The sequence below is a fragment of the Capricornis sumatraensis genome, chromosome 20 (assembly GCF_032405125.1).
Source record: "Capricornis sumatraensis isolate serow.1 chromosome 20, serow.2, whole genome shotgun sequence".
NCBI classification, from domain to species: Eukaryota; Metazoa; Chordata; class Mammalia; order Artiodactyla; family Bovidae; genus Capricornis; species Capricornis sumatraensis.
Window position 1 is genome coordinate 70855472 of NC_091088.1, and position 68365 is coordinate 70923836.

Consider the following 68365-nt stretch of genomic DNA (forward strand, 5'->3'; position numbering starts at 1 on the left):
CTCTGCGGCTCGAGGCGGAAGGGGGAGGCGGGGGCTGCGATGGCCGTGCACTAGACAGGAGGGCCGGCTTCCGTGGCAGCAGCGGCTTCGGCGCGGAGGTCCGCAACGGCCTCGGGCGCCCCACCGCTTCGGCTATTTCCGTCGTCTGCCCGCTTCGGCTCTTCCCGCCCGGCCTGCGCTGTGCGCTTGCGCAGCCGCTGCCACCGCCCCACGTTGCTCCGCGCTGGGACTTGGGGATCGGGCTCCTTCGGCTTGGTTCGGGTATTTCCGTTCGTGCAGGCCGGGCCGGTCACTTCCGGGGACGCCCGCGAGTCCAGGGAGGAGGGGGATGGCGGTGTCACCGCCATATTTAAGTGGGGCAGATGCAGGCCGCCTCACTTGCGGGCCGCCCTGCCCACTCGCAGTCGTGCGGCCGGCGGCATAGGCGGGCCAAACAAGGGGCTTGACCCCAGGGGCCACAGACGGAGGCAGGGTTAGGGTCAGAGCCTGAGCAAGGGCAGGAGCGTGGCCTAGAGTGCATAACTCAGAACCTTCGGGGTCCCATCTCAGGCCCAGAGAACCCGCTCGCAGAGTTTGGTTGAGGTAAACTAGCAAATAAAACGTGTCAGAGGGTAGTATAACACTGTGGAGGTTTACACGGGCTCACAGCCTTGGGGGCAGCCCTCCGCACGGGTCTAGAGTTTCCCCGCAGGCGACCCCCGGCCTTCCGCCGTCTGCGTCCGCGAGGTGGGCGGAGCCAGCCTCCCCTCCAATCACGGCTCAGCGTGCGTTGGAAGGCGCGAGCAGGCGGCGCGGAGCGGCTCTGCGACTTCAGGCTGTCACCAAGGACACCGTCAGGCGGTGAGCGGCGCCACGAGGGCTGGTCGGGGCGGGGGGCCGGGCCCGGGGGGCGGCCGGGGCTCTGCCCCTGAGCCTTCCCGCGTCCGAATGCGGCTCCTGCCGCACGACCCATCCCGTCGCTGAGGCGGGAGTAGTCCGGCGGCCCAGTTGGGCCCGCGCTAGTGGTGGGCCATGGCCTCCTCTTGGCTACCCCGGCCCGATCCTCACCCCAGAAAGTAACCTCCACCTTTTCGGGCCGTGATTTGGCGTCCCTGCCGACCCCAGCCTCCTCTCGGGTACCCTCGGCGTCCTTGGGCTCCGTGGTCTCATATCCTAGTCGTGGCTGTGCAGCCGTTCCCTTTTTCTCCCGCTTGCATTCTCTTTCCGCCATTCCAGAAGCCCCCCTTCAACCCTCTGGTCGTCCTCGCCCCACACTGCCGGCTTCGTTGATTTCCTTGAGAGCTGTGTGCTGGAGAGGTGCTGGGGTGAGGCTGAGCGATCGGAAGCTGCAGAAAACCTCAGGTTTGGCGCGGATGAGATCGCAACCATCCTAGTGTTCTCAGGCTTCAGGCATGACTGTTCCTGGCACGCGGAGGCCTCTTCCAAACTCAGTTTTCCTTTTTGTTCTTCTCATCCGCTCTACTCTTGGTGATTTTTTTGTACGGCACGTGAGGGTTGATGACCATCCTGCAGTTTCCAACCAAAGTCTCAGGGATGGTTTTTATTGGCCAGCCTGGTTCATGTGTCCATCCTCAGGCCAGTTGCTGAGACCCTTCAGCTAAGGTCCCATCTCGGGATAGAGTATTGATTCCCTGGAGAGGTAACAGTCCACAGCTAGACTTGTGTGATCTTTGATCTTGTGGCTTCCCCACCGTGCAGTGGGTAAGACTTGATCATGAAACAAAGTGCTAAGCAAAGGGGGCCATAGTGTCTGAACCGAGGAGGAGGGGATGGCCTAAGTGAGGCAGGCGGCTGGGTTGGAGGTGGTGCAGCTAAGCTTGTCACCTTCGTGCTCACTCAAGTGGCAGAGAGGCACAGGTGGTTTGGGTGGTACAGGTGCTTGCGGCCCTTGGTCCTGCCGCCTGTTAGTAGGCAGCACAGGGCTTAATACATGCAAAGGCCCTGAGGGAAGCTGGGGCCAGTGCTGTGGAGGGACCGGGCAGAGGAGTGGGCAGAACCTGGTGTGTGGGCTGTGAGGGTGAAAGTGCACTTACGATTGTTACCCTAGCCTCTGGGTCCTGACACTGGAAAGAAAGGGTCTGTCCAGGGAATGAGGGAGCAGGAGTGGGCAGGGCAGGGAGGCTGAGTGCTTGGGCCTCCAGACTGGAGGTGGATGGCTGGAATCAGAGCAGTGCTGATTGGTGGAGACAAGTGGATAGATTTGGGAGGCTGGGGTGCTGATGAGAATAACTGGATGGATGTGGCATGGGGCAGCTGGCTGGGCTTGGGAGTGGACAGTATGAACTCGGATACAGACAGTCCGGGGACAGGCTGACTGGGCAGTGTTGCAGCTTTCCTAGATGACCAGTGCTTAGGTAGTCCTCTCCTGGGTTCTTCTATGGCTCTGGCCAAATGGTCATTCTGTCCAAGCCCTCTGTCTTGATTGCATGGTAACACTTGGGTCTTGACCTGTAGCCAATGTGACTGGATTGCAAAGGTGTCCCTGGTCAGCTGCCCTCACGTAGCTGTTCACGTTGACTTCTTCTCAGAGGGCTGTTTTGGGAGGTGGGTCCCTGGACTTCTCAAGGATTTGGGTGTGGGGTCCCATCCAGATGTCTCCATGCTTTTCATGTTTGTTGTAATTTTTCCTGTGTGGAATTTCATGTTTTTATGTAGTTGTATCTGCACAGATTTCATGATGAACACAAAGATGACCAAAGATGAGTTTTCTTTGTTTCAGATTATAAGTCACACAAGTCATAAAAAAAAAAATCCACATTACAGGATTTTATAAAGTTCCGGCAACATTCCTCCAACCTGAGACCACTAGCTACTGGCTACCTGTGTTCATTCGTGTGCCTTCTCTGATCTGATTCCTCAGCCCCTCTCTGTCTTCCTCTTCCCTCTGATTCTACATATCTCACACCAGGTTTCTCAGAACCGTTTGTGACCAGAGAACTGAGTGCTGTCAAAGGGCCCAGGGGACCCCCACCCCCACCCTGCCCCGCCTCAGTCCTGATCGTGCCACACAGGAGTGCCCCTGCCTTGGGGAGTGGCAGACCTTGCTGGATGTAGTTAAGTTCAGTTCAGTCCATTCGCTCAGTCGTGTCCGACTCTTTGCGACCCCATGAATCGCAGCACGCCAGGCCTCCCTGTCCAGTAGATGCCACGAATGGCTCTGGTTGTGGCTGGGGCTAGCCTAGCGGGGAGGGAGAAGGAGAAGGGTCGAGTGGGGGAGGAGGGGGCCTGAGGCTTGGAGCGGGCCTTCTCTCGCGTGTTGGTAGGGAGCCCCTGGCCCAGGCTGCTTGTCTTTTCCTGATACCAGGGCCCAAGTCTTGTAGGGACTGGGGCGACTCAAAGTGGCAGGTGAGGTAGCAGCTGTGCTTCTGGAAGGGCTGTTCCTAGAACCCTCTAGACCTCTAGACCAAGATCAGGCTGACTCCAGTCTAGGGTGAGGTTCAAGTCCCAAGCCAGACCCTGCTGCATGAATATTCCCTTTTTGGAACTGCTTTTTCACCCATGGTCTCTGGTCCTTCCGCCATCCATTGGGGGAAAGGGGGGGCGTGTCAAGGCGCCAGCGGTAGGATGGAAGGGGAGGACAGGGCAAAAGCAGCAGTGGCACAGGAAAAGGCAGGAGGGGTCCAGAGGTCCCGCCCTCAAGTCTGCAGAACTCTGACCTGGAGCTGCCAGTGTCTGTCCACCTGTATGTCAGCAGCTGGTGTGTCCTGTGACTAGTTACTGAACACACGTGATAGAGACCTTCCAGTTGGGGGGTACTTAGGGGTTGTGCCTGGGGCCAGGGAGGGAAGAGAACAGCCCACGACAGCACCTGGAGGGCTGGGGAACTGGCCTAGCCTTGCCACCAGCTTTGGCTCTCAGACCGGCTGGAGTCTGTGGGAACAGAGGAAAGTGTCCTAAGACTAGATTCCCACTTAAAACCTTACAGCTTTTACAGCTAAGATATGGCCTCCTCGGTTTCATAAACACATAAACTCAGGCTGGCAGTGGACTAATGGCACCCATTTGATGCTTCAGCACCCAATGGTCTTGGCTGGCTGGCAGGGCTGTGCCCTCCTGGTCCTCTCCTGGCCGTTGACTTGGCCGGCAGAGAGGTGGGTTGAAGGCAAATAGTACAGAAGCCCTGCTGTAAGGGGACGTCCTGCAGACGGGGGCAGGCCCTGCTAGAGGCCACATCTGCCGGGAGCCCTGGGTCTTGCAGGAGCCACGTGGTTACAGAGAAGGTGGTAGACCTGTAGGGAGGGCTGAGAGGGGTCCAGGCAGGTGGGCAGACAGTGGGTGCAGACCCAGACAGAGGTTCTGTGCGTTGTTTATTGAGCACCTACTGGGAGCCGGGCCCTAAGAGAGCTGGGTTGTACCCACGCGATCACGGGCCTCAGCAACCCCATGAGGTAGGTGTTCCACACACAGCCCGCCCCCAACGGTGGACGATGGTGGGGCCGCCTGCCCCGGCTACTCTGCACTGTGCACGCGCTGGTGCTGAATGAGCTTGGTGCTCTGGTGGAAGCGGCGGCCGCAGTCCTGGCAGGCGAAGGGCTTCTCGCGCCGGTGGGTGCGCAGGTGCTGTGTGAGCGTGGGCCGCTGGCGGAAGGCCTTGCCGCATTCGGGGCAGGCGTACGGCCGCTCGCCCGTGTGGATGCGCCGGTGCTGCGTGAGGTTGGCGTGCTGCCGGAAGCGCTGGCCGCACTCGGGGCAGGCGAAGGGCCGCTCGCCCGTGTGGATGCGCTGGTGCTCGCTGAGCCGGGAGACCTGCGTGAAGCCCAGGCCGCACTCGCGGCAGCGGTAGGGCTTCTCGCCCGTGTGCGTCCGCTGGTGGCGCGTGAGCTTCAGGCGCTGGCTGAAGCGCTGGCCGCACTCGGGGCAGGCAAAGGGCTTCTCGCCCGTGTGCACGCGCAGGTGCTGCGTGAGCGTGGGCCGCTGGCGGAAGGCCTTGCCGCACTCGGCGCAGGTGAAGGGCCGCTCGCCCGTGTGGATGCGCCGGTGCTGCGTGAGGTTGGAGCGCTGGCGGAAGCTCTGGCCGCACTCGGCGCACCGGAAGGGCCGCTCGCCGCTGTGCACGCGCCGGTGCTGCAGCAGCACCGCGCGGCGGCCGAAGCGCTCGCCGCACTCAGCGCAGCCGAAGCACTTGTCGCCCGTGTGCACCGCCTGGTGCTCCAGCAGCACGGCGCGCCGCGCGAAGCTCTGGCGGCACTCGCTGCACGGGAAGGGGCCGGGGGGCTCGGGCGCGCCGGGAGGGGCGGGGGGCGCGGCGCTGGGGCCCGGTGGGTCGCCGTGGATGCGCTGGTGCTGCAGCAGGTTGGAGCGCTGGCGGAAGCTCTGGCCGCACTCGGCGCAGCGGAAGGGCTGCTCGCCTGTGTGCACGCGCCGGTGCTCCTCCAGGCGCCCGCTGCGGACGAAGCCCTGGCCGCAGTCGGCGCACACGAAGGGCCGCTCCTCTGTGTGCGTGAGCTGGTGGCGCAGCAGGTGCGAGCTGCGGCTGAAGCTGCGGCCGCACTCGCCGCACACGAAGGGCCGCTCCCCGGTGTGGATCTTCTGGTGCCGCAGCAAGTTGCTGCGCTGGCTGAACACCTTCCCGCACGTGTCGCAGCGGCCCCCTCGCTCAGCTCCGGCCCCTGTGCAGGGGCGCCCCCGAGCCCGGCTGCGACCCCTGGGGGCACGCCAGCTCGCCACGGCCAGCCCGTGGCCCAGGCCCTGGCCGGCATCCTCCGTGGGGTCCAGCTCACCTCCCAGGTTGCTGGAGAGCGCTAGCGCGTGTGAATAGCCACCTTCGTGGGAGGCTGACCCTTGTCGGCCTGTGAGGCTGGCCACACCGAGGTCCCAGGGCAGGTGGACGTGGGGGCTCACGATGTCCGGGTCCACAGAGACGTTGTCCATCTGGGGTGTAAACCCTGCATGGCACAGGGGGATCCACTCATGCATGACAGAGAACCCGCTGGTGCCCAGAGACACGCCAGCCCTGGGGAAAGGGTGTGAAATGGAGCGACCTAAAACTGCCCAAGGAGGCAGACAGAAGTCACCTGGGCAGGGGCAGGGGTTCTGTCTGAGCAGGCTTCCGAAGGCGGTAAGGATGGGACAGACAGGTGGAATACTAAAAACTGGCGACGGGCTTTTCACCTGTGGCCTAAGTTTGCAAAACCGCCTTTCTGGAAGGGCTGTAGTGCAAAAGTGGCCCTTGCACTGGGCAGGTGGGTGATGTTGGTTCCCACAGATGCAGAGAAGTGGGTGGGTTTGAGGGAGGCTGGAAGTGGAGCGAACAGGTGGGAAATGCCGGCACCAGGACTTCTGTCTGCTGTGCCCTGCCTGTGATGACAGCGCGGCTCCCGAGGCGCTGCTGAGACCTTGTGCAGCCACTGGGGAGTCTGGCCCTGTCTGTAGGGAAGTGTGGACGTGGTGCCGTGGCATTTACAGGGCACAGGAGGCCCTGGGCCTGCCTGCGATTGGACAGGGCTAGGCGTCTGGCTCAAAGGAGCAGGTTCCAGCCAGGCTGTGAGCACTCCATCCTTAGATGCTGGAGGAGGGAGGAGATGCGAGCCTGGCACGGAGGAGGAGGGAATTACATCAGGGACACAGAGAGAGGGGCAGGGGCTTCAGGGATGACAAAACCTGTAAGCTGCCATGGAAAACGTAGATAAATTATACTGCGTCAAAGGAAATCAGTTGTGTTCAGCAAAAACCCTCAAGAGTCACATGATGAATGACAAACTGAGAAACCCTCCAGAGTCAAGGGTCTAATTAATCAAAGTAACAGCAGCAATCAGTCGACAGGAAAGGATGTGGACAGAAGACTAGAAAAGGAAGGGAAATGCCACTGATGCTTAAATTCCCTAAAGCGTGCTTAGTTCCCCCCATAAGAAAACTGCACATTAGGGCCATACTTGTCTGCTGCTCCACATCCTTACTCCAGAACCCAAGTGTCTGTGTGCACTGCTGGTGAGCACAGACAAGCTGGTGTCACCAAGTACATCAAACGATAAATTTCCCATAGGCTAATCCAACAATTCCACTTATAGGTACTTCACCAGTGTGTTCCTCCCTGTGTGAAATGACTGGTATAGGAGGGTTCTCAGTTTTCAATAAAAAGTAACTCAAAAGAGTGTCAGTGGGAGCCTGGATGGGTAAACAGGTGTGTCCTGGGGAGCTGTCCAAAGAGGAGGGCGCTCGCTGCCGTGTGTTCAAGTGGCAAGATGCACGAACAGTGTCAGGCGGGGAACAGGCTGAAGATTAAGCCTCCATGTGTGTTTTAAAGACGGCAGATGAGCATGCATCGACATTCGTGTTTGCTTTCCTGCACACAGAATCTTTCTGTAAGTCCACACAAAAGACCAGTGCTGCTGGCTGTTGGGCTGCAGGACCGTGTGACTCAGGCAGGGGAGGGGTGCTCCGCTGTATATGCCCTCGGGCCTTCTGAATTTTCTAACGTGAATGCTACCTATTCAGAATGTTCTCCTGATGAAAACACTGGCTGCACAGACGTTCTGTGGAGGGCAAGGGGAGCAGCCAGGACACCCAGTGGTGCGGAGCCCACGGTGGCTGAGGGAACCGGTATTTGAAGAGGGGGCTGTGGTTGTCTGTGGGCAAGTGCAGCCCAAGGAAAGACCGGGGCAGCAGAGAAAGGACCCGCTGAGGAGCCATAGGCGGGGCCGCCAGTGTGGCTGGAGAGAGCAGAGACTGTGCTGTGCTGGGAGAGGCAGGGCACTAGCTGCCCAGCAGGGCCCGCAGCTGAAAGTTGAGGCAGTGGAAGGGGTGGCTGCCAGACCCCCGCTCAGCTTCAGTATGCAGCACTGACAGAGCAAAAGAGAAGACCTTTCAAAATGCCTGGGGCAGCTCCAAAGCAAGAAAGGGCTGTCCAGCGCTTGGGCACTGTGCTCGCAAGTGCTAAGGCTGCAGAGACCAGGGGGCTGAGGCCAGGTTCCGCTGTGAAGCAGGGGGTTGAGGACTCGGCCTGGGTGAGTCCAGTCCACCCACAGGCCTTTGGTGTGTGAGCCTGCACGGGGATCTCTACTGAACGGCTGGGGGCCCAGGTGAGCCTTCCAGTTCAGAGTCACGATGGACTCCGTGGCAGCCTGTCACCCAGGATGGTGCTTAGTGCAGGGACAGACGAGGAGCTCCCTGAGCCGTGAAGGGCGGGCTGTTCGCAGTGCAACCAGCGGGAGCACTCACACCTCAGGAAACCAAGCTAGCTAACAAGTCCAGAAATAACGTCAGGTATGTCCAGGTTCTCAAAGGATGGGTCAGCATCCATGAAGAAAGAATGAGTTTGGGCCCTTTATTGATAAAAACAGCAAATGGGGACTTCTAGGTAATAATAGTATCTATTTAAATTGGTTTCATTGTGAAACAGCATTAAAAACCACCATAAAGGTTTTGTTTTCTTCAAGGTATAAAATCCACAAAGATGAAGAGGAAAGGAAACAAAGCAACCCCTGATATTTCTACTCTGGATGGCAGACCGAGCAAACAGGAACTGTGCAGCAGTGGGGAAAATGGAAAGAAATGAACCTATTTGATCTCAAAGGCTCAAAAAGTTCAGGGTTTGGAAGGACCAGGTCCCTCTGGCCAGGCAGGTAAAGGGGCAGGGACGCCAGGCGGGTGGGGGAAGCTGACTCAAGCTGAAGCTGGGCTACCTCAGGGGACAGCACTGGGCCCTCTCTGCACACAATTCTGAGGAAATGGAGGATGTGGGCACTGCAGTAGCTCTGATTTCTGGATCTCTTCTCCCATCCTGGCAAAAGGCTGGGTGGAGGGTGTGCACCAACACTGAGGAAGTCGAGGGGGTAAGCAAAGCCACCCAGGGGACTGAGATGCCAACCTGTCATTTAGCCAGGATGCAGGCAAGAGGCTAGACGTGCCTTCTTAGGACACTCAGAGGCAAGAACTGAAGATCCTCACAGCAAGGGCGCCCGCCTCCATACAGCCCAGCCAGGGTCCCCTGTGACCCCTTCAGTGGCATCCACGGTTGTTCCACCCACCCACTCATGTCACACAAGTGGGTCTCTATGGGGAGCAAACTCTTCATCTCTCCCAGCCGCCCTCTCTCACCTGCCAGAGAGATCAGAGAGCACCCTGGGAGAAAGGTTGAAGACAAGTCAGCATTTGTTGGGCTCCAAAATCACCATGGATGGACGCAGCTATGAAATTAACAGACACTTGCTCCTTGGAAGGAAAGTTATGACCAACCTAGACAGCGTATTAAAAAGCAGAGATACTACTTCGCTGACAAAGGTCCATATAGTCAAAGCTATGGTTTTTCCAGTAGTCATTTATGGATTTGAGAGTTGGAACATAAAGAAGGCTGAGCACTGAACAATTGATGCTTTTGAACTGTAGTGTTGGAGAAGACTCTTGGCGAGTCCCTGGGACTGTAAGGAGATCAAACCAGTTCATCCTAAAGGAAATCGGTCCTGAATATTCACTGGAAGGACTGATGCTGAAACTGAAGTTCCAATACTTCGGCCACCTGATGTGAAGAACTGACTCACTGGAAAAGACCCTGATACTGGGAAAGACTGAAGGTGGGAGGAGAAGGGGAGGACAGAGGATGAGATGGTTGGATGGCATCACTGACTGAATGGACATGAATTTGTGCAAACTCCAGGAGATAGTGAAGGACGGGAAAGCCTCGCGTGCTGCAGTCCATGGGGTTGAGAAGAGTCAGACACAACTTAGCGACTGAACAACAACAAATTATTATCCTCAGAGAAATAAGGAAAGATGTTACCACTGTAAGAACAGAAAGTGGCTTAAATAAGTATTCAGGGAAAGGAGACACTGGTGGGAACTGAAACTCTACTAGCAGATGTGAAAATCTCAAAATAAGAATCTGGAGGATACATGAAGAAATTTTCTGGAAGACAGAGTAGGAAAAAAGGGATGGGAAATTGCAGAGAACAGAACACTGGAGCATTTGTCCTCGAGCCCAGTAACCGAGTAACGGGCATTCTCGAAACGAGAGAACAGAACAGTGCAGGGGAGGGAACTCAAAGAACCAATTCAGGGCAGCTTCCCACAGTTGAGAAACTGAATTAAAGCTAGGCTCACCAACAGTGGCGATAAAAAACGTTTTGACCCAGTTTTACAGCAGTTAAGAAAAAAATGTTTGGAGACTGAGTCAATAAAAAGAGCTCTTCACCCAGCCAAAATTCAGTGTGATGTGGAGTGCTGGACGAATGTGATTTAGATACGTAACACCTCTCAGAACTTCACCTCCTGCTCCAGAGTTCACAGGGAGGTCCACCCGAACATGGGAGTGAACCCAGAAGTGCAGGGGCCCAGGGAGGGGGGGTGAAGAGGAGATGGGGCCTGGACGATGGTGGGCCACGGCAGGCATGTGACCGAGGTGGACTGAGCAAGGCGTCTGGCCTGAGAGCCTGGGTGGCTGGGTGGGACACTGCGCTGTCCCGCCCAGTCCCCACCTGTGTGAAGGTCCCTCCTGTCTGTCCACCCTGCTGACCTGCTGTCCAGTTGGTGGGACGCAGGCCTGGAACCTGGGGGCCATCCAGGATGCCAGGGCTGGGAGGGGGTGGGGAACATGAGTCCTGCTCTCAGGAGGGTTTACGGGGCTGGGAGGTTAGTGGAGGGCTTGGCTTCGGAGGGCAGGTGCTGAAGCAGGCTGAATACTGCAGGGGCCGCCCAGGCAATGCGGGTGCGTAGGTGATGCTGGAGGAAGGGGGCCCTGTGTTACTCACCTGGGGAGAAGATGCCCCCAGCTTCCTCCTGCCACAGGGCCCGGCAGTGCTGCCTCCAGGAGGAACCCTCAGGCCCAGACTCACTATGGGGGGAGGCCTGGTCCAGCACCACGCCATAGTCCTGAAACCACAGCGGTCACTGCTGGTCTGTGTGGCCAGGCCCACCCAGGAGGGACCCACCCGGCCCACACCCAGCCCCACCCGCTGAGGCTCCCAGAGCAGGGACTCACCTGGGCCTGGTCAGGGAGCAGAGTGAAAGGGGTCCCCTGCGGGCTGCTTAGAGGCCGAGGACACAGTGGCTCTGGAGAAGGAGGGTGTGGTCAGGAAGCTCCAGGGCGCCCCACCCTGCCGCCCTCCTCAGTGCTGTGCCAGGTGCTGGGATCCGGTGGGGTGGGACCTGGGGCTGGCGTGGCAGGGGGCTCTCGGGGTCACATAGGAACGTGGTGTGGGGGCGTGTCTGGCACCTGCCTGGGAGGTGGAGGAGAGAAGGACCCCCCCCCAACCCCCCCTCCAACGCTCCAGTCTGCTGTCTGGTCTGCAGCAGTTCGCTAATGCCCCCCCACCCCCACCTGCCGCAGATCTTCTCAGGGAGAGGACTCCTGTCTCCCGTACACGGAAACCCCAGGAGCTAGCGCCATGCTGACTGAGGACATGGAAGGAACCACAGCTGTGGCAGGCTTGGCCCACAGGGGAGAATGGCCACCACTGACTAGGGCGGGATGCGGGGGCCGCCGAAGCAGAGGGCACACCGCCTGCCCTTACCTGGCTCCTCGGTAACCTCGGACTCCTCTTTCACCGGCAGGCCCAGTGTTGATTGCTCCGTGGCCCCAGGGGGCATCTCCAGCCCCGGTTCTGGAGTCTCAGGTGTGGGCTGAGGGAGGGCCTGGAAGTCGGGGGGCTCCGTCCTCTCCGAGAGCACCTCCTGACCTTGCACCTGGACCGTGACCTAGGTAGGTGCCCCCCATCAGGAGCTCAGGTAGGGAGCTCCCTGGCCTCCACCCTCTTGGGATCCCAGGGGTCCTGACTCGGCCTCTGAGGACCCACGATCCCCAGGGACTGACATAGAGGGCAGGGACGCCCTGCAGTTGCTCTCCTCTGCCGACACCGACCCCCGCCCCATGCAGCCTGAGTCCTGACTCCAGCTGATGGAGGGCTGGAATTGGAACCGCGGCTGCCCTGGCACAGGCTCTGCTGCAGGTGACCCCTTCCAGACCGCGGGGGACTAGCGTCCTGCTGAGCAGGGCGCCCCCAGGATGAGGCAGAGACCCCAGGCCGCTGGCTGACTCACCCATCTGCGGGGCCCTCCTGGCTCCCGGCGGAAGCCCTCCACCAGGGCCGCGGCCTCCTCAGGGCTGCCTGGCTGTTGTCCCCGCACGCGGGCTTGGATCTCGAGGGGCAGCACGCCCAGGAACTGCTCCAGCACCAGCAGCTCCAGCATCTGCTCCTTGGAGTGCGCCTCGGGCCGCAGCCACTGGCGGCAGAGCTCCCGGAGCCGGGCCAGCGCCTCGCCAGGCCCCGCGGCCTCCTCATAGCGGAAGCGCCGGAAGCGCTGCCGTGCCGTCTCTGGGCTCAGATCCCAGGCGGCGAGTTCGCCCTCCTCAGAGTCCTCCAGCTTCACCGTGACAGGCCCCTCATCTTCTAGGGATGCGCGGCCCGGGGAGCCCAAAGCCGCTGGCCTCATCGGAAAGACCAGGCTGGGGCTCTTGAGGCCAGTGTCCACCCCCAGGGAGGAGCGCGCGGAGGCTGCTGCGATGGGGACAGCCGGCGTGCCGCTCAGGCCAGAGGCTGCCGCGTGGGGCCGGCCAGCCCTCGCTGAACCCCTCTAGCTGGGTGTGTGCAGTCTCTGGCCTGTTTCTCAGGCCCAGAAGGCACCTCCTCTGCCTGCTAAATCCCACCCGTCTACACGCACCGCCTGAGCCCTGCCCTCAGCCCTCTCCTGGCAAGAGAGACACCTACGACCCCCGCCGCTGGGCATCCGCACCACCGCCACCTCGCCCCCGCCAGAGCCGGCCCATCACTGCCATCCACTCTCCTGCGTGTTTCTCCGACTGTTGCCCCCCAGCGTGGTTTCACAGGGCAGCCCCCCTCCAGCGGCCCCAGCCCACACCTGTGCGAGGCCCACTGTAGGGCACATCACTCTGTCGCCATCCTCCTCCCATCCAGCCCCCTTTTCTGAGCCCCATTATCTCCTCGACCTCCTGACTCAGGTGGGGCTAGCGGGTGATGGCGTTTGAGAGAGGGGTGCCAGGGGCCCGAGACCGCTGGCCTTGGAGCCTGCGAGGAGAGCCGGAGATCCCGACCCAGCCTATTTGCCACGTAATCCTGCCTTGTCGCTGTGCCACTGTGAATCTCCGCCCCCCCCCGCCCCCGTCTGCAAACGGGGGCGACCCCCGCTACACTCGCGCTGCTCCTGCAGCTGGAGGTACGGCGCGAGCTTTGGGAAGAAACCGGCGTTTATTTCGATTTCGAGGCCGCCTGATCCCGTGAGTCTGACCTTGGCTCCTCAAGGCTCCAAGTCGGCCTGAAATCCCAGGGGAAGGCTGGGCCTCCGCGACCCTGCCGGCCCTGCGGAGCTTCCCGAACTATGTCGAATAGCAGCCGGGGCGGGCGGCGCTCGCCTCAGGGAGCCGGGGCAGATCCGGGTGCCGCCATGGCAATGGGGCGGGGACTCCAGGCTCTGTCGCCGTGGCAACCCGCAGTGATTGCCGCGCCGCGCGCGACAACCCAGGGCCAGCTCGCAGGGAGCGCCAGGCCCCTGCCCCGCGCCCCGCAGGGCTGCCGTCCGGGTCCCTGTCCAAACCTTCCGGGCCGAGGGGCCCCCGCCTTCGCCTCGGCGCTCAGCGGGCCGCACCGCGCTGCCGAGCATGCGCACTCGGCGGCCTCCCCTCCCGGCCAGACTATAGCCCCCAGAGTGCTCCGCGCAGCAGCGCGAGCGCCGCCCCGCGCGCCCGCCCCCCGCCTCAGTTTCCGCGCTCGCCTGTTTCCATCCTCGCCTCAGTTTCCACCCTCCTCCCGCCTGTCGAGCCACTCTCGGGGCCGTGTCTCCCCGCCCTCCGAGCCTCACTTCCAGGCGTCCCGGCACCCGCCGGCGCGAGCAAGCTTCTCAGGGGCAAATGCGCCCAGCACCGCCTTCCAGCAAGCTTCCCGAACTCTCTACCGGGCTTCTGGGAGTTAGGGCTCTGCACCAATCACGGCCCTCGCTAGGACGCCCTCAGCCCCCGTCTCCATGGCGACTCCCCGCAGAGACTGGGTCACCCCTTCCTCCGCGCTGGGGACCGCAAGCGAGCCTGCCATTTTCGCCTCCGCCCCCCGAGAGCCGGGCCCGAGCGGTGTGGTCGGTTGGCCTTCCGCGCGCTTGCGCGGCCCGTTGACGCTCTTTTGTTGTCACTGGCGGTAGGCGGGCCCCGGGCGTCTCCACGGTAACCGATGGGCTGAGCGGGCGGTTTCCAGGGCAACCCCGTGTACCGGCTGGTGTCTGAGAGGATGGGAGAGGTGGGGTGAGGGTAGAGATGCTGAGCGAGCGAGATAGCGAGGAGAGAGTGAAAGTAAGTGAACACATAGTGACAGAGACACAGGCAGGACAGACAGCGGAGAGGGCTTTCTACTCTCAGAGACCTAGATCAGAGAGTCAGGGCTGGTCAGACGTGTGTCAGAACAGTTAACAAGAGGGAGAGAAATCAGGGCCGGGATGGAGAGGAAACAAAAGGAGATTCGATTTACAGCGAGACGTGCAGATCGCGAGATTCAAGGGACAAACGAGGATCAGGAGTACAGAAGCAAGAGGAGAGACGTGGACAGAAATTGGAGATAGAGTGAAATGAGTCGAGAGTTTTCAAGGGCTCAGAGAACGGTGACAGCAAGAAGAGAGACAGACGGAGCAGGAGGGCCACTTGTTAAGGGAACTTACCCAAAACTTGCCAATAAGAGAAAACAGATGGCTGGGTTAGGGTTACCTAGCACCGTCTCTAGTAAGACTGCTTCAGATTGATTCCCTAAGCGAAGCAACTCTTGATCAGAGTTCAGATACTGTGACGTTAGATGCTAACTTGTAAAAGGTTGATAGGTTGATGCTAACTTGTAAAAGGTTGATAGGTTGTAAATGCTTTCTGTCCAGTAGAGAAGGGTACCCCAAGTTTTTTTTTTTTTAAACCACCCTGTAGGACACTAAGATGCCTGTGTGGGACACCGACAATCTGACTTTGAGCTATTATTTCAGTGTTCGTTTGTTGTTTCACCCTCTCTGTTGTTTCTTCTCTCTCACCTTCCCAGAACCACCTGTGTCATCCTGCTAGTTCCCACCGGAGGTAAATACCTCTTTGACACATGCTCACTGCGTTTGTTTTTAGCGGTTTCAAAAATTAAAATTTTGACAGTCTGAAAGCAACCATTTCTCCCCGAATGTGGAACAGATAGGAAGAAAGAGAAAACAGTGAAAGAGACCCAGGGAAGGAAGGTGGTACAAAGGATGATGGAAAGAAAGAGACCGGGTCCCAGCTCAGAGGCTCCAGTGGGCCTCTTGGTGAGCTGGGCCCCAACTCATCCTGCATAGGGAATGTGAGCCTCACCCAGGCCTGGGGATGACCCGCAGAGTGGCTGGTCCAGTCCGTGGAAGACTACTGGGAGTTACAACCAAAGCAATTCTGTGAGTACTGCAGGTGTTGGATAGTGGACAATAGGCCTAGTGTTTACTTTCTTGAAAGAGGAAAGAATCATAAAGAAAATGTGTCAAAGAGGATATGTGAGATTAAACAGGAAAGCCTGGAGAAGGGAAAGGAAGAAGAAAAAGCATCTAAGGAGTTTGGTGCAGTGGAGGTAGCTGCCCTGAAAGGATACTAACAGGATTTGAAAAGGTTTGGCTTAGAGTCAGAAATTTCAGAGCCAAGCATATTGTTAGTGACCAGTGCTGTTCCATTCATCTCCACATCAAAATCGGCAGGAAGACAAAAAAAGACCCTTAAAAGGGCAGATGGACAGAATGAGTTATCTCTGAGGGTTACCATTTCTATTATGATCTTATCACAAGAGGACCTCAGTGGGAAAAACCTGAAGGATTTCAAGGAGACTTAAAAAAGAAGCAGTGAAGACTGGGTAGAAGGATTAAGTGAAGATGGTTATACATATTATAACCATCAGGGGAATCCAGATGGGAAAATCCTGATGATTTCATTCCACACTCTGGTGATCTGTTATCTAGTAAAGTCAATTAAAAGTTACTTGCTACCCTGGAAGGGTCCAAATTATCAGATTCACATAGTTACTGATGGTGGAACAGGAAGCAAAAAAGGGAGGGGGGAAGGAAAGCTCTCTACAGCAATGTAAAAGCTAAAAATAAAGTGTAAGGAAGAAACTAAAAATAGTGATAAAAGTACTGAAACAGAAACAGAAAGGAAAAAAATACCTAAAGGAAGAGTTCATCAGGTCCAAATGAAGAAAAATCCAAAACTCATTAGGGGAAAAAAAAAAAAAAAAAATATATATATATATATATATATATATCAGTGGATCAGTGGTAAATAATCTACCTGCCAGTGCAGAAGACTGGGTTCTATTCCTGGTCTGGGAAGATCCTGTATGCTACAGAGCAGCTAAGCCAATGCACCGCAACTATAGAGCCTGTGCTCCAGAGCCCGGGAACTCTACTGAAGCCCACAGCCCTGGAGTCCACGCTCCACAACAGAAGTCACTTCAGTGAGAAGCCCACGAACTGCAACTATAAAGTAGGCTCCGCTCTCTGCAACTAGAGAAAAGCCTGCGCAGCACTGAAGGCCCAGCACAACCCAAATAAATACAATAAAAAAAAAATCAAACCCATATAGAGAATGGGAAGAAATTAAACAAGATGTTGAGTCCCATGAGGAGGTAGATTTGGAACTTCAAAGCGCTGAAAATGATATGTATCAACTTCGGAAGTTGATGTTGGTGGGGAACCCAAAGTGGTGTCCTGAAGTTTGTGGAAACTCATGTCCACTGAGTCAGTGATGCCATCTAACCATCTCATCCTCTGTCGCCCCTTTCTCCTGCTCTCATTCTTACCCAGCCTCAGGGTCATTTCCAGTGAGTCGGCTTTTTGCATCCGGTGGTCAAAGTATTGGAGCTTCGGCTTCTGGATGAATCCTTTAGGGTTGATTTCCTTTAGAATTGACTGGTTTGATCTCCTTGCAGTCCTAGGGACTCTCAAAAATCTGTTACTGAAAGAATGTTTGGTGGGTCCTTCTCCTTGCCACTCAAAAGCCAATAAACAGGCCAGCTTGGTAGAAGGGAACATTTGCTTCGTATCAGATGCTGGCAACTGGGGGTGGAAGGTGTCAGACATCTGTCCAAAGGTGGACTCCCACCCCTACCCTCACCCCCAACAAGCAGGGGGCAAGAGCTTTTATAGACAGAAGAGGGGGTGGCTACATGCAGAAATCAAACAGTCATCTCTAACAGTCATCTTCAAGTTGGTCATCAGTGGTCTGACCAACATGATCTTGGTTGTTTTAGGTATAGTTAATCTTCAGTTCTAGGGTCCATTTGTTCCCATTTCTTTACAGCCAGTTCTTGGAACTGTGGCAGCTCATGTCATGGGTGTCGTCTGGTCATCATGTAGTTCTCCCACCTGGTGTTTCGGTATCTATAAGACAGCTCACAGGATATGGCTCCGAATATTATGTATAGCCCTTGAGAAGGAACGAAAAGTCCTTGACTATGCTTAATGACAACATTATTATTATTTAATCTCCTTTGTTTTGTTTTAGCATTTCTCTCTTCTCTGATTAAACTTATTCTTGGACTAAAGTTTTCCACAGGAAAAAAAAAGCAAGCACAGGACTTGGTGGTGGTGGTGGTGGTGGTGGCGGCGGCGGCGGTGGCGGTGGTGGGGCAAGGACCATATAATCCTGCTCCGTTTCAAGTCTTCTCCCACACCAGAATTCGAAAGTATCAATTCTTCGGCACTCAGCCTTCTTTATAGTCCTACTTTCACATCCATACATGAATACTGGAAAAAGCATAGCTTTGACTATATGGATCTTTGTCGAATTTTAAACAGGCTTTTCACTCTCCTCTTTCACTTTCATCAAGAGGCTCTTTAGTTCTTCTTTGCTTTCTGCCATTACAGTAGTATCATTGGCATATCTGAGGTTATTGATATTTCTCCAGGCAATCTTGATTCCAACTTGTGATTTATCCAGCCTGGCATTTCACAGGTCACTAGCATACATATAAGAAAATTACAGCTTATTAAAAATTTCGTGAAAGAGGAATAAAAAGAAAAGAAAGTGACGGAAAGCAGGCGGCAGAAAAGACAGGAGAAGGAAATTAATAGGCAAGAAAGCCACCCTTGGACAGACATGGCTTTGAGCTTCCCAGCTCGGACTCAGCGCTGGGCGGGCTCCTCATAGAACTACATTTCCCGGCAGGCCCTGGGCGACCGGGTACAGCAGCCGGCGCGCCCTGCGGGAGGGAACCACGCGGCCCGCTCCAATCCTGGTCGTCGCCCGGCAACCTCCGCCTCCGCCGCTAAAGATGAAGGCTGGGCTCGGCCGCCTCTGGAAAGCGGCGAATGAGGCCGGAGATGAGGAGTCTCTGCAGCCCCGCCGGCCCAGCTGAGGCAGCCGGCCCATGTCGCCGTCCGGAGGTGAGGGCGGTCGGCCGCGCGGAAGCCGGGGCTCCGTGAGAAGGGGCCGAGGCGCCCATACACTCGGTTCTCGTGGGGAAAGGAACGGACGCGCGGGTAAGGGGCCAATGGGAGTCTTCGCCGGCCCCGCCGCTTTCTGGGAAATGTAGTCTCGCGCCTCCCTCCACGGCGGGCTTGGGGACTTTGCAGAGGGCGAGGGAGAGAATGTGTGCAGGCGAAGGCATCGATATGGAGAGAGAGGGACGGGCGCGTGACTTGTTCGGAATTCGGGGCCTTTTTCTGGAAGCCTTCCCCATGCCTACGCTTCTGTACCGCAGGGGCAGCCCATGGGTCCCTGGAGGTACTCTTCGTGGGTGCCACAGACACTCCCCAAAACACACAGACCTGTCAGGCGCCTGTCCTTGTTTTTCACACGTTTTCCTTCAAAAAACTTTTACTGTTTTGACCAGGTGCTACTTTCACATGGTTTGAAATGCAAAAGGGACAAAGTGAGAAGTCGGCTTCCCTTCAGGGTGCTTCATTTGACAAGTTAGCACAAGACCATAGAATGCCTCCGGAGTGCCAGGCTCTTCCGCTGGGGACTCGGCGAGTACTCTGTAGGTACAGCTCCTGCCCCGAGGCAGTGTGTGATGGATGCACGGTAAAGGTGGGGAGGGCTTCTCTGATCAGGTTACATTTGAGCAAAGACCTGCAGAAGAGGGAATAAGCCATGCCTATTAGAGGGAAGGGCGCCCTGCTGTGTGCCAAAGAGACACAGTAGCAAAGGCCCTGGGCTGGGGGTGCCCTTAGCCTGCCCTAAGGATGTGGTCAGGAGTAAGCAAAGGAGAGAAGGAGGCTCAGAGGCCCTTGACAAAGCTGGTGATGACTGTGGCTTTGACTCCGGGTGGGAGGCCTGGGAGGACCCTGAGCACACGGGCCATTGGTTTTTTGGTGGGGAGGGCAGCACTTCGCAACTTGTGGGGATCCTAGTTCTCAAGCCAAGGATCAAACCTGTGCCCCCTGAAGTGGAAGCGTGGAGTTTTAGCCACTGGACCGCCAGGGAATTCCCCCCGACTTGCGTGGAGAAGTTGGCTGCTGTGTGGAGAACCAGCTTCTCTGTCCCCAGGTGCTCCACAGTGGTGGCCTGATTTAAGGAAGTCCCCTCCTGTGTTAGCTTCCCGTCATGGCTGTACCGTATCACTACAGAATTAGTGGTTTCAAACGACACAAGTTTATCATGTTAAGACTTTGGAGCTCTGAAATCTGCAGCGGGCCTCCTGGGCTAACATCAGGGTATTGGCAGGGCTGGTTCCTTCTGAAGCTTTAAGTTTCAGTGGTCACATTGCCTTTTCTTTTTTTCCTCACATTGTCTTCTGAGTGAGTGAAATTTTTTGTGTCCTCTTACACGGATCCCTGATTACGTGTAGGGCCCATTTGGATGACCCACGATAATCTCTGCCTCTCAAGATTCTTATCTTAATCATACCTGTCCCTTTTGCCGTGAAAGGTCATTTACTCGTTGTTTCCTGAGATTAGAATGTGGATGTGTTTAGGAGGCATTATTCAGTCTCTCACACCAAGTGAGAAGCATGGAAATGCTCCTGCTCATCAGTGTCTGGGTGGTGGATCAGGATTTCTAGACTCCCTTTGCATTCCCTTATGGTTTCAAGAGTTTTGCTGGGGGAAGAGCAAAGTCTCCTGACAGATTTGTTTTTTTTTTTTTTTTTGATGTGTTCAGCCTCTTCATTTATTTTTTAATTGCAGGATAAATACAATATTGTGATGGCTTTTGCTAAACAGCAACATGAATTGGCCATAGGTGTACGTATGTTCCCTCCTTCTTGAGCGCCCTCCCCATCACATCCCTCCACCGGCTCTGGGTCCCGTGTGTCTGCATCAAACTCCCACTGGCTGTCCATTTTAGATATGGTCATGTGCATACGTTAGCGCTATTCTCTTAAATCATCGCGCTCTCTCCGTCCTCCACTGTGTCCAAAAGTCTGTTCTTTATGTCTGTGTCACCTTTGCTGCCCTCCAGCAGACCTTTTTGATCTCATAAACGAAAACTAAGTGAAATGCTCCTCTGGTTGCAAAGAATGCTCAGAAGTGTGTTTGCAGTTTGCTTAGCATTAGGGAGAGAAGGGACTGGACCTGCCTCCGAGGCAGTAGTCCGCAGGGCTGCGGGCTCTAGGTCATAGCACGGGAGGGCCAGGCGGTGGTCTAGGCTCTCTCAGACTCACAGTTAATTCCCCTGTGTTCCCCTCTTCAGGCAGAGATGGCGTGGCAGGAGAGGCCCAGGGGCCACTGTGGCACGGCGCTGGGTACCGCCGACGGGCAGAGGGAAGAGAGCGTGTTGAGATGCATGGCTCGGGGCAGCAGCCTGAAGCCCCCCCAGCCGCAGGGCTTGGGGAAGGCGCCCCTCGGGATTGGCCTCCGCCATAGTGCCAAGCGGGACCGGAAGTCCATCACCCTGCACGTGAAGCTGGAGGTACTTCGGCGCTTTGAGGAGGGGGAGAAGCTGACGCAGATTGCCCGGGCCCTGGGGCTGGCCACCTCCACGGTCGCCTCCATCCGTGTCAACAAGGACAGGATCCGGGCCAGCTCTCAGGCAGCCACGCCCGTCTGTGCCACGCAGCTCACGCGTTGCCGGGGTGCACTGATGGGCCGCATGGAGCGCCTGCTGAGTCTGTGGATCGAGGAGCAGAAGCGGCAGAACCTGCCGGTCAGCACGCTGCTCATCCAGGACCAGGCACGCCGGCTCTTCACCCAGCTGCAGCACGAGCAGGGTGGCGGCGGGCGGGCCGAGACCTTTGGGGCCAGCAACGGCTGGTTTGCCCGGTTCAAGGTGCGCCACAACGTGCTGCTGACGCACGAGCCCGCTGTGGCCGATGCCCAGGCTGCCGCGCGCTACCCGGCAGTGCTGCGCGCCATCCTGGAGGAGGGCTGCTACTCACCGCGGCAGGTCTTCAACGTGGACGAGACGGGCCTATTCTGGAAGCGGCTGCCTGAGCGCGTGCTTCTGGCGTTGGAGGGGACGGCTGGGCCCGGGCCCAAGGCCTCTAAGGACCACCTGACCCTGCTGCTCGGTGGCAATGCGGCTGGTGACTTCAAGCTGAAGCCCCTGCTGGTGTACCCCTCGGAGAACCCGCGTGCCCTCAGGGGCTGCTCCAAGGCCAGCTTGCCTGTGGTCTGGCGCTCCAACCGCAACGACTGGTTGACGCCTGTCATCTTCCAGGAGTGGTTTACTAGCTGCTTCTGCCCTGCTGTGGAAAACTACTGTGCCAGCCATGGCCTCCCGCACCGTGCCCTGCTGCTGCTGGACAGCGCGCCCTGCCACCCTGCCCACTTGGGTGGCCTGTCGGCCCACGTGCGGGTCGAGTTCCTGCCCAAGAACACGTCCACCCTGATCCAGCCCATGAATCAGGGTGTCATCACTGCCTTCAAGGCCCAGTATCTGCACCGCACACTCAGCCAGCTGGCCCAGGAGACGGGTGGTGCAGACCGGCCCTCTGTGTGGGAGTTCTGGCGCAGCTACACTGTCATGACTGCTGTGGACAACATCGCTGAGGCCTGGGCGGAGCTGCAGCCTGCCGCCATGAACAGTGCCTGGAGGAAGCTCTGGCCCGAGTGTGTGCTGGCTGGTGCTCCCGAGCCCAGTGCCATGCCCCAGCTCCCCCGCAGCATCGAGGCACTAGCCAGCCACGCCGGTATGGGCGACGTGGCTAAGGCCGATGTTAGCCATCTGCTGCAGGCCCGCGGGGAGCCCACGCCCACCTCCCCGGGCATGGGCGGTGGGTACGTCTGTGGCCCTGGGCTGCCCTGCCAGGGTGGGAAGGGCCTGGCCTCTAGAAGACCGGAATCGGAGGCCACAGAGGGTGCGGAGGCTGAGGACGCAGTTGTGGTTGCCCTGCGCCCTGAGCACCTGGCCCGGGCCCTTTCCCACTTTGCTGCTGGCCTGCAAGTCCTCTCAGAGAACGATCCCAACCGGGAGCGCAGCCTGCGGGTGGCCCGGGCTGTCCATTGTGCCCTTGCCCGCCTCCGGGAGCTGCTCCGGGAAAGGAGGCGACAGGCTCGGGCTCCTGCGGGGCCTCCAGAGGCCCCATGACGGTGGCAACAAAAACGATGTCAGGAAGCCTGCACTCAGCCCAGGTGGGGCCCACAGAGGGTGGGCGAGTGGCCACGGCACAGACTCTGAAGGACAGACCTCTTTAAATGACCTGTGTGATTTGAGGCTTGGGCCTGAGTGCAGATGCGCTTTGTCTGATGAGTTTTGTTTCTGGAGGGTAGACCCTGCCACGTCTCACTCATGGTTTTCATACCTCATGCACAGCCAACTTTGTACAGTGGCCACAGAGCGCCAGGCTTGAGGGCAGTGTTTTCTGATTGGCAGATGAGCTGCGGGACCCAGGAGTGCCCATCCATGTAAGAGACACACCCTATAGAACAGCAGTTGCCAAGCACAGCCCACCAGAGCAAGCTTCCTTGTGGTGAGGGGCCATGGTTGAGACGAGCCTCTCCTGTTTGCCAGCCCTGACTGTCCATGCCCCATTGTGGCTTCCCACCGGTTCGGGATGGGGGTTTCCTACTCTCCTGGCCCTCCTTCCATGCCATCGTCACCCCTTTGGGCTTCCATGACGTGTGTTGTCTGAGCCTCCACTGTGCCAGAGCCTGTGAGCATGTGTGGCTTTTGACACCAGGCACCATTCGTTGCCTTGGAGATGTTTTCTTCCCTGGGTTTCTGTGCCGTGGTCATCTTGGCTTCCCTCTAGCCTCTGAGGCTGAAACTTTTGTCACTCTGATGGCCTCCCAGATCTAGAGCTCTTTGAAAAATCTCAGTCATTCCTGTGGGTTCAGTGGCCTCAACATTCAGCTTGTTCTTCTGTCCCCTTGTTGTTTTCTGTCTCTGTTGCGTCTGACTCTTTGCAACCCCATGGGCTGCAGCATGCCAGGCTTCTGTGTCCGTCATCTCCTGGTGCTGTGCGTGCTAAGTCACTTCAGTCATGTCTGACTCTTTGCCACCCTATGGATTATAGCCCACCGGCCTCCTCTGTCCATGGGATTCTCCAGGCAAGAATACTGGAGTGGGTTGCCATGCCTTTATCTCCCAGAGTCTGCTCAAAGTCATGTCCGTTGAGTCGGTGATGCCATCCAACCATCTCATCCTCTGTCACCCCTCTTTCTCCTTTTGCCTCAGTCTTTCCCAGTATCAGTCTTTTTCAAGTGAGTTGGCTCTTTGCATCAGATGGCCAAAGTATTGGAGCTTCGGCTTCAGCATCGGTCCTTCCAATGAATGTTCAGGGTTGATTTCCTTTAGGATTGACTGGTTTGATCTCTTTGCAGTCCCAGGGACTCTCAAGAGTCTGCTGCAGCACCACAATTTGAAAGCATCAATTCTTGGGCACTCAGCCTTCTTTATGGCCCAACTCTCACATCTACATGACTACCACTGAAAAGATGATAGCTTTGACTAGATGGACATACGGACCTTTATCAGCAAAGTGATGTCTGATGCACACTGGGGTATCCGCCTGAATATGCAGACATACCGTGTGGCTTGTCAACAAAGTCTTCAAGGAAGGCATTCTTGTACCCCAGATAGATGAGCCCCAGGTGGTGAGACAGGGCTGTCTGGCGTCCTTTGAACACAGGTATCTGCATGTGCCTGTGTGGGTGCACATGCATGCTCACACACACCTACACGTACACACATGCCCACATGCACACGCTGATACACCAGGAGTGAAGTTGAGAGAGAGCATTCGTGTCACTCAGCTAGCACTTGCAGTGGTGGGCATGCTGTCAACACAAAAGCAGTCTGAGCCACGGCAGGGGTCCAGCCTTCCAGGGAGAAAGGTCAGATGTGGCCCCTGGCCTGCTTTCCTGGCAAGAGCAGCAAAAGGGATGGCTAGAAGAGAAGGCGCTTTGCTGAGGAGCCTGGTGACTGACTATATTAATAAATTACACAAATTATGGGCATTTGTAACATGCTGGGTGTGGGGAGACCAGGATGGGAGAGATTGGTTTCAGAGCTGCCACTCCAAAGGCGGTTACGTTCTGTGTGACAATGGCTATGACGGGCGACCTGTGAGGGACCCAAATCCAGCGGGGGCCAGAGGAGAGGACTGATAGGGAAGGCTTTCTGGGAGGTGGTGCCCAGCTTTTGGAAGCCGGTCATTTCAAAATGCCAGGCATCAGACAGGGACCTGTTGAGGCGGCCCAGCATGGTGTGGCTGGTAAACGCCTGTGGACGGGCAGGCAGGAACAGCCCCGGTGGAGCCAGAGTGTGGCCCAGCAGCCGGAAGAGACAGGTGACCCAGTGGGAGGAGATGCCACATCCTAACGGAGAGAGGGGTAGAGACGCAGGTGAGGTGGTGAGGCAGGCCATGGTGGAGAGGCCGCGCGCGCCTGGACCCATCGGCTCCTTTCCTTAGAACTAGAGACAGGACCGGACCTCAGCCAAAGCGCAGTGGAGCACCGGTCTCAGGGCCCTGAAGAACTCCATTCCTCAGCTGCCGCCTGGGAAACGCAGTATCCGCAGCAGGGCTGGGCGGGTCTTGTGACAAGCCAAGGACTACATTTCCCAGCGGGCCTCAGAGGCGGAGCGGGGCTCGCGCCAATTCCACTTCCCGGCGCGGGAGGTTGGCACAGAGCGGCAGAAGCGTCGGGTTACCCCCACTCACCTCCGCTGGCTCGCGTGCAGGGTCGTGGGGAGGTGGCTGGGGGCGAGGGGCGGGGTGGGAACAAGGCTCCGGAGATAGTCCGTGGGGCAGCCAGGAAACTCCTGGTCCTGGGACCCCAGGGTGTTTGGTCGTCGTTTCTGCACGGCGGCGTTGTTCCACGCCAGGCGGCGTGGCTCCCGAGGGCAGTGAGTCCGCGGGAGCCAGCAGGCGCGTGGGGAAAAGCCCGGGGCAGGGTGTGCAGCTGGCCAGAGGGCGCGGGACAAGAGGGCGGAGGAGCATCACCTGCTCTGAGTGCCTCAGCGATTTCCTCGGATCGGCGGCGCGGGCGCTGCTGGGAAATGGAGTCCGGTGGGACTGGGCCTGTCCCGGAAGCGAGTCGCGGCCCGGATGTGATCCGCGAGGAGCTGGACTCTCGCCGCGCCTCACGGTCAGTTCTTGTGCATCTGCGGTGGTCGCTTCCTTGGCGGAGTTTCTTTGCCTCCGGCAGGCGCCTCCCAGTTCTATGGACACACTCGGTCAGCTTTTCCGCCCAGCTCGCCCTAAACGCGCCTCTCCTGAGAAGTCTTCCTGGATTTCTGCAGCTCAGGTCACCTCCCTGCTCCCGCTGCACCTGCGCGCGTGCCCCCCTGAGGTGATAGTGCAGGCGGGTCGGGGCAGGGTACTCGGGGGTCAGAACCCGGGTGTTTGGGCGCTGCTGGGCTGAGCGGCCTGGTTCGGGGGAGCCCTGACAAACCTTGCTGGAGCCATGCATTGGCACGGAAAGTGATCTGTGTTCTTAAGTTACAGTGGTAGCAAATGACCGGTGGAAAGAAAGAAATTCAGATGCTTTGCAGACGCTGCAAAAGGAAAAGCAGATGTCTTCTTCCAATTCCTTTTCCCAGAGTTGCCAGCTGAGGAGTTGCTGGTTTTCAGGATCTTTTGGTGAACACAAAGCAGTAGCTCCTGTTTGCTGTTTGGAAATTTTACGCTTAAACAGGACCGGGCCCCAGAGGAGCCTGAGGTGCAGGAAGGAAGGCCCTCAGGGTGGGCGCCTGCCCTTGCTCTGCCTGTGTGGCTGCTCTCCCTGGCCCCGGCTGCCGTCGTGGGCTTCTCCCTTAGGTCACTGCAGGCTGCGTCCTGCACTTGCGCACTGGGTCCCTGGGCTGGGACCCTCCCTGGTCACTGGGCCTCCACTAGTTCCCACTGACACCTCTGCCTGGCTGCTGACTGGGTTTCTGTCACTGAGACACTGGACATGTCCACGCTCCCCACCCCCCCGCCCCCGCCCCAGGAGCAGCCCTCCTCCTTGGCTCAGTCTGGCCCGAACTCCTGAAGGCTTTCCTCCAGGACCCTCTCCCTCACTGTCCTAACCAGGTTCCCAGTGCAAGGTGTCCTCCACCAGCTTCCCAGGTGGCCGGGTTTGGGGACGCTCTCCCTCACGGCAAGTGGCCTTGCAGGGTGCAAGTGGGTGGAGGGGTGTGGGTGGTCCACAGCCCTGATTGGGGGTGTGTGTGTCCCAGGAAGACAGAGCGTGTGGCTGCGTGAAGACGGGGAGGCCAGCTTCCCCACACCTCACCATGGCAGCTGACCCGGCACCCTTCGGTCAGGAGGAGCTGGTGATCATCAAGGTGGAGGAGGATGAGGACATCCCGTGGGATCCGGAACCGTTCTCCAAGCCTCAGCCCCACAGCCCGCTGCCTGCTCTCGGTTGGGACCCCCGGCTGTGCTTCCGCAGCTTCCGCTATGAGGAGGCCCCAGGGCCCCGCGAGGCGCTGGCCCAGCTCCGGGAGCTCTGCCGCCAGTGGCTGCGGCCCGAGGTGCACTCCAAGGAGCAGATGCTGGAGCTGCTGGTGCTGGAGCAGTTCCTGGGAGTGTTGCCCCCCGACACCCGGGTCTGGGTGGAGTCCCACTGCCCCGAGAGCGGTGAGGAGGCTGTGGCGCTCGTGGAGGACCTTGCTCAGATGTTTCAGGAGACTGGTGAGCCCCAGGGACCGGGCTTAGGGCAGGGGAATGTGCAGGGGGACCCAGCCCATGACCGTTGGTCCTGAGTGCCTGCTCACTGTGCCCCGGCCCTCTGTGTCCTCACTGCTGGGAAGAAGACTCAAGCCATGACCTATTTGAAGACTTTCCTAGCCTGTGAGCCTCCCAGAGGTGCGAGCCTGCAGTTGGCATGGCATTTCCCCCTCTGAGGGTACTCTGGGCCTTCTTTCTCTTTTTCTTCCTGGCAGATTCATTGAGTGCATGGCATGTGCCAGCCCTGTGGGTCCAGTGGGGAAGGGAGAGAGCAGGGTCCTTGGCCTGGTGGAGCCCAGTCTGGTTTGAGAGTTGGATGATGAGACCCTCCAGTCACAAGTAGGGTGTCGTCCTTTCTCTGAGGGGAGTGGAGAAAGCCTGGCCGAGGGTAGCTTTGCGGTTCGTGCTGTATGATGTCTTCACCTTGGTCTGGGTGTGCACTTAAACACCTGAGGAGGTGGCAGCCACGCAGCAGGCAGGAGAGATGGCTGGTGACAGGCGTCGGTTCCCCGTGGCCTCTGTGTACTCGTTCACTCACAGAGTCTGTGCAGCTCCTTTGCCTGCTTGGCCGCTTGTATCAAGGGGTGGAAACCGTAGCACTTTAACAAACAAACAAAAACCCATCTTTAGTAAGCTGTAACACATGTCAAAAAATCGTCCAGGTCATGGGTTTTAGTATATTCACGAGGTTGCACAGTCACCACCCGTGTCTAACACCATGGTGTAATCGCCTTCAGATGAACTCTGTGCCCAGCAGCAGTCACTCCCCGTCCCGCCCTCTCCCAGTGCCTCGGCAGCCGCTAGCCTGCTCGGTGTCTCTGTGTACTTTCTTACTCTGGCTGTCTTAGTAAATGGAGCCATACAGTGTGTGGCTTAGAGGATGAGCTTCTTTCATGAGTGTGATGTTTTCAGTGTTCATGGTTTTTCATGTCTGTATCCCACTCGTTTTTATGCCTTGTCATATCCAATTGTATGGTTATAGCACATTCTGTTTATTTAACTGTTAATGGATGTTTGGGTTGTTGGTACCTTTTGGCTGTTATGATTAATGCTCATATGAACTTATGTATACTTTGTTTGTGCAGACAGATGTTTTCATTCAGGGTCCCCAGGACCACCCTTTAGGCTTAGTGATTTGCTAGGAGCTGCAGGAATCGACAAGACTGTTATAGTCTTGGTTGTTATTTATTACAGTGAAAGGATGCAGATTAAAGTCAGCAATGGGAACAGGTGCCCAGTCTGTGAGACACCAGGCATGACATTCCAGAGTCCTGTCCTGTGGGAGCTGTGTGAGTCGTGCTCAGCTCCCCTGGCAGAGATGTGCAGCAGCATGCCTGGGGTGCTGTCCCCCGGGGGGCTTGCCTGATGTTACCAGGCAGAATCTTCCAAGGGCTTTGAGGTCCCCTACTGGGAGCAGATCAAGGGCCAAACTTTTGCTGGGAGTGTGCATGTCTTGGACAGCTCAGGCCTGCTGACACAGCTTTCTACCGACTACCCAGCTGCAGCTGAAGGAAGCATCTGATGACTGTTTCCTTGGCGTTTCAGTGACTTGGCTTTTAAAGGCCTTGGGTGAGCTCCTGAGGTCGCACGTGTGTGGGTCAGAAAGGGCTGCCACCCTCTGTGAGTCCGAGGGCAGCGAGGTCTCATCCAACTCTGAGTCCCCGGCCAGTGTCCAGCCGCACGTTGACCTCTGGGTGTCCGACCCCTGTGCCCACGGGGTGGGGCTGCAGACACTAACGCTCCGCTTCCCCCTCAGCCCTGGTCCAGGCCCCTCCTGAGGACCAACAGCCTGGAGACCTCGCAGAGCCAGCCAAGCCCTTCTCGGATGGAGCTCAGGTGAGCTGTGAGTCCTCCACAGTCAGAGATGCCATATCCTGCTGAACTCTTCCCCCCCCGCCACCCTTCTTCACCCCAGCCCTGGAAAGGTCACCGTAAGCAGCTGTGCCCAGCACCCCCTCACCCCTCTGCCCCCAGTCCCTCACCCTTGGGCTGGGCCCTGCCTGGCACCCTGGTCCAGGCTCACACCATCATATACAGAGTTCAGTAAGTCCCTTATATATGAATTTGCTGGTTGCAAACTTTTAAAGATGTGAACGTGTGTTTGCATGTCCAGTCACATAAGTTAGTTCATGTGTCTGAGGTACATTGTCACATGTGTGCAGTCTCTACATGGGGTTGTGTGTTTGTGTACTTCACAGTACAGTAGTACAGTATCTTTATTTCAAGCCCAGGATGTCTGGAAGCAAGCGTAAGAGCAGCGGTGATGTAGCTGGTACTGCTAAGAAGCGCCACGCGATAACGATGGAAACAAAAGTGAAGATAATCGAGAGAGTGGAGCGAGGTGAAAAGATGACAGACGTTGCTCGTTCGTTTAACTTGAACCGTTCAACCATCGGCACGATCATCAAGAACAAGGACAAGATCCTGGAACACGTGAAGTCTGCTGTGTCGATGATGTCGACGATCATATCCAAGCGGCGTGGGAAAGCGATGGAGGAGATGGAGAGACTTCTCAGCATGTGGTTGCAGGACCAGCATCAGCGTCGAGCCCCGCTCAACATAATGCTGATTCAAGAGAAAGCTAAGAGCCTGTATGAAGACCTGAAGAAGAAATACGGCGAAGAATCAGATGGTCCGTCTTTTAATGCCAGCTGTGGCTGGTTTTATCGGTTCAAGGCCAGAGCCAATCTTCACAACGTAAAAGTAAGTGATGAGACAACGAGTGCAGATATGGCTGCTGCCCGGGAATTTCCTGACATCCTTCGAGAAATTATTGTTGAAGGGGCATATTTACCGGAGCAGGTTTTTAACGTGGATGAGACAGGACTGTACTGGAAGAGGATGCCAGACCGAAGTTACATCAGTAAGGAGGAAAAGTTGATGCCAGGTTATAAAGCAGCAAAGGACAGGCTCACTCTACTGTTTGGTGGCAATGCTTCTGGCGATATGAAGCTGAAGCCTCTCTTGGTTTACCATTCAGAGAGCCCAAAAGCCCTTAGAAATATAGCCAAGGGCTCTCTTCCTGTTGTGTGGAAGAGTAACCCCAAAGCCTGGGTTACACAGGCCGTTTTCCAGGACTGGTTTTTCCACCACTTTATCCCGGAGGCAGAGATATACTGCTTGGAGAAGGGCGTCCCGTTCAACATCCTGCTGCTGCTTGACAGTGCTCCAGGCCACCCCCCGCTCATGGACGGTTTTCATCCCAACGTCAAAGTAGTGCGCCTCCCACCGGATACTGCGCCCTTTATCCAGCCCATGGACCAGGGGGTTATATCAACTTTCAAGAAATATTATTTACGCCACACTTTTCGTCAGGCGGTAAAGGCGAGTGACGAGTCAGGAACAACCTTGCGACAATTTTGGAAGGACTATAACATCTACAAGGCCATAAAAAACATTGATTTTGCTTGGCGTGAGGTTACAGCCGGCACCATGAATGGTGTATGGAAGAACCTTTGCCCGCAGTTTGTTCATGATTTTCGAGAATTCGAGAAGGTGGATGAGGAGTCCAGAGAGGTCGTCAGCAACTTAGTGACCCTCAGTGAGAAGCTGGAGCTGGATCTGCAGGAGGGTGACTTCATTGAACTCCTTGCTGTGCAACACGAGGAGCTCACAAATGAAGACCTGATGGAGCTTGAGGCCCAGAGAAAGGACGAAGAGAGACAGGAGGAGGAAGAACGGAGTGAAGAGCTGAAGAGATTCACGATGCAGGACATGGCCAGGGGGTTCTCTCTGTTTGAGGAGGCACTGTTTGTTTTCGAGGCCCAGGACCCGAATGTAGAACGGTACACGAAGGTTGAGACAGCCGTTCAGAACGCAATCCAGTGCTACCGTGTCGTCTACGATGAGAAGAAAAGAGCCGCTGCCCAGACATCCCTGGATCAGCTTTTAAAGAGGGAGATGGAATTGAATCCAGCAAGGAGCCAGAACCTGTGCCTCGCCGTCAGGCCTGGTGACATCACAGTCCACCTGCCGTCTCCTGTTGCTGACGGTCCTTCTCTCTGCCAGCTCCCCCTCTTCGCCCAGCTCCACCAGTAACTTCTTGCCTGTCCACTCCATGCCAGTCCCTCTAATCAGGTGGTGTGCTATACTCCTACACTTTCTAAGGTATTATACTATACGATTAAAGATGCTTTCTTTATTTTGTGTGTTTATTTCTTATGTGTTATTTATGTGAAAAGTATTATAAACCTATTATAGTACTCTGTAGCCAATACTGCATACAGTACTATTATAGTATTATGTAACCAGTACTGTATACAGTGCTATGCAGTACTGTGTAGCCAGTATTATATACAGTACTATCATAGTACTATGTAGGCAGTACTATATACAGTACTATCACAGTACTGTGTAGCCAGTACTGTAGCAGTACTATCACAGTACTGTGTAGCCAGTACTATATATAGTACTATGTATCCAGTACTATATACAGTACTGTGGCAGTACTATGTATCCACTACTATATACAGTACTATTGCAGTACTGGGTAGCCAGTACTATATACAGTACTATGTATCCAGTACTATATACAGGACTATGGCAGTACTATGTAGCCAGTACTATATACAGTACTATTGCAGTACTATATACAGTACTGTCATAGTACTGTGTTCAGTTCAGTTCAGTCGCTCAGTTGTGTCCGACTCTTTGCGACCCCATGAATCAAAGCACGCCAGGCCTCCCTGTCCATCACCATCTCCTGGAGTTCACTCAGACTCATGTCCATCAGGTCCGTGGTGCCATCCAGCCATCTCATCCTCGGTCGTCCCCTTCTCCTCCTGCCCCCAATCCCTCCCAGCATCAGAGTCTTTTCCAATGAGTCACCTCTTCGCATGAGGTGGCCCAAGTACTGGAGCTTCAGCTTTAGCATCATTCCTTCCAAAGAAATCCCAGGGCTGATCTTCAGAATGGACTGGTTCGATCTCCTTGCAGTCCAAGAGACTCTCAAGAGTCTTCTCCAACACCACAGTTCAAAAGCATCAATTCTTTGGTGCTCAGCCTTCTTCACAGTCCAACTCTCACATCCATACATGACCACAGGAAAAGCCATAGCCTTGACTAGACGGACCTTAGTCGGCAAAGTAATGTCTCTGCTTTTGAATATACTGTCTAGGTTGGTCATAACTTTTCTTCCAAGGAGTAAGCGTCTTTTAATTTCATGGCTGCAGTCACCATCTGCAGTGATTTTGAAGCCCAAAAAAATAAAGTCTGACACTGTTTCTACTGTTTCCCCATCTATTTCCTATTAAGTGATGGGACCGGATGCCATGATCTTCGTTTTCTGAATGTTGAACGTTAAGCCAACTTTTTCACTCTCCTCTTTCACTTTCATCAAGAGGCTTTTTAGCTCCTCTTCACTTTCTGCCATAAGGGTGGATTCATCTGCATATCTGAGGTTATTGATATTCTCCCGGCAATCTTGATTCCAGCTTGTGTTTCTTCCAGTCCAGCGTTTCTCATGATGTACTCTGCATATAAGTTAAATAATCAGGGTGACAATATACAGCCTTGACGTACTCCTTTTCCTATTTGGAACCAGTCTGTTGTTGCATGTCCAGTTCTAACTGTTGCTTCCTGACCTGCATACAGATTTCTCAAGAGGCAGGTTAGGTGGTCTGGTATTCCCGTCTCTTGAAGAATTTTCCACAGTTTATTGTGATCCACACAGTCAAAGGCTTTGGCATAGTCAATAAAGCAGAAATAGATGTTTTTCTGGAACTCTTGCTTTTTCCATGATCCAGTGGATGTTGGCAATTTGATCTCTGGTTCCTCTGCCTTTTTGAAAACCAGCTTGAACATCAGGGAGTTCACGGTTCACATATTGCTGAAGTCTGGCTTGCAGAATTTTGAGCATTACTTTACTAGCGTGTGAGATGAGTGCAATTGTGCAGTAGTTTGAGCATTCTTTGGCATTGCTTTTCTTTGAGATTGGAATCAAAACTGACCTTTTCCAGTCCTGTGGCCACTGCTGACTGTATAGCCAGTACTATATACAATACTATTATAGTACTATGTAGCCAATACTATATACAGTACTATTGAGGTACTGTGTAGCTACTACTATATACAGTATGATGGCAGTACTGTGTATCCAGTACTATATACAGTACTATTATAGTACTATGTGGCCAGTACTATATACAGTGCTATTATAGTACTATGTAGCTGTACTAAGTACAGTATTGTTTCAGTACTGTGTAGCCAGTTGTGTTAGGTCCCTAGGCTAATTTTTTGGACCTACAGATGTGCTCTTGGAATAGAACTTGTTCTTATGTAGGGGACTTACTGCAGTTTAGCAGTTTCTATTGGACAAAGAAATAGAGTGGTCATTATTTATGTCTTCCGATTTTAAAGAAAAATGTAAAATGTAGGTGCATTCTATAGTAATTCAGACCTCAGCAGAAGTGTATAAAGTTTATGCCTCACACCCAGTCTGCCTCCGTGGAGATGGTCACTGTCGCCCACTGTGTGTCTGTCCTTCGTCCCTCATGTACACACGGGCAGTGCACACATGGATGTGTGCGTGAATGTGGGCCACGTCGATGTTTCCAAAGAAAGCCCCATCCACACTCTGCAGCCCACTGCTGTCCCTTCATTCGTGCCGGGCTCCCCTCCAGTGGTGCAGGCAGCCCCAGCCTTTAGTGGCTCTGTTGGAGTTGTCTGCCCAGGCCGATGGGGCATGTGGGCCACTGTTCGCCTCTCATTCTGGGACGCACACCATTATCTTGGCTCTGTCCTCTTGGGCTCTTCTGCCCTCCGGGCCTGCCTGGCCACCAGAACATCTCTCTGTGTCGGGGGCTCCTGCGTGTTTGTGATCCTGGTGGGTAACCCAGGGGCTGCCCCATGACGAGAGGTACCTGCTCACACGCAGGAAGGAGAGCAGACCAGCCCAGGAGCGTGGCCTGGTGATGGGGGAGAGGGGACCCCATCCCAGCCCTCCCCACTGCCGACTGCCGTTCCTGGGTGTTCCTGAGACACCGCTGGGCCTGGGAGCATCTGCAGCGGCCTTGCCAGACCTGCCCGAGCTGGGTTCAGTTGGCGTCCTGCCGGCAACTCTGAGACACACCGGGGTGCTGCTGGGTCAGGCTCCCATCACCCATCCTGACTGTGGCGCTGCCTCAGCGCTGGGCCGCCCGCTGCGTTGTGGAAGGACGTGGGGCCGGGGCCTGCAGTATGCTGTCTGGGCGGTTTTCCCCTGCACAAGCATTTCCTGCATAGAAACAGTCAAACACGGGATGTCCCTGGTGGTACAGGGGCTAGGACTCCGCTCTTCCACAGGGGGGAGCTCAGGTGCCACCTCGGTTGGGGAAACTAAGATCCCACATGCCCCGTGGCATGGCCCCGAAATAAGTCAATTAAAAAAAACCCACAACACACTCAGAAACTAAAGCCCCGAGTCCTGACACCCTTAGCGACATGGCTCCCGTCTGGTAAGTCAGGGCCCTGACGTGGCAGCCACCGCCGGCCAGCTGGCTCCTCTCCTTTGCCTGGCCGCTGCCAAGCGGGGAGCTGGGACCAGGCTCTAACGTCTGGTAATTTCTGTGCTTGGTCTGACATCAGTTTTCAGTGTGTCCTGCCACTCTGGAGGCTTTGCTGAGGCCTGCGAGTAGGTGAGGTGGGCTGGTGTACTGGGAGCCTGGGTAGGTGGCAGTGGGTTTTCGGTGAAGTTTCTGTGGTCCGTGGGGCAATAATCCATCCAGTGAGCAGCGAGCCCGGAATCCCCCACCTAGAGCGAGACATGAGCCGGTGACCTCTGACGGTTATCCTCGGGCCCGTGGGCACTTAGCACCCGTAAATGCCGCCGCCTGTTTTGCAGCAGGTCGGGGCAGGGGCGGCAGCGGTCCTGAAATCGGCGGCCACATGGCGGGAGCAGAAATGTGCTGGAGAGAGCGGTGTGGGCCCGAAGCCCGCCCCTGGAGAGGCCGCCGTGTTGCGCGCCAGCGCCAGAGCGCCAAGCGGGACCGCAAGGCCATTGACCTGCAGGTGAAGCTCGAGGTGTTGCGGCTCTTGGAGCCGGAGAGAAGCTCAGCGGGATTGGGAGGACCCTAGGGCTGTCCGCCACCCTCGTGGCTGCTATCCGCGACAAGGACAAGATCCGAGCGAGTTCGCAAGCATCCACGCCGCGCGCTACCGCCAGGCTGACGCACGGCCGCAGCCTGGTGGTGGAGAACATGGAGCGGCTGCTGGGCGTGCAGATCAAGGACCCGAGGAGGCGCGGCGCCCGGCAGCGCGGTGCTGGGCCAGGAGAAGGCCCGCAGCCGTAGCCTGCTCGCGGAGCTCAAGCGGGTGCAAGGCGCGGGGCTGGGCCTGAGACCGTCGAGACCAGCTGCGGCTGGTTCGCGCGCTTAAAGGCGCTGCAAGGGCTGCGGGCAGGTGCCCGGCGCCGCTGCAGAGAGAGATCCCGGACGGCGGCGACGCGGCCCGGCAGGTGTTCCGTGGGGAGGAGACCTGGTTGTTCTGGAGGCGGCTGCCCAGCAGGACCGGCCCTTTCGCGGCGGAGACGCCGGACCCTGGGCTTACAGGCGCCCGCGATCTCCTGACCCTGCTGCTCAGCAGCAACGCCGCCGACGGCTTCAAGCTGAAGCCGCTGCTGGTGTTCCTCGCGGAGAACCCGCGTGCTCTCAGGGGGCTTTTCCAAACCCACCCTGCCCGCGCTGTGGCGCTCGCACAGGGGGCATGGGTCACCAGGAGCTTCTTCCAGGAGCGGCTCGGGGACTTCTGCCCCACGGTGGATAGGTACTGTGCCCCGCACGCACCCCCATTCAAAGCGCTGCTTGTCCTGGACCACGCTCCCCGACGCCCTGGGAACCTGGACGACCTCTCCGACGACGTGCGCGTGGAGGACCTGCCCGCGGATGTCCCAGCCCTCAGCCAGCCACCCAGCCACCCACGGCGGGCTCGCCACGTTCAAGGCCTGCTCTCTGCGGAGGGTCTTCCTCGCCCCGCCAGCAAGGGCGGGGGCGCAGAGCCGTCCAGCGAGGAGCTGGTGGGGCTGGAGCTGGAGCTGCAGCCGGGGGAGGGCGAGGACAGCTCGCTGGGCACCTGGCCAAGGCCCGAGCACACGTGGACTCTGGCTTGCGGGGCATCAGGGACAATGACCCCCAGCCAGAGCGCAGCCCCAGCGTCTGCCTCGCCCTGAACGAGGTCAGCCGCTATGGCCAGCTTCTGAGAGAGGAGCTAGGCCCTAGATGGCGTGTGGTGGAGGGGGCGCTTTGGAAGTTCTGAGACTTCCAGACTGTGACCCTGGCCTGCATGCTTCCATTTTATATCAATCCCTGGATTTTTTGTTTGTTTGTTTGTTTTTTGGTCATCAAATGATTTGTCTCAAGTGAACCTCGCAAATACATGGTTTTAGAAGCCTTGATGAACTCTCCAGTTTATTGCGTCCTGGGCGCTTTGGAGCCAGTGCGCCCTAGGTTTCCTAGTGAAATTGCCAGAGGCTCTAGGCTCACTGGGCGGTATTCCTCTGCCTTGCTCACTGCACTGAGCCCCTCCTGTCCCCAGAGTTGGGCTCCTGGGGTGGGGTTCAGAGAGGGTTCTGCTTGTTTTCTGGCCTCTCACCCTCCTGCCAGGCTTCAGGACCTGCAGAGGCAAAGGCTGACCCCAGACAAGCCCTGCCAAGAGACTCAGGGGTCCGGAGGGTGGGCCTGGGTGGAAGGAGTGTCCGGCCACACGCCTCTGATCTCTGTTCCCCTCAAATCCTAGCTGCCTCTTCACCCCCTCAGTGAAGCCCCGCCCCCACTGACCGGCCCTGGGAGGGAGGAGGGACGTGGCCGTGGGTGAGCTGGGGAGCACGGCAAGTGGGGTGGGTGGCCCCGGGCACCCTGGCTTGTCCTCTGCCGTGAGCTCCTGCTCCAGCCCGGGGCTCCGGTCCCCTTGCCTTTGGACGCCTGGCCTGAAAACAGACCTGTCTGTGGGGCTTGCGAGCCTACAGGTAGTGTGGACGTGGGAGATGGGGCCTGAGCAGAGAGGGAGCCCCGCAGGCCCATCCCGTCTTCAGCCAGGCCTGGAGGCAAGATCGGGGCCCCCAGCCCTGCTCAGCTGCCCACAGTCAGCAAGCTTGCCCCTGGACCCTTGTCCTAGGCCCTCTTCTGGGTTCAGCTCCTCTCCCATCCCACCCCATGGTCCACCTCTTCCTGCCCAAGTCCCAGGGCACTGCAGTTTGTGATCACAAACTTCCCTGAGCTCCCCTTCTGTCCTGTTTCTTTCGCCGTTGGCTCCAAGTGGAGCTGAGGTGGGTCTGGCTGTGCTGGGACGCTGCTCCCCCATCAGCCCTCTGGGGCCAGTGGTTTTCTCCTCCGTGGATGGCTGAAAGGTGCCCACCAAGTGTCAGGTTCAGAAGGGGGCTGTGTGGGGGCAGGGGACACTGGTGGTGACTGCAGCTGTTAAAAGACACTTGCTCCTTGGAAGAAAAGCTATGACAAACTTAGACAATGTATTAAAAAGCAGAAACATCACTTGCTGACAAAGGTTCATATAGTAAAAGCTATGGTTTTTCCAGTAGTAATGTACGGATGTGAGAGTCGGACCATAAAGAAGGCTGAATGCTGAAGAATTGATTCTTTCAAACTGTGGTGTTAGAGAAGACTCTTGAGAGTCCCTTGAACTTCAAGGAGATCAAAGCAGTTAACCCTAAAGGAAATCAATCCTGACTAGTCATTGGAAAGACTATTGCTGAAGCTCCAATACTTTGGCCACCTGACTCTAACTTGACTCATTGGAAAAGACCCTGCTGGGAAAGATTGAGGGCAGGAGGAGAAGGGGGCAACAGAGGATGAAATAGTTGGATGGCATCACTGACTCAATGGACATGAGTTTGAGCAAGCTCCGGGAGATGGTGAAGGACAGGAAAGCATGGCATGCTGTAGTCCATGGGGTCGCAGAGTCAGACATGACTTAATGACTGAACAACAATATCATTGATGAAAACAGATTCAGCTGGTGTTCAAGGAGGATGCTCTGAACATTCCTAAATCAAGGACTTTGTGGTCAAATCTGTCTGCAGTGAATCTCTAGGTTTGATAAGGTGACTTTGTACATTTACAGGATCTATCAGGTGTCCAATAAACAGTCAGCAATGGAGGTCCTGGAAGCCAACCTATCCCGACTTCTAACGTCCTGTGTGCACACTTGCCTGCCTGAGTTTTTGTGTTGATTTCCTTATTATTTCTCTCCTCCCTGTGGTTGGATGTGTCTCTCACATCTTCAATCTGAGTTACCCTGCAGAATTTTCAGGAAATCATGTCCTTCCCTGCATCATTTCCAAAAATATTTCTTAAAGGTACAATTTTCAGAAAATGAGGCAACAGGGACGGTCTTCCGTCCCTGTCTTGTCACTGCCTCTGGGTCACAGAGGAGCTTGGTGGGGTGCGTGGACCTTGGAGGGCACGCAGACCTGGTGCTTCCCTTGCGACAGCACCATGAGAGCCTCCGCTGGGCACTCAGGCAGCGGAGATGCTGCCTCCTCTGTCCAGGGAGCGCCTGGAGCCTGGGCTTCCAGTGGGGGGATTCAGACTCAGGTCACCCCGCCCTTCTCTGCTGAGGTTAGACATCCTGAAGTCCCATGGCTTCCAATGCCCTGGAAGAAATAGTCCCAAACGAGGAGCGATTCCCCCTTCCTCCACAATTCCCACAAACCACTCTCTCGTCCCGAAACAGGGACTGGGGTCTGTCCTCACCTACCTCTTGGTTTTGGAAATCATGTGGGACAAAAGAATATTGTCAGATTCCATCGCTTTTCTGCTTATCTGGAAGCAAAGTATGTTTTAATGGCCACCCTCATACAGTGAGTAGGAGGTGAATAAAAGTACCTTACATAAAATTTGAGGCTTTGCAAAAATTGTATTTATTCATTTATTTTTCTGGCTGTGCTGTGTCTTTGTTGCTGCACATGGGCTTTTTTTAGTTGCAGGGAGCAGGGGCCACTCTTCAATTGCGCGTGCAGGTTTCTCAGTGAGGCAGCTTCTGTTCCTGCAGAGCGCAGGCCCCAGGCTCCCAGGTTTCCGTGGCTGCAGCATGCGGGCCCTAGAGGACAGTAGTTGTGGCTCATGGCAAATCCTAGAATTCGAGCCAGGAAACTTACCAGCATTTGCCAGCTCAATCTTTCAAGAAAGACCTAGGACAGGAGAGGGTTAGGGGTTCTGGTTCTGGTTCTGGTTTAGGGCTCGGGTTCGGGTTGGGTTTAGGGTTCGGGTTCGGGGTTGGGGTTAGGGTTAGGGGAATTGGAGGGTAGAGGAGGGGGTCTGGGATGTGGAGAAGGGGGTTTGCAGTGTGGAGGAGGGGTGGGAGGGTGGAAGGGCTGGTGTCTGCACATAAGTCCCCACCCCCGACCATCTTCAGAATTGCTCATTGGTGTAGCAAGCATTCTAATTGGGTTTTCACCTGTGTAACTGGTGGGTTCTTAATGAGCAATGTGAACAGTGACATTAAATGTCCTCAGTCAGGACTAGATACTTACTTTGCCACACACAGGTGTAAGAACCTGGGGAGGCATGTGCAGCCAGTACCCCTAGGGACAGGGTTCAGACTTGACCTCTCAACATTTTGGGGTCCAGCCACTGCTTTAGCATTTCTGAGGGCCCAGTTCTGACTCCAGGGGTTCTGTAATCCAGCCTCCAGCCTCCAGCCTCCTTTAGTGAGACCCACACTTCTAGGACCCTACAGAGCAGGGCCTGTGTGAGTTCTCTGTGGCTTCTCTAATAAACGACCACATGTTGGGAGATTTAAAGCAACAGGAGTTCATCCTCCCCCGGTCCTGGAGACCAGACCCCTGAGACCAAGGTGGCGCAGGGCTGAGGTCCCTCCAGAGGCTCCAGGATGGGGTCCTTCCTGCCTTCTCCAGCCTTGGGGCTCCAGGATGGGGTCTTTCCTGCCTTCTCCAGCCTTGGGGCTCCAGGGTCCCAGGGCTTGGGGCGCCCCCTCCCACCTCTGCTTCCATCTCTACGGGGCTTCTTGTCTGCGTCCTCTTCCATCTCCTATAAGGACTCTGTCAGCTGGACTGAAGGTCACCCCCACCCCAGATGCCCTGACCTTGAGATCCTAACTCCATCTGCAAAGACGCTTTTCCCAGATACGGCCCTGTTCCTGTGTTCTGGGGGGGCACATCTTCTGGGGGCTGCCATTCACCCCATTATCTGCATATAAAATAACCCTCATTTTAGGAGTTCACCACAGGTCTGTATAGACGGGCGCAGACAGCGGCCACACACGTGGAGTCTGGAGAATGAGGATCCTGGAGTCACCTGGAATGGATCAGGCCTGGCTTCATCAGGTGAGGGGAATCACAGGGAGGAGTAGGGCATGGTCTTGTTCAGGCTTCAAAAAGACCGTATTGTGTGGGATGTGAGACGCACCGTGAGGGCAGGGAGCTTTGCAGGGCCTGATGGAGGGAGTAGGCTTGGGCCAGGGCCGTGGGTGTAGAGGGGAATGAGTGTGGGGGTTGGCCATATGCCCCGGAGAAGAAGCTGACAGTCCCTGGGGCACAAGGAACTGGGAACTGGGAGGTGTCTGTGTTACTGAACCAAACTTGAGTCCACACACCTGAGTGCAGTAAAGCCAGTCGCCTGACACCGGGTGCCGTAAAGGAAAGGGCAGCATTAATTGTAAAGGCACCAGTACGCGGAGACAGGGAGCTCGTGCTCTACACCCTGAGATCCCTGAAGGGCTTCAGGAAAGCAGTTTTACGGCCACATGAGGGAGGGAGGGTCACAGAGTATGTGATTCGCTGGTGCACGGTTCTCTGGCTGGTGAGGTAACAGGTGGCTAACCTCACAAATCCTCAGGCACTGGGCACTCTGGGGGTGACCTGTTCATGCTCATCAAGTAGTTTACTTCTTCCACTGAGTGGGGCTTTTAGCAGCGGTAAACACCTCCCTGAGTGTGCCTCACCTACTGTCATCTCCATACTTCAGAGAGGGGCTACGGCAGGGGATACGGGATGGGGTCTGTCCTGGGAGGGCCCCTAGGCTCCTGCTCGGTTTCACCAGGTGTCTGGGCTCAGCAGCTGGAGAAGTCGGGGCTGCCTCCTGGGCGTGGGGAGCAGCAGGACCGCAGTCCTCGAGGGGCCTGTTAGTCCTCAGGATGAGATGGGGAGGCCGTGGATGGACAGATGCACCTGCCGTGGGAGAGGGCTGCAGGCTGGAAATGTCACTGGAATCATCGCAGGGAGGAAGGGGAAAGACCAGGAGGGGGCAGGTGGGTTATAGCACCCACGTGCAGGTGATGGTGGTCCTGTTGGACACAACTCAGAGCCGTAAGGAGTGGTGGTCAGGGGCCCAGCTCTGTCCTCTTGTTCTCTGCTTATCTGTGACTCCCCGCTCCTGCATTGTGGAGCCGGGCTCCCACCATCTGCGTCTGTCAGCTCTTTTCACCTGCGTGCAGGTGATGGTGGTCCTGTTGGAGACAACTCAGAGCCATAAGGAGTGGTGGTCAGGGGCCCAGCTCCGTCCTCTTGTTCTCTGCTTATCTGTGACTCCCCACTCCTGCAGCGAGGAGCCGGGCTCCCACCATCTGTGTCTGTCAGCTCTTTTCACCTGCGTGCAGGTGATGGTGGTCCTGTTGGAGACAACTCAGAGCCGTAAGGAGTGGTGGTCAGGGGCTCAGCTCCGTCCTCTTGTTCTCTGCTTATCTGTGACTTCCCACTCCTGCAGTGAGGAGCCTGGCCCCCACCGTCTGCATCTGTCAGCTCTTTTCTCCTCTTCAGATTACGTGTACAGCGGTCTCAGAATTGCTAGCTACTGCACTCTGGAAAGATCTTTGTAAAATGAAGCCCAGTGTTTATGTGCAGGCCATTTGCCTTTTGTGTATCTATTCATTCATTTCCAAAGTCACCACATTTTGCCCCATCTCCTTCAGTGAGATATCTTTTCAGTGCATTTCTAACGTGGTTAGGTCTTGTTGCATTGTGTATTCTGTCCTGCGGCTCTCCTACACTCTAGATAACTATACTTGAATAGATTGTTTGATCCCTTGGGTTGTACAAATCAAGCATAGACAAATGCATGGTGACAGGTGTCCGTCCTAAAGCATCACAGGGAACGCTTCAGCCCCCTTCAGCAGATGACCTGCTTATCATCTGTGTAGCTTTGCTTTTCCTAGAATGTCATAGATGAGGTCATACTCCAGACTGTATTCTTTCACTGAGTGATATGCACGTGAGAGTTAACCACGCTTTTCAAGGTTTGGTGGTTCATTCCTTAATATGGATGAGTAATACTCCATTGCATGTGTGTGGGAGGAAAAACAATTTTCACTCTGCCCTTCCACAATAAGAGACAAATCACCAGAAGTAAAAACAGAAGCATACCTCCCCTATGCTTCCCTGGTGGCTTTGTGGTAAAGAATCTGCCTGTAATACAGGAGACTTGGGTTTGACCCCTGGGTTGTGAAGATCCCCTGGAGAAGGAAATGGCAACCCACTCCAGTATTCATGCTTGGGGAATCCCATGGACAGAGGAGCCTGGCGGGCTACAGTCCGTGGGGTTGCACAGAGGCGAACGCGACTTAGTGACTAAAACAACAAACAGCTTCTGTATACAGGGGAGCTACCAAAGAAACCTGAGTCACTCCCTGAAATGCCCAAAGTCATCACCTTAAATGCCATCTTCAGCTAAAAACAAGACCCTGAAGAATGGGAGAAGCCATATGGAAGGTAATTACACAAAACACAGTAAAGAAGGGTATGATTGTTTATAGATTTAAGCCGGGACCTCTCCATTGATAAGTTACTTGAGTTTTAATTATCCTTTTATTTCTGGTGCAAACAGGGACAACCCTTAAATGCAGAGATTTCTCTGTGGTAAATGTCCATCACAAAACGGCAATTGCTACTTAGTTTGCTGAGAGTCCTCTTTTTTTTTTTTTTCCATGGAAGTGGACTTCAGCAACCCTCACAGCAGAGAGGCATATTTTGGGGTGGCATGTTCTACTTGGTTTGACATGGATATACACCAATTTGATTGTGCATTCATCTATTGAAGGATACCATGATTACTTCAAGCTTTTAACTATTATGGATAGTGCTGCTGTGCCTACGTTCATCTTTGTTTACGTTTGGGCATGGGTTTTTCAAAGCAGTTTTCTAAATACTGGAAGTACGATTGTTGGATCCCAAGGTGAGGTGCGTTTAGCTTTGGAGAAAACTGCCCAGCTGTGTTACAAGGTGGCTGTGCGTGCTTCCCACCAGCAGTGAGGGAGCGTTCCTACTATTCCTCAGCCTCCAGCAGTTGGTATTGTCATATATTTAGAGTTTAGCAGCCTAATATGTGTAGTGTGATAGCTTGTGACTTTAATGTGTAATTCCCTAATGGTGTATGATGTTGAGCGTGTTTCTGTTTTGTACTATCTGTGTAACTTTTTTTGGCTGGGTATCTGTTCAGATCTTTACTTATTGTTTATAGGGTTGTTCAAGAGGTCTTTGTCTATTTTGTGTCCAAATCCTGTATCAAATATGAATTTTGAAAATATTTTCTCCCAGTTTGTGGCTTGTATTTTTATTTTCTGAATGAGGTCTTTCAGAATACACATCTTTATTTCTATAAAGTCCACAATGTTTTTCTTTTGTGGACTGACAGCTTGTGTGTTGACACTCAAAGCTCATGATCTACAGGCCAAACCCAGGGTCATGTAGATTTCCTATGCTTATGTCCAGAGTTTTGATAGTTTCAAAATTTAAATGTCTGTTAATAAATTTGAGCGAATTTGGTGACTACATTTCATTCTATACAGTTTCAAGTTAATTATTCCTTAACTATTTCGGAGAAGTTTTGGATATTGGCACTATTTCAGTTTGAATTTCCAGTTAATGGACCTAGCGGAACTTCCCTGAGGGGCGGAGTCTCCACCGAGCTGTGCCTGCGCCGGTGAGGGCGGCTTGAGCTGCAGTTCCCATTGGCTGGCAGGGGGCGAGAGCCCGCCTCCCCGGCCCACCCCCACCCCAGGCGGGATTCCCGCTCCGCCGGAGCGCCTGGCTGCCTGCGGCTGCTGCCGGGAGTCTGGTCTCCTCAGGACCCGTTGGGGCTTCAGCTCTGGGACGCTGTGGGGTTCAGTTCAGGCTGAAGGGAGTCTGGTCTCCTCAGGACCTGCTCAGGTTTTGGCCTCGGGACGCTGTGGGGTTCACTGCAGGCTGACAGGAGATGGGTCTCCTCAGGACCCACTGGTGTTTCGGCTTTGGGACATTGTGGGTTAGTTCAGGCTGAATGGGTGTCCTTCTAAAGCACCGGGAATAAACGTGATGCCCCAGGAAGCTGTGTCACAGGCACTCTGTTTTGCGTCCCCCGTGCCTGGACCTGGGGCCGTGCAGGCTCCAGTTAGAGACGCCTGTAGGCATGTGGTCCTTGGAGTTAATCAGAGCAACTAAACGGAAAACGGTCTAAGTGACTCCCGACATGGACAGTGCGGTCGTGAAGGGGAAAGGCTTGAGCCTCACTGCAGGACCGGAATACGGAAAGTGTGTGCTAGCTTCCTGCACTCGCGTTCCAGAACACTTCCAGCAGGACCGAGGGATCTCCGAGGCCCTTACTAGGAGAAAGCCCGTGAACCCGGCGGCCCGGCGGCCTGGGCGTGGCCGTCCCCGCGCAGCTGTCTCCCGACCGTCACGCAGGCGGCCTTTCCACGGCCAGTTCCCCTGTTCACAACGGGCGGTGGAGCAGCCCCTCTGAGAGGCTGGACCACAGTGGGGGCTGCTGAGCAGCTCAGGTCCTGGGGAGGCTCCTGTGAGCCACACGTCTCAGGGGGAGGAGTCAGGAGGAGACACAGCAGCCCAGGAGGGCGAGGGCCAAGGAAAGGGCCTTAAAAGAGCTAAGTCCCAGATTCCTAGGAACCAGGTGTTTCCACTTTAGGTGGTGAGTCTATGTGTCCGATGTCTGTCCCGGCGCTTGCACACGGGCTCCTGGAAGCCCTGGGCAGCTGCATGTGGCCCAGGGGCCCCGTGTGCCCGGCTGTCACCACGCAGTGACGCTGCCCATGGGTCCATAGTGGACCAGTCGGAGAGGACCCTCCTCCAGGCCCAGAGAGCGGGCTGAGAAGCAAGAGGACTGGAACGGGTTGGGGGCCCTGCTGTACCCCTTTATCTTCCCAATTTTGGCTTTCTTTGCGCTAAGATCCTCAGGACCTGCTGGTGCTTCAGCTCTCGTCAGCCTATGCTGTCCCTGCCACCAACAAAAAGTGAGTTTTTTTCCATGCATTTCTAAGTCATTTAGACTGCCGCATTCTGTGCTCCATTCTGTGACACTCTCATGTCCTAAATAACTACATTTGAATAGATTATGATTTACTAAGTGAGGTCTGAAGATCTGTGGGTTTATTCAAATGCACAGTGGTAGATACTCATCTGTCATGTCAGTTCAGTCGCTCAGTTGTGTCTGACTCTGTGTGACCCCATGGACTGCAGCCCGCCAAGCTTCCCTGTCCATCACCAACTCCCGGAGCTTATTCAAACTCACATCCATCGAGTCGGTGATGCCATCCAACCATTTCATCTGCGATGTATCAGATGGAATATTGAACCTCCTACCTCATAATCTTTTTCTAAGTTTGTTTTGCCTTTTTCAGAATGTTGTATAAATGGGGTCATTAGTGTGTAGACTGGATTCTTTCACTTAGCAATATACATGTAAGATTCATCCACGGTTTTTGCTTGGTTTGATGGTTCATTCTGTTATATTTCCGAATACTATTCCATTGCATGTGTATTGGAGGAAAAATAATGTTCCCTTTATATTTCTCTTTTCCTCATTGAGACTTTCCCCCACAATGAAAGGCAGATGAACTGGAGGAAAACAGAAGCTTATTACCATGCATACCCCCTATATGCTTGTAAGGTACCTAGGAAAACCTGAAATGGCCCAAGCCTGTAACTTATGTGCAGAACAAAAGAAGGATATTTGGCGGGGGGGCACAGTAGAATGATTTGGGAGGTTTGGAGGCAAAGGACAGTAAACAAGGGTCTGGATATTATGCAGAACTACATCCAGGCCATCTCCATGGACTAGCTCCTCTGAAGACTTAGTTATCCTTCCATTTCTGGTACACAGGTGGAGACAGCCTTACAAGTGGAGATTTCCCTAATAAATGTAAATTTAATTCCTAAAAGGGCACTTTCAAACATTCTCCTGGATCTGCTGTTTTTTAAATGTCAGTCCAGAATTATGCTGTTAAAAAGACACAACTTGGGGTGGCATATTCTGCTCCCCTTGATGTATATGTGCCCTAACTTGCTTATTAATTCATTTTACAGAAGACCATTCTGATGTCTTTCAGTTTTTAACCAATTTTTAACCCAGGATACAGCTACTGTGCATTATTTTATGCTAGTTTTTGTTTGAACACAGTTTCTCAAAGCTGTTGTCTAAATACAAGAGGTGTAGTATTGCATCCTAGATGATGAGTCTATTTAGCTTTGGAAAAAACTGTCAGTTTGCAGATGTCCGACCCAAGGAGGGCCTCTTAGTCTGTCAGTGCTTCTAATTAGAACCTCTCTCATGGGACCTTTATTTATAAAAGATTGTGTAAGGATTCAACAAAAGTTAGCTATTATCTTACCTTAAAATTGAGACTGTTGCCACTAGAACAAGGTTTTAATAGAGATTTTTTTAGTTATGGACACAGTAATGCATTCTATGAAGCGGATCTGGAGATCAGGATGCTTAAAAATCATGTGTGAATATCCCTGAATGTCTACAATATATAACAACTACTGTAGTCCATTTGAAGTGTTGTAAAATGAATGAGACAAACTCTGCTATCACAGAGCTAATGATTATGAAAAGTGGAAGAAAACCCACATATCACACAGGAAGGGAAACTGGAGAAGCAGTATTACTCCATGTTTCTTAGGCGCCTTGGTGATTCTTTATGTATATTTAGCTGCTGCTGTTGTTCAGTCACTAAGTCATATTTGGCTATTGGAGACTCCATGGACTACAGCATGCCAGGCTCCTCTGTCCTTCACTATCTCCTAGAGTTTGCTCAGACTCATGTCTGACTTGGTGATGCTATCTAACGATCTCATCCTTTTATAATTAGATGTACCAATAATCCAAATCAAACTCTGTTAATTAGGTAATTATGGGTCCACCAAGCAGAGGTAAGAGTTTTTATATATGAAACTTCTTGGTCTTAGCTCTATCTCCCAGTCAAAAGCAGTAACTCTCATCTGGTTTAGTTTATCCACACCTAGAAGCCAGAAGATCTATGATCATGAAAACATAGGGTACAGGTGAACCCAGACCAGAACTGAAAGATCAGCGACTATGTTATGTGCCCAGCTCATTTTCTTTATGGTGTATTTAATTCCCAATGAGTAATTTCAGGGGTAGGAAGAGTGTTTACAGAGATTAATCAACTTCCAAATTGTGAGTTCGAGGGAGCCATGATACAATCATAGAGTTTATACACTTTTTAAAATAGCTCCTCTTCTAACTTTTTGTATTTTCAATTTTCTTTTTCCTCAATATTTTTACATAACTGGCTACTTGCCCATAGCTGAAAAGTCACCTCCTCAAAGAGATCTTTGACCACTCTATGTGCATCCTTTCCCTGTCTTATTTCTGTGTTTATCAGCATGCTCCGTTTTCATCTCACAGTAGTTCCATTCCCTAAATTGTCTCATTTCTGTATGTTTCATTCACTCCTTTTCAAAAAGAATCAATTATGATGCAAACCAAAATCTCGTGTAGCTTGTTCACTTTCACATTTCAAAACCTAGACTACTTCTGGATAGACTGTGATAAATAATAAATATAATATAGCAAATATATTTGACATAACATTGGTTTTGATGTTTGTAAATGAATTATTGTAAGCAATTATAACTACAGCCCATTTTATGTCATAATATTCCCTTCAAGCAATATTATTATGGGGATCTCAAATTCCCAAGATGATGTTAATCCTACAGATGCATCCCTAAGTACTCAGAGCCGTTTACTTCTCAGAAGACTTATCTGGGGAAGTGTATTAAACAGAAAACATTCCTTGTGGACATTTTAATTGTAATGACATTGCATTTGAAAATAAATAATTATACATATAATGGATTGTTGCTGAAAAGCAGTAGAATATGAAATAAGACCATTTTAAAAGCATGGCACCTGAATTTTATTTTATATGTATATAGAATTTATCTATTGATATAATTTTGGTATGGTGATTGAACCACTTGTGGTTTACTTTTCTGAGGTAACTATTAAACTGATACAGTCTGTGTTGTTAAATACTGCTTACCTCGTCTTGCAAGCAGCAGTAATCAAGCAAGTGAAATATATAGCTAAATAAAATAAAACAAGACTAGGATTTTCATAAGTTGAAAGCTTTTTATATCATATGCTGGCATAGTGTAGAAAAGCATGTCAATGACTAGATTGTAAGACCAGAGTTTAAGACAACCATCCCGTAAAATGGCGTAGATAAGAAGATATCTTCTGGATGTCCCTGGTGGCTCAGTAGGTAAGAATATGCCTACCAATGTAGGGGACATAAGTTTGATCCCTGGTTGGAGGAAGATTCCACCTGCCATGGAGCAGCTAAGCCCGAGAGCCACAACCACTGAGCCTGCGCTCTAGAACCTGTGAGCCACAGCTATTTAAGCCTGCTCACCCGGAGTCAGGGCTCCACAAGAGAAGCTGCTGCAGCGAGGAGCCCACACACCCCAACTAAGAGGAGCCCAAGCGTAGCCAAAAATAAATAAATACATTTTTAAAAAAGGAAATCTTCCAAGTCATAGGGAAATGAGTACGTTAATATTACATGTGCATTTGTATTAATATAGACGATGAGAGGCAACCGTCATACGCAAAAATAGTATTCAATGGAATTTCAATGATTCACTCTTATTACTTCCCTGTTCAGCACAAAGTGGTTGTCTGACCTTATTGAATATTCACATTTATGAGTCTCAAGTCATTTCCTATAAGACAATATGTTGGAATGGATTTGGTTGGTTGACCAGTCATCAGGAGCTTCAGGTTCTATTTATTGTGGTGTTTCTAGTGGTTTACATGCTCACTCTGACAGGGAACATTGGTATGATTGTTTTGATCAGCATCAGCCTCCAGCTTCAGTGCTCCATATACTTTTTCTTGAGTCATTTGTCTTTCGTGGATATGTGGTTCTCTTCCAATGTCACTCTGAAGATGCTGGAAAACTTACTATCAGAGACAAAGACTATTTCCTATGTGGGGTGTTTCGTGCAGTGTTACTTCCTCATAGCCCTTGTCCCCGTGGAAGTATATATCTTGGCTGTGATGGCCTTTGATCACTACATGGCCATCTGCAACCCTCTGCTTTATGGCCGTAAAATGTCCAGGACTGCTTGTGCTCGTCTCATCTCTGTGCCATACATCTATGGATTCTGTTAGCCTAACCTGCACACTGTGGACATATGGCCTGTGCTTCTGTACAGGAAGCTTTGAAATCAACCACTTCTATTGTGCTGACCCTCCTCTTATCAAGATTGCCTGTGGAGGGGTCCACATTAAAGAACGCACCATGGTTGTTATTGCTGGGATTAATTTCACATATTCCCTCTCAGTGTTTCTCATTTCCTGTACCCTCATCATAGCAGCTGTGCTGCACATGCGCTCTGCCAATGGCAGGAGGAAGGCATTCTCCACGTGTGGGTCCCACCTGGCAGCTGTTACCATGTTTTATGGGACTCTCCTCTCCATGTATCTCAGGAGGCCCCCTGAAGAGTCTGTGGGGAAGGGGAAGATGGTGGCTGGGTTTTACACCACAGTGATTCCCATACCGAATCCCATGATCTACTGTTTGAGGAACAAAGATGTGAAAGAGGCGGTCAACAAAGCAATCGGGAAGGCAAACTTGGGGCAGTGAACCTGCAGTCCATAATTCTGTGTATGCCTCTTCCTGTTATAAATGTCCAGGCACATAAATTCCCTGTTTACAATAGACTGTATACAGGTAACACTTATATATACTAAGAGGTCCAGTCTAACACAGTGATGGTTTACCCCATGAATGGACTCTCAGGACTAAGCCTCCTCTATTTACATATGCAAACATACTAACCCTGACCTATTACGTTAGTCACAGTGTATGTAAAATTGTGCTAAGTGTAGTCATAGGATAACTCATGAATACATTTGGACAAGGACATGTTAATTTGGAGGTATCTTTGTAAGAGTTGAACATGCTTTCTTAGGATATTTTCTATATATAATTGCTTTTCACTTGTTTTATAAGTAATATATAATTTCATGAGAAAAAATTAAGACTTCATCACTTTTCCATGAATATAAAAGTTGGTGGATCCTCATTTATCAAAAAAGCTTTCAATAACATTCTTACATGCATGGACTTTTGAAAACAAAAATGTATTCAGAATCTTCAACTAGTATCATGAATCAATCAGAAGGTTAACTCTCCGAATTTATTGCTCTATAATTAACACTATTTGTGTTTCAAACAATCTGTTGACTCACCGTAATTCTACTCTTTGGTTTGGATTTTGGTTAGTTGCTTTTCTCTTCATTAATTTAAATAGGTGAACAATTTATGAGTAAAGCCTATCATGTCCTTCTCATAGTTTAAAAAGATGAAACAATATGGATTTTTGTCATTTAAAATCTAACTTTTGATCAGAAGAGTGTCCTGTTAAACATTTGATTGCTATGATGAAGGTATTTTTTTGATTCCAAATTCTTGTCACTAACATTACATTCTTAGGTCTGTATTTAGCTGCTTAAGTCAAGCTTTTAATAACTAGAGTGGATCAACCAGATAAAAATCTGTGTAAAACTAAATGTCATTGCACTAGACATGTGTTAAAATGTGATCAGCACAGCTCAAACTCTATCATTGGGATCTGATTACACGTTTACAGTTCAATTTATGTTGATTGGTGTCCACTTAATCTACCTTCATTATTAATATAAGTGGAATACATTTTTTGTCCTTGTTGACTCTTGCTAATAATACCATCATAAAAGCAAATCAGAAGCAGAAGCAATTTCTCATGAATGAGTTTATTCTTATTTAAGGGCTAATCCAATTAAAAGGGGTGCACATTTGAACATATGTAGAAAGACTCTGAGAAGTAATATTTACTTGTGGTAGTATCACTGGAAAGATGGATTCACTTAAGCACAGAAAGTATTGTTACTCAGGCTAATTTACTAATTGCCCACAAGCCACATTCCCTCAGATTGGTTCTGAGAAAAAGCAGATGGTGGGAGGAGAGTTCTTTTTCATAACTTTAGGTTCTGAGCAGGAAGAAAGAGTACTATTTGATTAGTATTGGAAAGTACACTAACAAATTTTTTTAAAATGTTTTCAAATCACCTAAGTTTGATTCTAACAAGTTGGTGTCAAGTCTGAAACGATAGGCTGCTCAAGAAACAATCATACTGACAGAGATCATTTTAACTTGACCCTTTAAGATCACATTTTCTGTGATCCTTATGGCAGACATATTCCTCAGTGTCCACTATTTTATGTTTTATTTTATAAATAATACATTTGTCATCCAGCTGTTCACCACTGTTCCCATTGCCCCTTGTCAGTGGGATACATAATGTTGTCAAGTCTTGGCAATGAGCCATCAGTAGAAAGTGGTGCCTGAAACCCAAAGATCACCTTCTCTATGTTAAAGCCATTAGATATCGACTTTTTTCTCTTCCTTCCCACTTGAAAATGTTGCCACTGAAATGATCACTTTTTAGACAAAGATGGAAACCACATATTGAGGGTCTAATTGCCTTTTCCAAACCCCTTAACTCATACTGCTGCCTGAGAGAGGAATAAATTACTTTATTAAGTCACTGCATCCTGGGAGCTCACTTGGCTCTAGTGCTATATTTGCCCTTATTATACTTTCCATAAACATACCCTTGGCACTTCACCTCTGCATCTTACCACTCACTAGGACAATTTTTACCTGAGAATGATCAAGTCTCTTCAGAAACTATTCTGGTATTGAGAGAAGGGCATCTTGTCTTCTGTCTTAACCAGAAGGAGAAAAACTCAAGCTTCTGATCTATATTAGATATTAGGTTATACATCCCTTTGTCCTAACTACTTGATGAGTCCTTAGGCTTGTTATGACCTTTCAGACTCCAGTTGTCACACTATTTGGTTTTGGATCCCTTTTGACCCGTCATCTAGGCCATTTTGCTAGCCTTTTTGGGTACTTACAAGTCTCTTTCTTAAGCTTAGGAAATCTCAGCTACTTTTTTTGGCACTGTGCTTGCAGGTGTATAAGGTGTGTTGTCACCAGGCATTTGAGCCTGCACATCTTTGACTGTCCTTACTTATTCGTGGAGAAGGCAATGGCTCCCCACTCCAGTGCTCTTGCCTGGAAAATCCCATGGGATTACTGGGGTTTCCCCAATGGCTCAGCGGCAAAGAATCATCTGCAAGGCAAGAGACATGATTTCAATCCCTGGGGGGAACATCCCCTGGAGAAGGAAATGGCAACCTACTCCAGTATTCTTGCCTGGGAAACCCCATGGACCGAGGAGCCTGGCGGGTTACAGTCCATAGGGTCACACAGAGTCAAGCACAACTGAGCCTGACACACTTACATGCACTTATTATGAGTGAAATTGTTCCCCCAAAAGATGTGTTAAGTCCCTAACCGATGAACTTCAGAGTCTGGTTACAGGATCATTGGGTTATAGGCCATTATTTGGACATAGGGCTGTTGAAGATGCAACTGGTGATATGAAGTCATACTGGAGTAAGGTGGACCGTTAGTCCAATGTGAGTGATGTCCTTACAGGAGTGAAGAAATCTGGAACCAGATGTATCGGGAAGATGACCATGAGAAGACAGCAGAGACTGGAAAGATGCTCACAAGACCAGGGATGCCTGGGACCACGAGCAGCTGGAAAAAACAAGGAAGGAACCTCCCCCAGAGCTCCATAGAGAGCCTGGTTCCGCCAGTACCTTGACTTCAGATTTGTAGGCTCCAGAACTGCGAGAAAATAAATTGTTGTTGTTCTAAGTCAATGAGTGTGTGGTACTTTGTTAACGCAGGCTGATGGAACTAATATATTTCTTTACAGTATTGTTTCAATGTTAGAAATTTGGTTTTACTTTAGTTTTTCTTAGTCTCCCAGGCGATCATCCTTTCTGCTCTAGGAGCTCTTCGAATGTATCTGAAGTTTCTTCGGTAAACGTGTGGTTTTGCAGCAACCTCCCCTGAATCCAGTGTGCTACCCAGAGGGGGCACCAGATTCCTTTTGAAAGATTCACTAACCTTTAAGCCCTTCTCACATTGCCAGTCTCAGGGTTAGCCCTTACTCTGTAGTTTACTATATAAGCTCACTGCTGTGCTTTTAACTATTTAAATTATACTTTTGGAATTATTTAAAAAATAGCAACAACAAAGATGTTCTCCTCTCTTGAGTTTTATCTTTGGCAACTGACAGTCATGATTTCCAAGATTAATTTCTCTGCAACTGTGCTCCCTGACCCCAAAAGAAGTTGATTTAAGAACTTGAAAATCAGGATTGCAATTCATTGCTTCTCTTCAGAGTTTGTACAGTTTACATCCACTTAGAACACCTTGTTGCTGCTTTAATAATAGTGTTGAGATTAGGTGAGGCATATATTAAAGTTTAACATAAATAATTTAACATGGCAATATTGATGTCTTCACATAAATGTGAAGTCTAATTTAACAATGAAATGTTTACTAAGATAACTTGGACAAAATAAGCTAAACAGTTTTTAAATAACTTATACAATCAGTTTTTTGCCAGTATTTTCCAAAATAGCAGACTATTCAGCATATTCAGGAATGTTTTTGATTTTGCCCTATGAGAATAGCTCACAATATCACCCACATGGTAGACACCAAACATTTGAATCTGAATTAAAAAAAAATACATTCCAGTTGATGGTTTAAGTGGGTCTTAGATTGCATCACTTTACAGCCACCCCAACACAGAACAATATTCCTGACATCTGACCCCAACCACGTTTATAACTTGGTTTTAAACTACCGCTTCCTGTCAAACCATTGTAATTTCTTCAAATCCCTAAACTGTAAAAGGATCTTAAGTTTGCTGAGGGAATATAGGGGCATGTCTGCATTTTCGTTTTGATACAGAAAAAGAGAGTATGACTTTCCAAAAGCTGACCCTGATTTCCAGATCTGCATGTCAAAAAATGACATCTTTTCAAATAACATGAGAACCATGGAATTAGAGAGAGTGACCGAGAGTGAATCTAGTGGGAGTCAGAAGCAGAGAGGAACAATTTTTAGCAGACAGGGTACAGCTGAGGAACAGCTACTGCACGGAATGGCATGGGGACGGACAAGAAACTTACTTTACCATCTCCCTTTTTCTGTCTCTACAATGTATAAAATAGAAACATTTTTGAAAGCAGTGGCTAAATCTTATTATCAGTTAAATAGAAACTATCCAGGTCAAAACTATCAAGTGTCACAGATTCAAATACTATCAATTTGTTAAAAATGTGCATTATAATCATTTAAACCGTTTATCTTACTTATAAATTATATGAAAAATAGAACACATGTGCAAAGTCATTTTGCTCATATAAAAATGGTAGAAATAAAATTAACCTATCAAAAGATAATAAAAACAACGTATCTGCATGTGGCATAGTTCCAAGACAGTCAGTGTTACAAGATACATCTTAATGTTTATTAGAGACAGGAAATAACATTTGTCAAAGGCTTTCCTCAAGGCATGTTTTACCTCTTGGTTCCTCAGGCTGTAGATCATGGGATTCAACAAAGGAATGACTATTGTGTAGAAGACAGAGGCCATTTTGTCTGTGTCAAGGGAATGGTTTGATTTGGGCTGCAGGTACATGAAGATTAGAGTCCCGTAGAATACAGTGACAGCAGTCAGATGGGAACCACAGGATGAGAATGCTTGGCGCCTCCCTTCTGCAGATTGGATTCTCAGGATGGCAGCCACCATGTATAGGTAAGAAATAAGGACCGTGGTCAAAGAGCTGATCATGTTGAATCCAGCAAAGATAAAAATCAAGATCTCTTTGAGGCTGGTGGCTGAGCAGGCAAGGGCCATCAAAGGGACATCATCACAATAGAAGTGATTAGTAGCATTGGGGCCATAGTAGATCAATCGAAAAGTAGCAACTGTGTGGAGGAAAGCGACAGAAAAGCTGTATGAGGGAGGGTCCGCTACTAGTTGCAGCTGTGCACACATGCATAGAGAGATATGGACCTGTGCTTGGTCAGGAGGGTCTCCAGGAACTTTGGGGCTATTGATGAGGAGTAGCAAGGGTCTACAAAGGCCAGATCACTGAGAAAAAGGTACGTGGGTGTGTGAAGGTGAGGATCCTACCAGACTAGGAAATCAGGCCAGTGTTTCCCACCAGAGGTAGAGAAAAAAGTAACTGCTTGCAAAGGCCTCCCATGGCTGTTTGCTTCCTTCTACCAGAGCTAGCTGTGCTCTCCTCTTTGGTTTTTCGCAAGCCAGGGCTCAGCCTGCCACTCTTCGCTGGGGGCCCATGGGAAGTACCAGGTGCCCCTCAGCTAGGTGACCCTAGCATGGCACCCCGCTGTGGTGTTGATACACTCCCGAAACCTCCTTCCCCATGGGCAGTACTGGGCTGACCTAGAAATGTGTTTGCAAGGCTCGGAAAGTGTAGGGTGACACATGGCCCAGACTTGGGAATTGAGGCCCTTGGAGCAGGCTTGGTGGTCTGACCTCTGAGGAGCCAAACCCCAGCTGTGAGGAGAGCCCTGAAAACACACTTTCTCGCCTGCCTTTCCTTCCTCCAAGATAGATAGCTTTCCCAGTCTCTGGTGTGCTGAGAGTCACACAGGGCTGGAATGCACTTGAGTTAATGTCGTTATTCAGTAGCAATTGCCCCTGAGGCCCTGCACCTAGGTTGGGCTCCCACACTCACAGGCAAATCAAAGTGACCTCCAAATGAGTAAGCTCTTTGCATCAAGTGGCCAAAGTATTGGAGTTTCAGGTTCATATTTGTCCTTCCAATGTATATTCAGGCCTGATTTCTTTTAGGATGGAGTGGTTGGGTCTCCACAGTTCAAAAGCATCAAATCTTCGGTGGTCAACTTTCTTTATAGTCCAACGTTCACATCCATACATGACACATGGATAAACCATAGCCTTGACTAGATAGATTTTTATTGGCAAAGTAACATCTCTGCTTTTTAGCATGCTGTCTAGTTTGGTCATCACTTTCTTTTCAAGTCATAAGCGTCTTTTTGGAGAAGGCAATGCCAACCCACTCCAGTACTCTTGCCTGGAAAATCCCACGGACGGACGAGCCTGGTAGGTTGCAGTCCATGGAGTCGCTAAGAGTGGGACACAACTGAGTGACTTCACTTTCACTTTTTACTTTCATGCATTGGAGAAGGAAATGGCAACCCATTCCAGTGTTCTTGCCTGGAAAATCCAAGGGACAGGGGAGCCTGGTGGGTCACACAGAGTCAGATATGACTGAAATGACTTAGCAGCAGCAGTAGCAACCCTCTTTTAATTTTACGGCTGCAGTCACCATCTGCAGTGATTTCTGAGCCCCCCCAAATAAAGTCTGCCACTGTTTCCACTGTTTTCTCATCTATTTGCCATGAAGTGATGAGGCCAGATGTCATGATCTTAGTTTTCTGAATGTTGAGCTTTAAGGTAGCTCTTACACTCTCCTTTTTCACTTTCATCAAGAGGCTCTTTAGTTCTTCTTCCCTTTCTGCCATAATGCTGGTGTCATCTGCACATCTGAGGTTATTGATACTTCTCCTGGCAATCTTGATTCCAGCTTTTGCTCCATCCAACCCAGCGTTTCTCACGATGTGCTCTGCATATAAGTTAAATAAGCAGGGTGACGATATACAGCCTTGACATATTCCTTTTCCTATTTGGAACCAGTCTGTTGTTCCATGTCCAGTTCTAACTGTTTCTTCCTGACCTGTATACAGATTTCTCAAGAGGCAGGTCAGGTGGTGTGATATTCCCATCTGTTTTCCCCAGAAAAGAATTTTCCCCACTTTATTGTGATCCACACAGTCAAAGGCTTTGACATAGTCAATAAAGCAGAAACAGATGTTTCTTTGGAACTCTCTTGCTTTTTCCTTGTTGGCAATTTGATCTCTGGTTCCTCTGCCTTTTCTAAATCTAGCTTGAACATCTGGAAGTTCACGGTTCACGTAATGTTGAAGCCTGGCTTGGAGAATTTTGAGCATTATTTTACTAGTGGGTGAGATGTGTGCAACTGTGAGGCAGTTCGAACATTCTTTGTCATTGCCTTTTTTTTGGGGCTGGAATGAAAATTGACCTAACAACCTAGAGGTTTTCAATTGCATATGCTAAAAGAACAAGCTTTGCAGTTTACAAGAAAAAAAAAAGTTTCATTTTAACCAATTTTCTCTGAAATCCAAAGAATGTCATGGCCATCCTGCATCAAAAAGTCACCTTTCCTGTGTGTAGTCATGGTTTCATGCCTAAATTATGGACCCAATAATGCTCCAATTGACTCTGATACCAGGAGCAGATCAGCTGATAAAAAGCTTGGATTGTCCCTCTGGAGGGAAGTGAGACCTTGGTCCCATCAGAAGAATCTGAGGGGTTAAGGGAATTTGCAGGAGTGGGGAAAGCTTGGTCTGTCCTACATGTACCATAATCTTAAATAATGCTTATTTACTTTACCAAAGTAAAAAAAATTATAAAAACAAATATAAATCACTGAAAGTTAAAGAAATTCATAATCTGTGATCGAAAACTTCACTCTAAGAAAACTGTGTTCTCTTAACCTAGAGAGTAGACTAAATTCCAGTCTGGGGCCAGCTTACCAGATAACAAACAAACAAAAAAAATTGTTTATGGGTAAGCTGAGAAAAGTCTTTTCCAAACATCCTGAAGGAGCAGTATTTTTACAGAGGGATCAGTGTGAAACCATAGAAGGCATGTTTAAAACCTGATTAAATTGAAACTGACAAAGTCATCTGGTCATTGCTGCGACTTGAAACACTTGAATATGATAACTAGAATTATGACTGACAGCATTTTACCAGAACACATCAGATTTTCATGAATGTCACGTAATTTCTAGGATATCTATATTAGTATCATCAATCATACAATATAACTTGAGAAGATTCATCACTCTTTCTGAAAACACTTCCCATGTAGTTTAACATTCCAAAATGAACTCAAGTTGTTTAATATCTCTCTTTGGGAGGTCTCAGGGGCCCTCTGAAGCATCCCAAAGTTAGCTAGAAGTCAATTATTTAGGAAGGTTTGTTCATAAATGTCTAAAGTGTTTATAACAGTCAGGTAGGATCACATAAGTTACTGTGAAACAATACTTCTCCGCTTAGCCAAAGTTAACAGATTTCAAAGGTAAACCTAGAACAGATCAATTAAGAGGTAAAGAAACTTAAAATCCATTAGCAAAGGTAGTTCAACATCTCAAGAAAGCTTGTACCAGGCATAAAACTCTTTTCTGGGGGTCCACTTTCCAATAAACCTCCTTATCCCTTTCTGTACCCATTCCTTTGCTTCTCTCATCCTGAAACTGCCACCTGTAAGTCAGAACTGCTTCTTTTTCCTTCATAAAATGTGATTTCATTCCTTATACCTTCTTTAATAACAAAGACATACGTTTTCCTTAAGCAACCAAGAACTGACTTTTATATTGGCATTCTATAGGTTGGTAAACATACACATCAATGATACTATCAAAAAAATTGCTTTCTTATAGTGAACATCTTAGGATGGCACCACACACTATTCAGGATAGTCAAAATTCTCTAGTTTCTGTGTAAGAGGAAGGACCTGTCAACTAGTGAATGTTTCAGAACCTTAACTTATTTGGAAATGACCTAGCTATTCAATACACTGTTGTCAGTTTAGCGTAACGATAGAAATTCAGGTAAACAAAATCTGGAGAAACTACTCTAAGTTCAGCTCAGTTCAGTTGTTCAGTCGTGTCTGACTCTTTGCGACCCCATGGACTCCAGGATGCCAGGCTTCCCTGTCCATCACCAACTCCAGGGGCTTGCTCAAACTCATGTCCATTGAGTCAGTGATGCCATCCAACCATCTTATCCTCTGTTGTCCCCTTCTCCTCTGCCTTCAATCGAGACTATTATAGACAGATATTTTAAAGTATAATTATTTTTAATAGTTTATCTAAAACTCATCGCATTTACATTTTTTAGGAGGTTTTTTTTTGCTTGTTTTTAGAGATACTTTCTTTGTTGACAAACTGTTAGGGGAAGCACACTGACTGAAACCACCCACCCTGGCCAGGCACCATAGTAACCATTTGCATGAGTTGTTTTATGACAGGAGATCCTGATAAGGAATACAGAACTAATAAGCTACCACCACCCGGAAGAGTTCGGGAAAGGTCTAAAGGAGACGCTGCGTGTCTGTCCACTTCCCAGAATCCCTCTCGCTAGAATCCATCTTGGCTGAGCAATGCGTGCACCACCAGGAAAGACTCTGAATTAGGGTGATTGGCCAAAGACCACCCAGAAACTAATCCCATCACCATAAAACCTGAGACTGCGAGCCACGCGGCAGAGCAGTTCTCCTGGGTTCCCTTACCCTACTGCTCTCTACCCAGGTGCCCCTTCCCAATGAAATCTCTTGCTTTGTCAGCACATGTGTCTCCACGGACAATTCATTTCCAAGTGTTAGACAAGAGCCCAGTTTTGGGCCCTGGAAGGGGTCCCTCTTCCTGCAACAAATGGTGACTCTGGCAGGGACTCTTCTTCGCTGAGATTGATGTCCTGACCACTCAGGGTACTCAGGGGCCAACTTGCCTGCCAGTGGACCAGACCCAGTGGCTGCAACTGGGACCCTTTTGTCCCTGGTCTCCTCCTGATGTGGACAACTGGCCAGAGTGCCCCAACCGGGTAAGGAACAAGAGACTTTATTGACCTCTCTCCCCTTCCCTCTCTCTTTCCTCTCCTTAACCCTTCCTATTCCCCGTTTTTCTAGTCCCCCGGTCCTGGACGCAGGAATCTGGTCGAAGGGCCCTCAGCCTGAGCTGAGGATTGGAGATTGATCACCTCCTCTTGGCAGAGAACTCAAATTCTGGTTCTGGTCTGGTCTGATTTCTGGTAGGGCCAAGTTCCAGTCCTCCCTTCTCTGGAGGCCCAGGGTAAAGTCCCATAACGCCTTGGTATCTGTAGGTGGCAGGAGACGACTGTAAGGCCACCCCTTTTGCCCCCCTCTCCCGCCTCCTCCCCCTTCTTCTTTCAACTTGGCTTCCTTTCCTCCCTTTGAAATCTTTGATGTTAGTACTTGGATCTGAAGTTCTGTGTCTCTATAGGAGTTTTTCTGAGAGACTGTATTCTTGTATGTAAGGGAGTGTCTGATGAGGACTGCCAGGTTTATATGTGTGTGTTTTAACTCTGTGTTCTGTGTTGTGATTTTTGATGGCCATTTTGCTTTGTCTGGCCACCATTTGGTTTAGACATGCCACCATTTTGTTAGAACTTGATTTTCTTTCCCTGTGCCTTGAGAGCAGGGCTCTCAGGAACACTTATCTAGACCATCTCTAACTGCTGAGACTGAGGGAAAAGGGGAAAAAGACTTTAAAAATTTTATTTATTTCAACTATTTTTTATAAACTAGTAAATTTTATATTTAATATCTAATTCATGACTAAACTTAGAACACGAAGCTAGATCTTGCACTGTGTCTGTCTAAATATGTCTTGGTATGTCTTTGTCTCTGGGTAATATTTTTGAGGTTAATTTGTAAATGAGCTGTATTTATTTGGCTTAAAAAAAGGTAAGATGATTTGGGAGAATGGCATTCTATCATGTATACTATCATGTAAGAATTGAATCGCCAGTCTATGTCTGACGCAGGATACAGCATGCTTGGGGCTGGTGCATGGGGATGACCCACAGAGATGTTATGGAGAGGGAGGTGGGAGGGGGGTTCATGTTTGGGAACACATGTAAGAATTAAAGAATTTAAAATTAAATTAAAAAAAATTAATTAAAAAAAAAATGAAGGCCAGAAAGTACCCTAGCCTCTGGAAGAAAATCTTTTCAGCATGAAGAATAGAAACAAAAGGTATTTTTGGTCAAACAATTAGCCAAAACATTATAATTTGTGAGCATTCCAGTTGAGAGTTTGTGGCACAAATAAAACAAATAAGACATTTCAAAAAAAAAAAAAAAGGTAAGGACTTACAAATCAAATAATTCTAAATTAAACAATAGATTCCAGGTTCATGTGAACTGGGAAATATTCAGTATTGAATACCTGATTTTTAAAAAAAATTTTACTTTATTTTACTTTACAATACTGTATTGGTTTTGCCATACATCAACATGAATCCATCATGGGTGTACACGTGTTGCCAATCCTGAACCTGCCTCCCACCTCCCTCCCCGTACCATCTCTCTGGGTCATCCCAGTGCACCAGCCCCAAGCATCCTGTATCCTGCATCGAACCTAGATTGGTGACTCGTTTCTTACATGATAGTATACATGTTTCAATGCCATTCTCCCAAATCATCCCACCCTCTCCCTCTCCCACAGAGTCCAAAAGACTGTTCTATACATCTGTGTCTCTTTTGCTGTCTCACATACAGGGTTATCGTTACCATCTTTCTAAATTCCATATATATGTGTGTTAGTATACTGTATTGGTGTTTTTCTTTCTGGCTTAGTTCACTCTGTATAATCGGCTCCAGTTTCATCCACCTCATTAGAACTGATTCAAATGTAGATACCTGATATTAATGTTTGTTTGCTGACCTATCTAATATAGACATGTGTTAGAGTAGTTAACATTAAGTAGAATATTTTCATTGTACCTAGGTTTAATATAAGTTAAATATTATATCTGTTACAGGTTTGTCAACAAGGAAATTACCTCGCGTGAAGAAACTTCTAAAAAACGTAAATGAGATATGAGCTTTTATATAAACTCTATTAAGAATAATTATACTTTAGAAATATCTGTCTAAAATAGTCTCTCCAGATTGGTGTAACTTACATTTCTAATGGTTGTGCTAAGTGTTGGAAGTCTATTGAATAGTTAGGTCATTTCCAAATAAAATAAGATTTTGAAACATTTACTACTAAAAACTAATTTCCTTTTATAGAGAAACTAAAGAGATTTGGGCCTATACATGAATAATGTTTGGTGCCATCCTAAAATGTCCTTTTCATTATAGGGGACTGGAATGGAAAAGTAGGAAGTCAAGAAACACCTGGAGTAACAGGCAAATTTGGCCTCGGAATGTGGAATGAAGCAGGGCAAAGACTAATAGAGTTTCTCCAAGAAAATGCACTGGTCATAGCAAACACCCTCTTCCAACAACACAAGACAAGACTCTACGCATGGACATCACCAGATGGTCAACACCGAAATCAGATTGATTATATTCTTTGCAGCCAAAGATGGAGAGGCTCTATACAGTCAACAAAAACAAGACCAGGAGCTGACTGTGGCTCAGATCATGGACTCCTTATTACCAAATTCATACTCAAATTGAAGAAAGTAGGGAAAACCGCTAGACCATTCAGATATAACCTAAATCAAATCCCTTATGATTATACACTGGAAGTGAGAAATAGATTTAAGGGTCTAGATCTGATAGATAGAGTGCCTGATGAACTATGGACAGAGGGTTAGGGTTAGGGTTAGGGTTAGGGTTAGGGTTAGGGTTAGGGTCAGGGTCAGGGTCAGGGTCAGGGTCAGGGTTAGGGTCAGGGTCAGGGTCAGGGTTAGGGTCAGGGTCAGGGTCAGGGTCAGGGTCAGGGTTAGGGTTAGGGTCAGGGTCAGGGTTAGGGTCAGGGTCAGGGTCAGGGTCAGGGTCAGGGTTAGGGTCAGGGTTAGGGTCAGGGTTAGGGTCAGGGTTAGGGTCAGGGTCAGGGTCAGGGTCAGGGTCAGGGTCAGGGTCAGGGTCAGGGTCAGGGTCAGGGTCAGGGTCAGGGTCAGGGTCAGGGTCAGGGTCAGGGTCAGGGTCAGGGTCAGGGTCAGGGTCAGGGTCAGGGTCAGGGTCAGGGTCAGGGTCAGGGTCAGGGTCAGGGTCAGGGTCAGGGTCAGGGTCAGGGTCAGGGTCAGGGTCAGGGTCAGGGTCAGGGTCAGGGTCAGGGTCAGGGTCAGGGTCAGGGTCAGGGTCAGGGTCAGGGTCAGGGTCAGGGTCAGGGTCAGGGTTAGGGTCAGGGTCAGGGTTAGGGTTAGGGTTAGGGTTAGGGTTAGGGTTAGGGTTAGGGTTAGGGTTAGGGTTAGGGTTAGGGTTAGGGTTAGGGTTAGGGTTAGGGTTAGGGTTAGGGTTTAGGGTTAGGGTTAGGGTTAGGGTTAGGGTTAGGGTTAGGGTTAGGGTTAGGGTTAGGGTTAGGGTTAGGGTTAGGGTTAGGGTTAGGGTTAGGGTTAGGGTTAGGGTTAGGGTTAGGGTTAGGGTTAGGGTTAGGGTTAGGGTTAGGGTTAGGGTTAGGGTTAGGGTTAGGGTTAGGGTTAGGGTTAGGGTTAGGGTTAGGGTTAGGGTTAGGGTTAGGGTTAGGGTTAGGGTTAGGGTTAGGGTTAGGGTTAGGGTTAGGGTTAGGGTTAGGGTTAGGGTTAGGGTTAGGGTTAGGGTTAGGGTTAGGGTTAGGGTTAGGGTTAGGGTTAGGGTTAGGGTTAGGGTTAGGGTTAGGGTTAGGGTTAGGGTTAGGGTTAGGGTTAGGGTTAGGGTTAGGGTTAGGGTTAGGGTTAGGGTTAGGGTTAGGGTTAGGGTTAGGGTTAGGGTTAGGGTTAGGGTTAGGGTTAGGGTTAGGGTTAGGGTTAGGGTTAGGGTTAGGGTTAGGGTTAGGGTTAGGGTTAGGGTTAGGGTTAGGGTTAGGGTTAGGGTTAGGGTTAGGGTTAGGGTTAGGGTTAGGGTTAGGGTTAGGGTTAGGGTTAGGGTTAGGGTTAGGGTTAGGGTTAGGGTTAGGGTTAGGGTTAGGGTTAGGGTTAGGGTTAGGGTTAGGGTTAGGGTTAGGGTTAGGGTTAGGGTTAGGGTTAGGGTTAGGGTTAGGGTTAGGGTTAGGGTTAGGGTTAGGGTTAGGGTTAGGGTTAGGGTTAGGGTTAGGGTTAGGGTTAGGGTTAGGGTTAGGGTTAGGGTTAGGGTTAGGGTTAGGGTTAGGGTTAGGGTTAGGGTTAGGGTTAGGGTTAGGGTTAGGGTTAGGGTTAGGGTTAGGGTTAGGGTTAGGGTTAGGGTTAGGGTTAGGGTTAGGGTTAGGGTTAGGGTTAGGGTTAGGGTTAGGGTTAGGGTTAGGGTTAGGGTTAGGGTTAGGGTTAGGGTTAGGGTTAGGGTTAGGGTTAGGGTTAGGGTTAGGGTTAGGGTTAGGGTTAGGGTTAGGGTTAGGGTTAGGGTTAGGGTTAGGGTTAGGGTTAGGGTTAGGGTTAGGGTTAGGGTTAGGGTTAGGGTTAGGGTTAGGGTTAGGGTTAGGGTTAGGGTTAGGGTTAGGGTTAGGGTTAGGGTTAGGGTTAGGGTTAGGGTTAGGGTTAGGGTTAGGGTTAGGGTTAGGGTTAGGGTTAGGGTTAGGGTTAGGGTTAGGGTTAGGGTTAGGGTTAGGGTTAGGGTTAGGGTTAGGGTTAGGGTTAGGGTTAGGGTTAGGGTTAGGGTTAGGGTTAGGGTTAGGGTTAGGGTTAGGGTTAGGGTTAGGGTTAGGGTTAGGGTTAGGGTTAGGGTTAGGGTTAGGGTTAGGGTTAGGGTTAGGGTTAGGGTTAGGGTTAGGGTTAGGGTTAGGGTTAGGGTTAGGGTTAGGGTTAGGGTTAGGGTTAGGGTTAGGGTTAGGGTTAGGGTTAGGGTTAGGGTTAGGGTTAGGGTTAGGGTTAGGGTTAGGGTTAGGGTTAGGGTTAGGGTTAGGGTTAGGGTTAGGGTTAGGGTTAGGGTTAGGGTTAGGGTTAGGGTTAGGGTTAGGGTTAGGGTTAGGGTTAGGGTTAGGGTTAGGGTTAGGGTTAGGGTTAGGGTTAGGGTTAGGGTTAGGGTTAGGGTTAGGGTTAGGGTTAGGGTTAGGGTTAGGGTTAGGGTTAGGGTTAGGGTTAGGGTTAGGGTTAGGGTTAGGGTTAGGGTTAGGGTTAGGGTTAGGGTTAGGGTTAGGGTTAGGGTTAGGGTTAGGGTTAGGGTTAGGGTTAGGGTTAGGGTTAGGGTTAGGGTTAGGGTTAGGGTTAGGGTTAGGGTTAGGGTTAGGGTTAGGGTTAGGGTTAGGGTTAGGGTTAGGGTTAGGGTTAGGGTTAGGGTTAGGGTTAGGGTTAGGGTTAGGGTTAGGGTTAGGGTTAGGGTTAGGGTTAGGGTTAGGGTTAGGGTTAGGGTTAGGGTTAGGGTTAGGGTTAGGGTTAGGGTTAGGGTTAGGGTTAGGGTTAGGGTTAGGGTTAGGGTTAGGGTTAGGGTTAGGGTTAGGGTTAGGGTTAGGGTTAGGGTTAGGGTTAGGGTTAGGGTTAGGGTTAGGGTTAGGGTTAGGGTTAGGGTTAGGGTTAGGGTTAGGGTTAGGGTTAGGGTTAGGGTTAGGGTTAGGGTTAGGGTTAGGGTTAGGGTTAGGGTTAGGGTTAGGGTTAGGGTTAGGGTTAGGGTTAGGGTTAGGGTTAGGGTTAGGGTTAGGGTTAGGGTTAGGGTTAGGGTTAGGGTTAGGGTTAGGGTTAGGGTTAGGGTTAGGGTTAGGGTTAGGGTTAGGGTTAGGGTTAGGGTTAGGGTTAGGGTTAGGGTTAGGGTTAGGGTTAGGGTTAGGGTTAGGGTTAGGGTTAGGGTTAGGGTTAGGGTTAGGGTTAGGGTTAGGGTTAGGGTTAGGGTTAGGGTTAGGGTTAGGGTTAGGGTTAGGGTTAGGGTTAGGGTTAGGGTTAGGGTTAGGGTTAGGGTTAGGGTTAGGGTTAGGGTTAGGGTTAGGGTTAGGGTTAGGGTTAGGGTTAGGGTTAGGGTTAGGGTTAGGGTTAGGGTTAGGGTTAGGGTTAGGGTTAGGGTTAGGGTTAGGGTTAGGGTTAGGGTTAGGGTTAGGGTTAGGGTTAGGGTTAGGGTTAGGGTTAGGGTTAGGGTTAGGGTTAGGGTTAGGGTTAGGGTTAGGGTTAGGGTTAGGGTTAGGGTTAGGGTTAGGGTTAGGGTTAGGGTTAGGGTTAGGGTTAGGGTTAGGGTTAGGGTTAGGGTTAGGGTTAGGGTTAGGGTTAGGGTTAGGGTTAGGGTTAGGGTTAGGGTTAGGGTTAGGGTTAGGGTTAGGGTTAGGGTTAGGGTTAGGGTTAGGGTTAGGGTTAGGGTTAGGGTTAGGGTTAGGGTTAGGGTTAGGGTTAGGGTTAGGGTTAGGGTTAGGGTTAGGGTTAGGGTTAGGGTTAGGGTTAGGGTTAGGGTTAGGGTTAGGGTTAGGGTTAGGGTTAGGGTTAGGGTTAGGGTTAGGGTTAGGGTTAGGGTTAGGGTTAGGGTTAGGGTTAGGGTTAGGGTTAGGGTTAGGGTTAGGGTTAGGGTTAGGGTTAGGGTTAGGGTTAGGGTTAGGGTTAGGGTTAGGGTTAGGGTTAGGGTTAGGGTTAGGGTTAGGGTTAGGGTTAGGGTTAGGGTTAGGGTTAGGGTTAGGGTTAGGGTTAGGGTTAGGGTTAGGGTTAGGGTTAGGGTTAGGGTTAGGGTTAGGGTTAGGGTTAGGGTTAGGGTTAGGGTTAGGGTTAGGGTTAGGGTTAGGGTTAGGGTTAGGGTTAGGGTTAGGGTTAGGGTTAGGGTTAGGGTTAGGGTTAGGGTTAGGGTTAGGGTTAGGGTTAGGGTTAGGGTTAGGGTTAGGGTTAGGGTTAGGGTTAGGGTTAGGGTTAGGGTTAGGGTTAGGGTTAGGGTTAGGGTTAGGGTTAGGGTTAGGGTTAGGGTTAGGGTTAGGGTTAGGGTTAGGGTTAGGGTTAGGGTTAGGGTTAGGGTTAGGGTTAGGGTTAGGGTTAGGGTTAGGGTTAGGGTTAGGGTTAGGGTTAGGGTTAGGGTTAGGGTTAGGGTTAGGGTTAGGGTTAGGGTTAGGGTTAGGGTTAGGGTTAGGGTTAGGGTTAGGGTTAGGGTTAGGGTTAGGGTTAGGGTTAGGGTTAGGGTTAGGGTTAGGGTTAGGGTTAGGGTTAGGGTTAGGGTTAGGGTTAGGGTTAGGGTTAGGGTTAGGGTTAGGGTTAGGGTTAGGGTTAGGGTTAGGGTTAGGGTTAGGGTTAGGGTTAGGGTTAGGGTTAGGGTTAGGGTTAGGGTTAGGGTTAGGGTTAGGGTTAGGGTTAGGGTTAGGGTTAGGGTTAGGGTTAGGGTTAGGGTTAGGGTTAGGGTTAGGGTTAGGGTTAGGGTTAGGGTTAGGGTTAGGGTTAGGGTTAGGGTTAGGGTTAGGGTTAGGGTTAGGGTTAGGGTTAGGGTTAGGGTTAGGGTTAGGGTTAGGGTTAGGGTTAGGGTTAGGGTTAGGGTTAGGGTTAGGGTTAGGGTTAGGGTTAGGGTTAGGGTTAGGGTTAGGGTTAGGGTTAGGGTTAGGGTTAGGGTTAGGGTTAGGGTTAGGGTTAGGGTTAGGGTTAGGGTTAGGGTTAGGGTTAGGGTTAGGGTTAGGGTTAGGGTTAGGGTTAGGGTTAGGGTTAGGGTTAGGGTTAGGGTTAGGGTTAGGGTTAGGGTTAGGGTTAGGGTTAGGGTTAGGGTTAGGGTTAGGGTTAGGGTTAGGGTTAGGGTTAGGGTTAGGGTTAGGGTTAGGGTTAGGGTTAGGGTTAGGGTTAGGGTTAGGGTTAGGGTTAGGGTTAGGGTTAGGGTTAGGGTTAGGGTTAGGGTTAGGGTTAGGGTTAGGGTTAGGGTTAGGGTTAGGGTTAGGGTTAGGGTTAGGGTTAGGGTTAGGGTTAGGGTTAGGGTTAGGGTTAGGGTTAGGGTTAGGGTTAGGGTTAGGGTTAGGGTTAGGGTTAGGGTTAGGGTTAGGGTTAGGGTTAGGGTTAGGGTTAGGGTTAGGGTTAGGGTTAGGGTTAGGGTTAGGGTTAGGGTTAGGGTTAGGGTTAGGGTTAGGGTTAGGGTTAGGGTTAGGGTTAGGGTTAGGGTTAGGGTTAGGGTTAGGGTTAGGGTTAGGGTTAGGGTTAGGGTTAGGGTTAGGGTTAGGGTTAGGGTTAGGGTTAGGGTTAGGGTTAGGGTTAGGGTTAGGGTTAGGGTTAGGGTTAGGGTTAGGGTTAGGGTTAGGGTTAGGGTTAGGGTTAGGGTTAGGGTTAGGGTTAGGGTTAGGGTTAGGGTTAGGGTTAGGGTTAGGGTTAGGGTTAGGGTTAGGGTTAGGGTTAGGGTTAGGGTTAGGGTTAGGGTTAGGGTTAGGGTTAGGGTTAGGGTTAGGGTTAGGGTTAGGGTTAGGGTTAGGGTTAGGGTTAGGGTTAGGGTTAGGGTTAGGGTTAGGGTTAGGGTTAGGGTTAGGGTTAGGGTTAGGGTTAGGGTTAGGGTTAGGGTTAGGGTTAGGGTTAGGGTTAGGGTTAGGGTTAGGGTTAGGGTTAGGGTTAGGGTTAGGGTTAGGGTTAGGGTTAGGGTTAGGGTTAGGGTTAGGGTTAGGGTT

At 51.4% G+C, this 68365-nt stretch overlaps 3 protein-coding genes and 2 pseudogenes across 3 annotated transcripts; 4 read left to right on the forward strand and 1 right to left on the reverse strand.

Annotated features, from left to right (window-relative positions):
- Nucleotides 1–4449: 4449 nt before the first annotated feature.
- On the reverse strand, nt 4450–12657 carry MZF1 (myeloid zinc finger 1). Its single transcript, XM_068992873.1, has 5 exons — nt 11971–12657; nt 11445–11628; nt 10913–10983; nt 10683–10803; nt 4450–5885 (listed from the first exon to the last, which is right to left on the reverse strand). The coding sequence occupies exons 1-5, from the start codon at nt 12361–12363 to the stop codon at nt 4450–4452; spliced, it is 2205 nt and encodes a 734-aa protein (XP_068848974.1). The 5' UTR covers nt 12364–12657.
- A 1251-nt stretch (nt 12658–13908) lies between these two features.
- Nucleotides 13909–16132, forward strand: LOC138097002 (WW domain-binding protein 4 pseudogene; annotated as a pseudogene).
- A 2152-nt stretch (nt 16133–18284) lies between these two features.
- Nucleotides 18285–22384, forward strand: LOC138097003 (tigger transposable element-derived protein 1-like). The gene is made up of 2 exons (XM_068993212.1): nt 18285–18335; nt 20549–22384. The coding sequence occupies exons 1-2, from the start codon at nt 18285–18287 to the stop codon at nt 22382–22384; spliced, it is 1887 nt and encodes a 628-aa protein (XP_068849313.1).
- A 2638-nt stretch (nt 22385–25022) lies between these two features.
- Nucleotides 25023–31033, forward strand: LOC138096064 (tigger transposable element-derived protein 1-like). Its single transcript, XM_068992146.1, has 4 exons — nt 25023–25386; nt 26459–26915; nt 28708–28787; nt 29163–31033. The coding sequence occupies exons 2-4, from the start codon at nt 26516–26518 to the stop codon at nt 30987–30989; spliced, it is 2307 nt and encodes a 768-aa protein (XP_068848247.1). The 5' UTR covers nt 25023–25386; nt 26459–26515; the 3' UTR covers nt 30990–31033.
- A 15985-nt stretch (nt 31034–47018) lies between these two features.
- Nucleotides 47019–49784, forward strand: LOC138096136 (olfactory receptor 5M9-like; annotated as a pseudogene).
- Nucleotides 49785–68365: the final 18581 nt, after the last annotated feature.

What these genes read in the sequence shown, in the direction of transcription:
- MZF1 (XM_068992873.1), bottom strand. Translation starts at nt 12,363, where the DNA reads ATGAGGCCAGCGGCTTTGGGCTCCCCGGGCCGCGCATCCCTAGAAGAT. An exon ending in CGAGGTTACCGAGGAGCCAG is followed by an intron (nt 10,984 to 11,444) that starts GTAAGGGCAGGC and finishes CTCCTTCTCCAG; the next exon opens with AGCCACTGTGTCCTCGGCCT. An exon ending in TGCTCCCTGACCAGGCCCAG is followed by an intron (nt 10,804 to 10,912) that starts GTGAGTCCCTGC and finishes CTGTGGTTTCAG; the next exon opens with GACTATGGCGTGGTGCTGGA.
- LOC138097003 (XM_068993212.1), top strand. Translation starts at nt 18,285, where the DNA reads ATGTCGCCGTCCGGAGGTGAGGGCGGTCGGCCGCGCGGAAGCCGGGGC. An exon ending in CGCGCGGAAGCCGGGGCTCC is followed by an intron (nt 18,336 to 20,548) that starts GTGAGAAGGGGC and finishes TCCCCTCTTCAG; the next exon opens with GCAGAGATGGCGTGGCAGGA.
- LOC138096064 (XM_068992146.1), top strand. Translation starts at nt 26,516, where the DNA reads ATGGCAGCTGACCCGGCACCCTTCGGTCAGGAGGAGCTGGTGATCATC. An exon ending in TCAGATGTTTCAGGAGACTG is followed by an intron (nt 26,916 to 28,707) that starts GTGAGCCCCAGG and finishes CTTCCCCCTCAG; the next exon opens with CCCTGGTCCAGGCCCCTCCT. An exon ending in CCTTCTCGGATGGAGCTCAG is followed by an intron (nt 28,788 to 29,162) that starts GTGAGCTGTGAG and finishes ACAGTAGTACAG; the next exon opens with TATCTTTATTTCAAGCCCAG.